At 42.6% G+C, this 57,201-nt stretch overlaps 1 protein-coding gene across 1 annotated transcript; it reads right to left on the bottom strand.

The window, feature by feature from the left end:
* Positions 1 to 1,341: 1,341 nt before the first annotated feature.
* AMOT (angiomotin) lies at positions 1,342 to 39,802 on the bottom strand. The gene is made up of 12 exons (XM_074147296.1): positions 39,623 to 39,802; positions 37,276 to 38,194; positions 30,303 to 30,756; positions 28,328 to 28,472; positions 26,838 to 26,930; positions 24,018 to 24,163; positions 13,752 to 13,901; positions 11,763 to 11,953; positions 9,392 to 9,514; positions 8,473 to 8,705; positions 7,397 to 7,621; positions 1,342 to 6,350 (listed from the first exon to the last, which is right to left on the bottom strand). The coding sequence occupies exons 2-12, from the start codon at positions 38,145 to 38,147 to the stop codon at positions 6,250 to 6,252; spliced, it is 2,733 nt and encodes a 910-aa protein (XP_074003397.1). The 5' UTR covers positions 38,148 to 38,194; positions 39,623 to 39,802; the 3' UTR covers positions 1,342 to 6,249.
* Positions 39,803 to 57,201: the final 17,399 nt, after the last annotated feature.

Below are 57,201 nucleotides of genomic sequence, written 5' to 3' on the forward strand. Positions count from 1 at the left end.
GCAGGACTGCTGGGGAAACAGCTGACCGCTACCGAAGTTGTACTTGGCCAGGTTTTGGAGCAAAGGGGCTCTTTCATTTAAAGGCTGAGGCAATTGACAGGAAAAAAAACCACCCCCAAACCAAACAACCTTTTAATCTTTTTCTCTCCTTTCAAGCCCCAAATCTCGGCAGGGTGAGGAGCAGAAGGTGGGATTGAAGGAGATGTCTTTACCATGCACATGTCCAACAGATGCATCCAGCAGAGTGGCAACCTGGAAGGGACAGCCTCTGGGAGATAGTTATGTCCAACTGGACTGCTCAACACACTTCCAGGAAAGGTAAGGGGATGTGAAAACCCAAATTACTCCCGCGGAGTCACAGTCAGATCTTTGCAGGCTGCCTTCCGTGGGTGTTTGGCTCCAGCCACGCTGACCGGCCCTCGTGCTAACAGGGGCGTTGCGAAATGTCCAAACCATCCCCTCACACCCATTTGCAGCCGGGCCACGGTTGTTTTGTTAAATAAGCCAGCTATTAGCAAGCTTCTGTAGCTTTTTTTGTGTGTGTGTGTCTGGCTGGTGTTTTTTTTTTTTTTTTTTGTCTCCTTGTTTCTGCTCTGGTATGCCAGAGAGATTTATAGAAAAAACATCAAAAGGCCTGAAGGGATAGGGGGTGTATGTGCTAAACTGACCACTGGCCTCCAGATGTATCAAGCTGGTATTTATTACAGCACTGGCAACCAGGGGAGGCAACAACTAGGTTAAGATCAAATTCAAAAGTCAACAGTGAAAATGCATCAAGGCTGACCCCTTTCAACCAGTGATCTCTGCTCCCTCCGACAGCATGAGGAGGGAGGAGAGATAAATTGGAGGCAATGAAACGCGCCGAAATACATGAACAAAAAGCACACTGGTCTGTTGAAGACTGTGATGTAGAAGGTACTCACATGACTGCAGGTTACTCACGTGCTGTTACCCTTAGCCATCTGAAAACCAGTCCAGCTGCCAAAGGAGAGTGACTGGCACTGGCACCGCAGCTCAAAGTTACGGTAAGCAAGTGCTGTTAATCTGATTATTGAAAAGGTGTGCAAGCGCGTGGAGTTGTGTGCAGCTGCAAGGCCCGTCAGAGGAAAAAATAACAAGCGATGCTTAAGGGAAGAGATGAAATGACAATTATTTTATCTTGCAAAATCTCCAGGTAGGGGTTGAAATCTTAAAGACAGAGGCCAAGCAGCAGCAAGGACTAGATAAGGTGAAGGTTGGTTTTGTTTTACAATCAATAAGGTTTTCATACTAAGAGAATTTACTGCAAAACAAGCAAATCAGTGGAAAAAATTGAAAACACAGGGTCCATTCTTTAAAAATACACAAAATATTTTTATAGCTAACTACAAACAACGATAGACATTTACAAGATCTCTTAGTGCATATTTACACTTACTTTTTTTTCTTTCCTAGAATTAAAGCTGCCATAATCTTCAAAGACTTTAGGGCTGTTTCACCAGCTGAATTACAAAACAGCTCAGTCACAAATTACAAAATAAACTTGATGGTTTAAATAAAGAGGAAAAAATAATCCACTATTCACTTCAATATAGATTTATATAGAAAAGATCATTCTCTTGACACATATTCTAAGTTTGTGAAATGGCAAACTTTTAGTATTTTAATTTATGCTTTAATATTTTGGACCCTAAAGAGGAAGCAGCTAACTGGTCACTTATTTCTCGCCTTTTAGACCACAATCCTCCTGAAAGGGAAACGGGGTTCAAGCCATTTGCCTCCCAGAGCTCCTCCTCTACAAGTGGAAGAGACCCAAATGACAGGACAGGAGTCCTGAGTAACACCTCTTGGGGATGAGTCCTGCTCCACAGCTGAAGCTAAAGGGCAGCTACTTCCCAGCTCTGCCCACAGGCAAGGCTTGGAAGCTACATCGCTCCAGACTGCTCTCCAGTTCTTCCAGCATCTCCACTTCTGACCCTGAGCGCAGCCCAAGCTGAATGAAATGAAGTGTTCAAACACTTCAGAACTCGGAGCCCACACAGGTTCTGCTCGAGTTAGGAGGGCAGAGAGTCGCCTTTTTCTTAAATCTCAAATAGTTGAGCACAGCTCTAATGGTATGGCTGCACAGCACAGTGCAAAACAGAGGGGTTTCAATGCTTCTGAAAGCCTATGAGATGGTGGTGTTGGAAGTCAGACCAACTTAGAATAAGATCTTTTTGAAAAGAAATGTATTTTCTTCATAAATACAGTACAATTACATTTTACAATGTCTTTTAACTTTCTAGACATAAAAATACTAGCTTTTAAAAAAGAGTTCCTATACAAATACATGAAAAGAGACCCCCCCACACCCCACAGCCCCTCACCCCTTCCACGGAGCAAACCCGTTGGCCGTGGTGTGAAGAAGCACAGTGAATCCCGGGCCAACCTGTGCCAGCCCTTGTGGGGAGGGAGAGAAAGCCAAACTACCCCTGGGGTTTTGCTTGTCCTGACTGCCCAAAGGTTATGTTGCTACCACTTCATAAGCAATGGAAAAAGCACATCGTCTGGCCACGGTTGTGGGGATTCACTGTACGGGTGTCACAGCTCATGGGACGCGGTTGTTACGTGTCTCACGCACTGCTGGTCATCGGTGTGGGCTCCTGGAGCAGGAGGTGTCCTTGGAAATGGTTCTGGCCTCAAACTCTGCAAGTCCCCTTGCTCAGGCAGCCTCAAAACTGAAGCAAAGCCAATGCCTGTTTTTAGCCTCTCACTCTACAAACTTGACAACAGAGGCAGAGACCACACATAAAGAATTTCAGCCCCCGGACACTACTTGCTGACCTTGGCCACCCTTTGCAGACTCTTAGGGAGCAACTGACAGATCCCCATGAGTCCTCAGACCACAGAAAACTGCTGCTCCAGACCCCACAAGAGCTGCCAGGTAGGAGCTATTTGAAGTTCAGAATGACATCGGGCCAGATGGGAACAAAAGCCTCCAGATCTCAGGCAGTTCCCTGAGCCATTAAATCCCAAAGGAACTGCCCAAGGGAAGGACTTGTGAGTTTGGCCATTTTGTAAGCAGTGAAAGGAAAGAGGAAAAATAACTAAATTTGATTTTCTTGTTTTGCTCTACAAAGAAGAATATGTGGCTTTCTTTATAAAAGCTACAATTCTGCTTCTAATACCCGAGTTTTTCTTAAACTCTTAGTCTAAAATTTTGGTTTGCAAAGAAGGTCATTGCAATCATTGTGTTAAAAATCACTTTCTACTAGAAATAAGCTCTACAGAAGGAAAAGGAACTAGGTGTGCAGTTTGTCTCCTTAAAGCAGTTTCTGTTTAAAAACAAAATAAAAATCTGTACAGAGAGACTGAAGACTATAGTACACATCTTCCTCAAAGCAAGCAGCTCTTTTACATTCACATCAGGATGGCTCTGAGGAAGCTCAAGGAAAAGAATACATTCCTGATGGCTCCTAGTTTGGCAGCGCGGGAAGATGATCTCAAACTTCCATGTCAAAAGCAAAAGTTTTGGGGGTTTTACTTTTGGAAGAGCTACAAAATAGGGTGAAGAACCTGACCTAAACAATGTAAAACTGCACCATCTTCTTCTTCCAAGTTTACTTCCATGGGCGTAGAACTGCTAAGGCTCCTGCAACCCTGATGCCTTGGACTGTCAGAGACCACCTGGCTTCCATTTTTGGAGGAGACAGTTGCTGTCCATAATCTGCATTTTATTCACAGAAAGCTATTATGTCTTTTTTTTCTTTGTAAAAATAGATTACAGAGGCATTAAGTTTGAAAACAATGAGCTGCAAGGAGGATAAACGAATTATTTTTACCTAGTCCAGCTAAACAGCCAGTATCGATTGCGGAAAATCAGTTTTCTAAAACAGATTTTATCTGCAAAGGATCCAAATTTCCCTAGACATTTTAGAATTAACGTGAATCAAGCAAGTTGGAACTGTTTATCTAGAGCCCAACAGCTGCAAACCTTCTTTCATACTGCTCAAACCACAAAATAGAACATAAAAAATTATGTTGAAATAGCAGAAAGATGGGACACCTTGAGCTAATGAGAAAAGCTTCTCCTGCATTTTCAACAACTGTGGAGGAGGAAGAGAAATCACTTCATATCATCCAGAGTGGGCATTACTTCATATAATGGGCTGGAATTAAGCCAAGAGAAATAAATGTAAGACATTCTCGGGGATGAGAACGACGAGGCTGTGAACAGTTTGTCTAGAAAAGGGTGGAGAACTAATTCAGACAGATTATTAGAATACACTTAGGGAAGCTCTACTGCACTGTCCAGAAAGCCACTGTCCCATACGGCAGAGACAGTCACAGCCTTAAAGTGCAGCTCTAAGCATCTTAAGTAGCGGTGATAGAAGGGAGTTTGTGCTGCCTGTTAGAGCAGTCACTGGTAAAGCCAGGCTATTCAGACTTAGTTCATATTTTATCAAAGGCATTTTGCCATCTCTAACTTCTGTGGGTCTAGGAATACAGCCTGAAGAACACTAACAAGCAGCAAACCTGCTAGAAATGATGGGAAGCGTTTTCCTTGTTTTTCAAGTGATGATCACTAGAAGACAAACAGAATCCAACTCATGGCTGACTGTAAGGCACTGCTAAGTCACCCGTGCAGCAGATGGAAGGCACCTCCTTTCACCTCCCAACCCTCAACTGTTACATCTGTTGGTCTGGTAAGGCCATTTTGATTGGACACCATATCCGTAGTGTCAACTAACTAGGAACTGAGGACATTCACTAACTGGGGTCAATGACTAATTGCTGATTTTCCTTATTTCTGGGGTGAAATGAGCTGAAATGAAAAACTGGCTACTCTAATGCTGCACAGAAAGCTGGGACTAGCCAGGTTACCAACACAGAACCATTGGCTAATTAAATATTTTAACATTCAATTAGAAAAAAAAAAAGTAGTTTTTAACAGAAATTAATATTGAAGTGTTTTAATAAAATGCAAAAACGGTAACTAAAAGATACTCATTTACTTCTACTGGTCTTAATATTTCCCTATAGCACCTGCAACCAAAGTATTGCTGCATCTGTGCTAGTTCCCAAAAATCTGAAAGTGAACCTGACTTAAATGTGTAACTTTCTTCCGTAATGCCTCTGGGACTTTCTTTAAGCTGTTCTCCCTAGTTCAATGAAGAAAAAGAATGTTTTGGAAGGAGATAATTTGCCATCTGAAACTTTACACAGAGCTCCTCTTTAAAGCTCTACTTCTGAGGCTTTGCTATATGAAAAAGAATCTAGTATTTCCAAGGAGGAGGGACATACAAAGTAAATGAGCATTTGAACTATAGGAAAATCTGCTACAGAGCAAAATCTCCACAGATGCAGTAGATTAAGTTGCTAACACTGAAAAGCAACAGGGCTTGCCACTTGCACTATGGTAAATTTGGAGTAGTTCCACTAAATTCAATGGAATTACAATGGCAGAAATCTGATCTAACAGATCAGAACTGAGCCTGTAAACTCTCCTTTTTTTAATTTACGTAAAACATGAATGCAATATATTATTTACTATCCACTGTATAAATTATTGAAAAAGTACTTAAGTATAAAAGTGTGGCAAATCTTTCAATGAAACTAAAAATGTGAAATGTGACATTAATCACAGAAGTATTTTTTTTAATAAAGAAATAAGACAATTTGGGAAGTAAAAAAAACCCCCAAAAACGTTATCACACTGAACATGGAAATCTTTCCAGCCTATGTATGTGAAATACCTATTCTGAGTTCTTACATTGAGTGTAAAGAGAAAGTGTAAAGGGAAATCTCCCTTGATCACAGCTCAAATTTATAAAAGCTTCTCAGAACACTTCTATTCTAAAACCCTTAAAGGATGCTCACAACTAAGTCCCTGGTGCTGATCATTATAAGGCCATTATGCCCATCTTACTGCATTCAAGCTAGACATTTAACCAACAGCTGTGAGAGTAGGTACTTGTGTTTAAGAGACTTTAAAAATACTGAAATGAAACACCAGATGTAGTGCACCTAAGTTCTTGTTTTTTCTCCAGATGTTACCAGATCCAGTATTTAAAAAATAAAGGGGGAAACTTTCAAAGAACAAGTGTTACGGGTTTTTATAATTTAGAACAAATTATAAATTAACCTGTCCATACTTTTGAGACATAATATACAAGAGCAAACAGCTGAGTGTTCTTTTATTACTCAGGTACTACATTTTTTTTCCCCAATAAAAATGTCTTTTAAAAGTTTCTTGCTACTACATCCCAGCTCAGATCCTGGTACAGCCTTTCAGATGAGGTATTCTACCATCTCTCCATCTGGGAGGTCCTGCCCCATGGTCTGAACAGGGGCTTTTCTTTCAAGAGTGCTGGAGTGGAAGAGTGGCCCATCTATGTGATGAGGAAAAACAAGAGACAGACAATCAAAGGTGTAATTTCAATGAGGTTAGAAAAATGACATTAACATTTTAAAAGTCAGCTTCTGTCATTGGCCAAAAGACAGCTAACAACTCCTTATTTCATTTTAAAAAATTAAATTCTTCAGGTATGTAGCCAGACAAAGATATTTTATCAAATTCCCTTTGGGTATCTCCCACTGATACACAAGGGCGTATAAAACTGGAGTGACTGCATTTAAACCAATGTAGTCAGTGTAGACTTTCAGCACAAAACCTGTTCCCCTGTCTCCCTCGATACCCATTAAATAGCATAGCATGGGCAAGATGCACAGCAGACCAGCCAAATTCACTCTTCCATAAAGAACAACATAATTGTAATGTGTCTGTAAGTAGAAGAGGCAAGGTTGTGTAATCTGCATTGATTTGGCAGAGTGGTCTGGAAAATGAGCAGCTCTTGCCAGCTCAGAGCTCTGTGGGAAGCAAATGCAGCTTCTGTGACAGTCACTGTCAACTGGATCTACTTGTGCCAACACTGAAGTCGGTCCTGCGACTGGGACAGAACAATAACGAGACAGCTTTATCATGATAGTTACCTTGCCTTCTTCTCCCTTCCCCTTATCTGAGTACACTTTGCTTTTAATACCTACTAAAACGCAATGGCCAGTTTCTACAGCCCATTTTCATGTGCTGTTTACACCCCACACGCTACTCACAATTCAGGGTAGACACTGTCTCAGAGACTATCCTGGATTTTGCACATACCTACTCCAATACTTAAATCTCGTTATACCTCTCTATACCTCTCTATCCACTGCGTCCATGCTCATGCCACTGCTCTTAGGGCTTTTTTTCCCTTCAGAGCGTTTGAGATCCCTCAGAACATTGGCAAAGCTTCCCTCTGAAACCCATCTGTCCTCACAAAAACTAAACCCAGTTTTCCTGAATGGAAAAAGGGACGGCAGGGCCTGTCCCACAGAGCAGAACTGATGGCAAGGCAGTGGCAGGGAACCCTCTGGGAGAGCAGCTGAGCTTTGTTACCTGTTTTGTCCATGCTGTAGGCCAGGCCGGTACCGGGGAGTCGTCCTGGTGTGGGAGCTGCAGTGGAAGATGCAGCTTTGCTCTGCTCGTTTCCCCGGTCAGTCTGGGTGCTGCAGTCTCTGCTGCCTGTTTTCGAGTGGGCTGACAGCAATGGTGTGGAAGGAAGGACAGGAGAGGGGGTGGAGGGAATGGATTCAGAGCGATATTCTGTTCCCAGCAGAACACCTTTGGGTAAAAAGGGAAGGAAATTTCACAATTCCAGAAAACTAATTGGTATCAGTTCTGCACTCTTTTGTGGTACTTGCTCCAGGACCTGGAAGTGCTCTGTGCTTCAGCAGACAGCACTATTTTACCTTTCTATCACACCTTTCACCACTGGGTGTTGAAGTACCTGAAGAACAGCAGTATCCTCATGTTGCTGCAAGATACATAAGTGGGCACTAACGCCTTATTTCCCTGACTCTAAGCAGCAGCCCATCTATGGCAGGGTAAGTCTGCACACTCTGAAATCAGCTGCAACAGATTCTCATTTACATTTCAGGGTCTTTTAGTCTCACAGGGAGGGTCTTTAGGCTTAACTACCCCAGAAAAAAAAATAATCACCAAATCTTTGCTCTGTTACAACTCGTTTTCTCTGAACAAGGGTGTTGAGCCATTCTAGACAAAAGTCATGTTAGTGCAGGCACAACACTACAGGACAGCAAACCTGATTAGTATCTCTGCTCCTATTCAAGGAGACTTTACATCTTGAGAGAGCTGTAACAACTCAGCTGAACGCAAGTGCTTGGGAACTCTGCAAACTAGATCTCAAATATCTCTAAAGTCAGGTACCAAATTGGGAACTAGGGCTTACATGTTTTAATGACAGAACCTGGACATCAGAAGTCACTATTTCCCAAAAGTGATTAAAACAAGCACTTGTTCCAAATGTGTCTCATCTTGCCCGCAGTCAGCTTTAACCTCATGCTAGGCCAGATGATCTGTCTGTCCGACACACCACCTTCCTGCTGCTGCTCCTGCCTCCCCTCTGAGCAGCAACTTGTGTATCTGAGCTGCCGCTGTTATTTAAAAGTTACCTAGGCTGCCTTTCCAGCTCTTGTCCTCCCTCTTCTCCTCCAGGATGGGAGTGCTGCTCAGTGTTGACGAGTGGGACAGCAAGCCTGAGCCAGCGTTCGATATCGACATCAGCGATTTGGCGGGTCTCATTGAGGAGATCTGGTCTGTCTTACCAGGCTCCTTCCGGGAGCGCTGCTGCAGGACTTTGATCATGGCATCCTTCTCAATGATCTGAGCGTGCAGAGTCTTGATCCTTTTTGAGAAGTACAAAGAAGAACAATGTACCTGTACTCCTGTCTCCTTGGACTGAGGCCTCAGTACCCCCATGGCTGTGACTAGGACTCCCTTAGGCATTTGGGGAGGCAGAGAGGATGCCAGTGAGCTTATTGCCCTGAACACTGGCTGCTCAGAGCCCACCAGAGCAGATCATGCATGAGACTTCACGTACACATGCATGAGAGTGCAGCACTCCATGAGATACGCACCAACCTGTGGCTACTGGAAGCTGCTCTAAACAGCCATGAAAGGGGCTTTGAGACAAAGCTGAGTTATGGACAGGACATGAGACCAACAGAAAGAAGAAGATTAACACATTTTGGAGAGTTTGCACTGGACCTAACCCCAGGCAAAAGAGTTCTGTAAGACTGTTAAGAGGTGGCTGGAGCCTGGGGTCTGATGAAGATGCCCTGAAGAGAGACAAGGAACAAGCTAGACACAAAAAAAAAAAAAATCTAAGATGACTTTTTTGCATTAGCCCTCAGTATCAAGACAGGTTTTGGATTGCTATGTAGATACTGCTGTGGCCAAATGAGCGTCTGGCATCCTACATCGTTGCTATCGGTGAAGACACAAGAATTTCTTGTTCTGAGGCGTCTACCCAGACAATTGATTTAAAGTCCCTGTCTTAAAGAAGCCAGATAGGACCAGATTGCATTTTACCTTCCCTCCATGTCGAGACATCTCCTGTTGGCAAGCAGGATCTCTTCCTCCTCCTTCTGAATGCGAGCTTCCAGCGAGGTGTCATAGCTAGGGTTAGGCGAGTGGCTGATCACTGTTGTGTCCCTGAAAACAAGCAGTAGAGCAGATGAAGGACCAGCTAAATTTGCTGCTTTCCTCCTAGTAGCACAAAATTATTGCTCAAAAGTATCGAACAAGAATATCCACTTTTTTTGAATTTAGAGTGGATCAGTGTCTTCCAAAAATGCAACTCCCAGTCCTAATGAAAGAAGGATTATAAAAATATGCGAGTCATTACAACAGTAGTCAATCTACTGTCCATCCTGGGCCAGTCTATAATCTAACTGATTCACTGCACTGATGTAAACTGATCGACGAGGGAAATCCAAGGACATGGGGAGGGGGAAGAATGGTATAGAGCACTAGGCACACTTCTTCAATTGAAACAGTGCAAACTTCGCATCAGATTTTTCCCTTTCCAACAGTATCATAGAAGGAATCTGAGTATCAAAGGGAAATAGGCATGGATGTTTCTTAAACAATCCTAAGCAGCTTGGTGCAAAAAACTTGGGAGCAGGCTGAAAACAGTTTTATACTGATTCCATATAGTGCCTGATGTTAACACTGTGATAGCTGTTCATTCCACTAACTAAAATGTAATAATTATTTAATTCTACTTGGTTCTGTTCAGTCAGAACAAAGTCACTGTGCTATGCTCTGTATCACTGTATGACTCATTAAAAGCATGTTACTGTCATAGCTATGCATTAACATAATTAGAAAAAAAACAAACACACACAAAAATTTAGAGTTACCAAGAGCTCTAATTCATTGTAGTAAGAAATCTGTTCTCTCAGACCCAGCGGGTCTAAGAACTGTCTGGTAAATGTACCTTTAAGTCTGCAAAAGTTCAGATCAGGAACAGCAAAGCACGAATGTGAAGGGCATAAGAAGGTTATTTATCAAAGGAACCTGTGCTGTGCTAACAAGATTCCTGTGCTGTAAAGTATCCTTCCTGCAACCTCAACTTCCTAAGGGATGCTATTTTCCACTATCGAAGAAAAGGGAAAAAAAATGTGCACAGTGTAGATGAGGTGGTCACTAAAATTAGTTGAATCCCTCACAGCCTTTATTTTCAAAGGAGATAGTATAGGTGTCAACTTCATACAAACTTGCAGAAGTATTGACACTAATGGAATACTCTCTTTTGGGGTAGAAGCACCTAGAAGGAAATGGAAAAATAGAGGTTGGCTCTGTCCTGACTGGAAGGCATTCTTGTTCATTTAACAAAACCTGAACAGGCCTAACACATCCCCTCTCATTCCACGTTAAACAATAGTCCAGACCCCTGCTTATCAGCGCATGCTGAAAATATAACATGGTCTCTAAGAACAAGCAGTAGCATGAGCCTTTAGAGAATCTCTGGGGAGGTGGAAAACAGTGCACAAGAAGCATCAATACCCTAAAATAACAACCTGCTTCTGCAGCAAGATAAGATAAGTCTTTAAACACTAACACAGTAGATCTGCAACTCTACCCCTGTAATTCTAGTGTGATCTTACAAGCTAGGAAGCCAGCTGCGATAACATCCCTATTTGAATCTGGTTCATGAAACAATCTAAAATAAAATCTGCCATCAAGGACCAGAAGCTAGTGAGCAATGAAATTACATGTAAGCAATACCTAACGCTAACTCCAATAACAGCTTCTGTTTACTGACCAGCTGAAGCACTTGGGCCTATTTACAGCCATAATAAGTGTTTCTGTACAGTTGTCTTGGAATGTGAGCTTGTTACCAAATTTCAGACACTCTTCCCTTCCCACCCCCACAAGCAGTGCTCTCTATACACAGCAGAATGTTTTGAGCAGAATTTCCTAGTAGATGTTTCTGGTTAGTAACAATATTGAGGACAATACCACAAAGTAATTTGCAAAAACATTCTGGAGAACAAACAAGCCATTCAGGGTGAATGATGTGAATCATCAAGCTTAGCCCATCTCACATGACTTCAGCAAGTACTGATTCCTGTTTAAAAAAAATAAAAAAACAGAACACTCCTCATACATCCAGTTTTGAATCAACAGCTTCTAGGAATGGCGCAGAACAATTCCAGTCTGGAAAACGGCCCCTGCATGTGGGGGAAATGTTTCCCTGGAAAAAAGTTTCTAATTGTTGGCAATTGCACAGCTTCCAGGAAAAGCAGCCAAGCTCCACTTGCATGCAGAAGTCTGAGAAGCTGTTCAGACCACAAGGAGAGGTATCATGGGAGGGTGGTATGACAACATTCCTTGGTGGGAAATATGACATTCAACTGGAAAAAGAAAATAATCCCTATGAAAAAGTCTCATTTACCTCTGAGCAGCCACAGTTGCAGCTGCATCCAAAGCAAACTGTCTCATCACACTCTCCTCCAGGTATTTCTGTTCCCATTTGGTCATGTCAGCTTCCAGAGCAAGAATCCTTTCTTCCTTCTCGCGCAGGAGCTCCATAAGCGCTGTGGCATTGTACTCCGAGACGTTGGCAGTCTGAGATGTACCCTGACGCTGATTTCCAAAAAGGAAAAAAAAGAAAAAAAAAAGTCTCAGGATGCATCTGTAAGACTCAGAGTTGATTTCTTTGCTTTTTATCTGAAGGACAGAGGCTGGTCCAGAGCAGCACCGGCTGGACACATGACCCCCCGGAGTGAAATGCAGTGGCCTATGCCATGCTTGGCAGACTAGGTGATGGTAATAGTCTCCTTTAGAGCTTAATCTGAAACATCTGCAGGGGCACCTCAGCTTCAGCCTGTCAAAACCAGGAAACAAGCTCATATAATGCAAGAAAGGCTCCTTCTATTTTCCAAGTGTTGAAGCCCAAAAGTCATAAAACACCAAGCACTGCTCCCAAGACAGCTTAACTCACAGCACCCATGCTAGAGTGCTTCCTGGTGCCATTCCAGAGCTGGTCTATGCAAACAAGCAAGTATCTGAGATGGAAAATACTCCTCCTAAGGCCTTTTTCCATGGGCCAAGCCCCACATGTGCGTCTGAGAGCTGGATCAGGCTATTGAGGTCTGATGCCTACAGCCCATCCATAATGCCTAAAGAAACACAGATTTACTTCCAACACTGTTCCAGCAAAACACTAAAAAGTATACAAGAGTTATCACACCTTTTAAAAAAATATATCCAAAATATTTTTTTAAAATTTGGTTATTAAATCAATATGATCAGTGTATACCTGTGGATTAAGTAGCTGGGGATCAAAAATACTTGAGTTCTAAAGCAAGATTTTGAAGATAGGCAATGTTCCCTTTCAAAAAAGAAAGAGTAGGGAGCTGCTGAGCTAATAGTTCAACTGATAAAATACAATTTTATATGGAAGTCTTATCTGTGATTGGCAGGATATTTGACTTAAAAATAATTTAAAAAAAAGCTTAAAAGAAAATAAATTGGGCAGATAAGTTATTTTACGTTCAGCTCAGAATTCTTAACCACAAGAAAGCTATTTTTTTGTGTTGACTCAGGCTCAATGTCAAAAATTGTGGGGTTCAGAGCACCTCATCTTCCAAAGGTAACACAGAAAGGTTTATCAAATTACTGTAACTCCTACTAAAACCAATACAAAAATACAAGTAAGATAATAAATATCCATTCCTATGCAGAGGTGGAAGTTGGGGGATAACATAACCTGAAACTAAATGCAATTTAGAACACAGGCCTGCATCCTATTTTCAGTAAAATTTACAAACCTGACAGTTCACCTATGTTTGACATAGGTTGAAATAAAATTAAAACTTCACATTCAATTCATAACTACTGCACAATCTACTTCTCATTCATTCTTTTCACTGAAAAAGACTCCGTTACAATTGTAAGAACATACTCTACATGAAGCTCCCATCCATTTCCATCAACTGCATTTATAGAATTCATTTTGCTGGTTTGGTTTTGTTTTTTCTTAAATGCAGAAGTTTTTTGAAGGGTCTCTTTTCAGGCCAGTTGTTAATGAATTTTATATAAAACTTTAAACTGTGAATAACATTTTTGAAAATAATATAAAAGTAAATATAATCAGGTTACTTAAAGATAGAATACCGTCTAGATATATAACTATGTTTGAATCTTTTCACATGATGGATCCCCTGTTGATGTCTCATCTAAATTTTCTGGTTGGAATGGAAGAATTAAATCAAGAAAAAAACAATACAATGGCCAGCAAATCCACGATTCTAGCCACCAAAAGAAAAATTCACTAATTTTACAAGATGGAAAAAAACACTGCTCTTCTTTTGTGTGTGGTGTAGAGTATAGTGTATAATCCTATAAGAAACCTAGTATAGCAGAGGAAAACAGTAGGTACCTGCTGCATCCGGAGAGATTCCAGTTCTCTCTCCAGCCGGGTCCGCAGCCTGTGTTCCAGCTGTTCCCGTTTCTCACACGCTGCCTGCAGCTGCACCAAGGCCTGCTGCATCTTCTCCACCTTCTCAACATAGACCTGCTTCTTTTTGAGCTGAAACAAAGGAAGAAAATGCAACATAAGTTAAATAATGAGAACAAGTGAGTGAACTTCTGGCTTCGTACACATTGCAGAGCACAGAAACACCAGCGGGGAAGAACATGTCCAGATGACTGCTGTCAGTGCGCCTCAGACTCCTACTCTGGACTCGACACTCATGGTGTTACAGATCTTTCCCATCTCCACTTCCGTGCAAGGTATATTTGTTCTTTTAGTCTTCAGCGACCCCATGGGAATGATGGGGAAACTGAGGTAATTATCTGTTGCAAATGACTGAGAGGAGCAATAGGCTAGAAAGGATATCTAGGTTCATAATACAGAGTTTTAAAGTGACTTCACGCATGTTACCAAGGTAACTGTAGCAAAGACAGGGATTACAGCTGGTCCACAAGTTGGAAACACTTTTCAGTGCAATAATGAAAATTGCTGGCGGTGTTTTTATGTGATTAAGCAGAAAATGAATCAAAAACTGCAGGATCCCATTCCATTCCCATAACAATAAAATAATAAATAGGATCAAAGCATACACTCGACATGACCTGTGCTCTCTCCACAGTGCAGCCAGGTTTATTCTGGCTGGCTGGACGTTCATCTCACTCATCTTGGCCCAGTGTGACCTGAGAAGTCCATCTCTGTTCCTTGCCCCCACCCTCCCGTCCTCCTCCGTTGTTCATCCTGCAAACCCAGCTGCCCTGTCTCACAATAAGCAATGAAAACTAACATGCTGAGACCCCCAGTAACTGTCTTAGCAAGGTTAATCCACAGTTCAGGCAGAATAAAACCGAACTAAAATATGAATTAAAAAAAAAAAAGGAATAAAACACACTCAGGGCCCAGCTCTATTCTAATATATAAAATACTGCACACCTATGGATATCATTTCCTGTTAAGGAAAAGAGTAGCGATGACAACTAGCTGGCCTTCTGTGGCAAATCTGTGGCATTGGTTTTTTAGCTATGACTGTCATAGACCGTGAAATACATAAATAGCAGGAAGGAGGCAACTTTTCCCAACAGTCGGAGCCAAAGTCTAGAGAAGCACCACAGTGCAAAACATAGACTCCCTTGTGCGAGTTCAAAGAGCTACTCTACAGCTTCATGGTGGAAAAGTTCACTGAGGGATATCAAAGACAAAAGACACCACTTTTGGCTCAGGAAGTCCTTCTTGGAAGCGGAAAGTATTCTGGGAAAGTATCGCTGTTTGTTGGCCCCATTCTGATAGTGTTCCCTAGGAATCTGCTGCAAATTTCAGCGGAGACAGGATACGGGGATTGCTGAGCTTTGATCTGAACAACATGAGCTGTTCTTACATTACACCTTCCTTAAGAAAAGGTCTTATCATGTGTTTCTTCAAAATTTTTCCTTTTCACACTCCTGTTCCTTGAGGCAATCCAGAGACTGCAATGTGAACAGCAGAGAGAAAAATCTCCAAACACTATTAATCCCAGACATGGTATCCTTTTCTTCTCTTCATAAAGTCAGCAGGCATCTAATCTCACAGCGTGAATGTTGATGCCCTACAGGATTTTCCCCAAACAAGTATTTTATAATAAAAGTTACAATAAATAGTGAGCAATCCATCCAAAGGCCCTCCCACCAGTGCATGTACAGTAGAAAGGTATTTTTATTCTTTGATTGCTCAAGATTTCAGGCTTGTTTGGAATGGGAGGGACAAGAACATTTTAATACAACTTAATATTCCACTGCTGCTCTGCAGAAAATCAATAAAAATGTTATACCTAATAGAAGTTTTTATTCTAGATTATAGTGCTTAGTAACACTGATTTAAGCTTTCTCAGACTCCAATAAAGTGTAGCTTCATGCACTCGTTTTACACTTAGATTAACCATCTCACAGTAGTTATGTAACTAGCCAAAAATTATAAACTATGAGTCAACAGCAGAACCTAGAAATGGAGAGAATCTGGTATCTTGGGTTTGCATAAGAGCTTACTGACCCAGGCAAGAGTAAGGAACAACCTAATAAACTTGCTAGCAGAGAAACATGATGCATCGAGCTGAATAATTATCTCTTGGAAATCAGCTCTCTTCCCCCAGTCTTCTGTATGAAAAATTAAGGAAGGAAGGACGGACACTAGGTCTAATTACCTACCACAAAGCATTTACATTTCTGAAAAGTTTTTTAACACACAGGTGAAATTACCCTTGCAAAAGTAGCCACTGACATTTTACTAGTTTTATAATTAATAAACCTGAGTATGCGTATGTGCGGATTAGCGTTTTGGCCTGCATTCAAAGAATACCAAGAGCCCAGCCAAAAAAGAATTAGGACACAGAAATTCCACTGAAACATTCACTTTGAAACTGCTCCCATCAGCCGAACCTGCAGGTGAAACGTTGCAACACAAGGTGTTGCCCAACTCACCAGCACTGCCTGCACATGCCTAACTCATGCACCAGACCCAAAGTACAGGCAAGGCTTGTTCAGTGGCTTTTCATAAAGACATCTTTTTTTACCCCTTCACAAAATACACGTCATCTTCCAGCATCAGGAAAAAATAGGAATGTTAGAAAATTTGGGGTGCATGTATTTTTTTTTAATTGCTTAAAAACAGAATTAATGCAGGAATCCCTCAAATCATTTTCATTTTTCTGGAACACAGATGTTCAGTAAGTTTTGATGGTACGTACGTGATCCAGACAACTCAGCTTTTCTAACATGTCTTTTGACACAACTGTCCTTTATATGTGAGATTGCTTCATCTCACGTACTTGCTGCACTTGTTCAACTCCCTGCATATTCTGGCAGTGTCATTCATTTCCAGCTCTGCCATCTCTGCTACCGCAAGTATTTGTGAGGAACAATTTACCTTTCTGTGAACCAGGATTCTCTAGAGTGGTAGCAATGAAATCTACTTTGTTGGGCTTTTTTTTTTTTAAATCTTTCTGACTTGATTTGTCCTCTCAATGTAAAGAAGATCAGAAGTAATTCTTCCAAGCACAGAGGGATTTCATTACCATAAATTGAGAGTATGATCATGTTTTTCTAAGACAGGAATTGGAAACAGGTTCCTGAGCATTGCCAGGGTGCTGCAGACATGAGTGAGATGGGAGGAACAAAAAAGGCAGCATGCTGAGGCTTGTTCTTGGTCATTTGCCATGGATTCCCCACCCTCTCTCTTCCAGCAAAGAACCAAAACTGGCTGCTCAGTGCCAAGGGCCACAGTAACATCTACCACAGGGGAGATGGCATCAAAGGACGCTGGAATTCTCTCCTCTGCAACAGGCCTTGCAGTGAACACGTGCTCTAGATAAGAGTTCATTCCTGAAGCTTTACACTGATGCAGTCACGCCCTTTGGTATATAATTTTAAATAAATTTGACAAGATAGTAATTTTCCGTTTGATGGTACTGCGTTTAACTAAGCAGCAAGCTAATGCTCACATAATGTATTTTAACTGTTTTGCCTTGAAGGGTGATCTGAAAATGCAGAGCATTTTACTCATAATAACATCTTTATTATAACACCTCCTTAAGACGGTAAGATCTCAAATAACCTCAGTGCACGTCTGGAAGCACTGCAGAGCACCTCAGCATGACTGTATCCCTTTCCCAGCATTTCCCACAGCACACGGCACGACTTTAATCATGTGCATATCTTCTCCAGGTCAATCCCTGACTGCTTTGGAAAATGTCCTAACCAAGTATCAGAGGTCAGGCTTTAACTCTATCAAGAAGATTTTCTAATTAAACCATTGTAAGCAAGAGCAGTCACTCTCCCGTTTACATCCACTATTATGTTTATGTAAATTCTGCAACAGGACTGAGGACAATAAAAATAAAGAAGGCAAGGACTGGCTTAGGACTCTGTAGAAATCTAATACACAAAAAGGTGAATTGATGCAAGGAATACCTCTGAAAGATTCCCTGGCTTCCCAATCAAGTATTTCTGTCTTCATGTTACTTTCTCTATCCTTTGTCAAGATTGCTTTCTGCAGTTGAGAGCCAGCTGGGAGAAGCAGCATACGCTTGGGGTTCAGAGGCTTCATTGCTCACAAGAGTCTGGCTGACCTGAAGAACAATCTGCTTCCAAGTTAGTCAGAAAGATTTACTGCCTGAAAATGTCTGCACACCGATATCCCTGAACTGTGGGGCTTCCAGCAATGGAAAATGATTCAACCACTCTAAACATATGGGGATGAAACAATTAAACAAATTCACTAAACCTAGAAAACTGAAACTAGTCCTCAGAATCTTTTCACGGGAGAAAAGACTTCCTAAGACACTGTACAACCTGGCAGCAGGCAACCTGCAAGTTTCTCTGCTGCAAAGAGCATTTGCATGGTCCAAAATCAATGGCCAGGGACAAAGCGCTCCTGTCGGAAATAGGGACATTTGATTACTACTACAACTGCCCAGCAGAAAAGGGATTAACAGTCTAAAAGCCAAGCAAATCCTGTTCCTTCATTTGATTTAGGCTTCAACAATCCACGCAATCTCTTTCAGGGACCCCAGGTCCTTGCAGAAGTAAAGCTCTGAAGTTTCGTGCACACAGCACAGACGGAACACACAGGAATGAGGAATTTTCACCGTCTGGTCGCTAGAAGCAAGGGAGGTGAAGGCTGTGACATCCAGACTGGAGCAGCCCCTGCAGGACAAGCACAGTCCTGGACATATCAGGCAAGCAAGAAGGAAGGATCTTCTCTTGTAAAGAGATTCATCGCTTCCAGATGTGTTAGTCAGCAAAGAGTTTTTCTGGGGAAGAAGAGAAGACTTCCTGCATAGCTAGCAATGATTCAGAAACTCTCCCAGGCATTTTGACAAACCCAGCCATTACCCTCCTTGTCTTGGACAGCTCCTATTTCAGCAAATTGGTAACACTCGTCAGCATCTGCTTGTCTCCCACCCACTACTTCTGATGTCTTCAAAGTCCTTTGTTTAATATATTCAGGGTGTTTTCATTACATTCTGGGTTTATCCTAAAGCTGAATCCATTCAAATGCAGCTGAAAATGTGTTTCCCCACAAGAATTTGCCTGCTATGGCAGAAATGTAGTAAAAAAAAAAAAAAAAAAAAAAAAAAAGAAGACAGCAAGCATGTTTAAACCACCTTTCCCTCTTGCAGTTGGAATATATTCCTCTAGGATGCCTTTGAGCCCTCAGTTTGTTTGAATTCAGGCCCAGTAAGGCACCACCGGCCTCAGCAAGAACTCATGCTGAAGCAATTTGGTAACATTATCCTCTTGCTAGGGAATAGAGTTTGTTGCATGGGAATGTCATAATGTTTTCTCTCCGTTTGTTTGTGTTAAAATAAGTTATAACTCTCAAAGCCACCCCTGGAAAACTACTAACAGGCAGAATATGGAGGTAGCGACACGGCAGCAAAAAGCCAGTTCTGCGTTGTTACAAGAATGCAGGTCATTAAAGAGACACACACATACTAGTTACAGGGAAGAGAGGGATTTTTCTGTCCTCTCTACCCTACCCGTCCATGAACAATAAGCCATCCAGAAAGCGTCTCCTTTAAAAGCAACTCTGTCCTGAAAGGAGTAGTTATGTAGCTCTGAGAGTCTAAGAATTTAAGTAAGACAAAGCTGTGAAGACTAAGAATATCTTTTTATGGACCTTGAGAAGGGACTGGAAAAAAACAGACAAGCTTTCAAGCACACAAGCTCTCCTTTGGGTCTCTTCTCTACAAGCCAGAGCTCTGTTCTGAAAGTATCTCGGATGCAGCATATGAAGTTCAATAGATATCATTTGGAAATGAGCACTTCTACATTTCTCCACAGACAGAACTCTCAGTGTTATCAGAAATAGTACACTATTTCCCTTCACAATAGCTGAGTGGGAAATGAATATAATATCTTAGCTCTAATATCTGGTTTGTGCTGAATTCTGATGGCTGAAAGATCTCATAGCTTCTAAATACAAGCCACTTTTAGAAAAGATACTTCATTCAACCTTCTTCCCTTCCCCCAGCCCCTAATTTGTACCCATTAGAGAGGATTTCTAGCTTCTCTTTCCATTGCAAGGTGTGTGCATGAGGATGGCAAAGAGTAGATATTTATATCTTCTTAGTGGTAGTCACTATATTTCAAAGCTGTCTCCTTAAGGCACTCATTAAAACAGTGGCTTGTAAAGTCGTGGAGTAAAGGAGTACAAGCTACACTACTATAAAAAAACCACAAACTTTTTTAAAGTTGAAGCGTGGTCGTCCGTGGTATGAATTAACCAGGGCATGCAGAAATGACCAACCTCAATTAAAAAAAAAAAAAAAGGAATTTCCAGAACTTTTAAGTGTAAAAGTAGTAGCAATTGTATGGTCTACATCCAGCAGTTGTGGTTAGATAAAGTATTTGGCATCAAACTCCCTCCTGCAATATTAAAGCCTGGGTAAGGACTCACAATAAGCCAGCCTTTACCCAGAATCTCAGGCTGGTCAGGATGGTCCTTTCTCTAAACCCAGAAACTCTGCCTTTGGCCCAGAGCAAAGCAAAGTTTAACCGTCTGCTCGGTTTGCTGAAGGCTCTCAAGGTGCGTGCTCACAAATGTTGGTTAAATCATGGTTAAAGCTCACAGATACGGGCCATCTGTGACCATCTACCGGCTACAAACCTGCTGCACGTTGCAGCCATTCAAACATTTACATCAAAATTGAGACCGTTATGACAATCCATGCTTCAAAATGAGAATTTTTCATTGCTTTAGCTGCAAATATTATTATCACTAACCATTGCTGACTGTGACATATGGCTTTAACCCAACATGCATTTTACCTCAAATATATTCAATTTATCTCAAATTTATTGCATGTTATGAAAATAACCTGAAGTTTTGATTTTAAAAACCACAGAATAACACTTCACTAGAAACCATTTTAATAAGCTACCGACATGCATCTAAGAGAAGAATGAAAATGGAAAATAGGGGTTAACAACTAGGTATCTTCATGTACGATAGGAAAGTAGTAAAGTTTAAATATTACATATAAAACATATACATACTACTGTTTATAGACATATTTATGTTTGGTTTAAGCTTTTTAGCAGAAATAAACTCCACACTATCAAAAACTTTAACAACAGCTTGTTCTGAATGTGAAGAGTCATTTCACCCCTGCTGACAGACCAGGGCAAGTATTCTGTGACTGTCTACTTTTGCTTCCAATTGCTTCACACTATACTTCAGTATCTCCAAGATCATTCCTTTCTCCTTCACATTTAGCATCCCTTTATCTCTTGCTTCCCTCTACGTTGGATGCTAAAATCCAACATACATAAAAGCTCTCAAAGCTCCATAGCAGTAGACAAGTATCTACATTTTACAGATGGGTGGTTTTGTCCAAACTGGCAATTCAGGCAGTGGATTTTAAAAAGAATCTGGAAGTTCCATTTCCAATGCAATATTTAAATTCAGCTATAGTGATATATGGCTTATAGCTCTCATTAGAAAGGAAATATTCCTTTTAGAAAGGATCTGGTGCATATAAGGCAGGGTAACTCTGCTTAATAGGAAGTCAAAACAGAAGGAAGAAAAAAAAAAAAAGCTGAAAATTTACATTACAGGATGCAACAAATGAAATATGCACACCCCCCTCAGGCCCGGAGCCAGAGTGGCTGCCAAGCCTTAGCATAAGAAACTCCACCCTCTTCTGCAGGACTATCTTAGAAATTCCTGACAATTACAGGGACTAGTAACTCAGATTAAGATGGCAGGAATATAAGAAATAATTGACAAATTGTTCATATATCTCGTCCACTGAACGTCACTAACTCAGACTGACGTTTACAGTCCCTTCTAAATGGTGCCCTCAGCGCTGAACAGCTTGCTTGGCTGTCTTTCAGAAAGTTACCAAACAGCTTGGGGATTTGAGAAGTTCCCACAATTTAATACTAATGAGGCAACAAATGCTTCATAATCCTAAGTATTTCATTAAAAAGCGATTTGGGAAACCTGCAAAAGTGACTCTTTATGCCTTCTGTTTCCCCTTATTCCCCCTCACCTCTAGGAAAAAGCAGAGTTAATTCCTGCTCCATCACTGAGACACTTCCATATTTATCTACAACAGGAAGGGTGGCATTTCCTGCGCACCCTGGGATTCGAGCAAAGGTTGGATGGAAATGACCACAAGCCCTCATGCAGGGCATTTCACTTTATATCAGCGTATAAGTGTTTTTTAAGCTATCATGCAATACAGCCCACAGTTACTTACCTATTTTACTATTCTACCTAGGCAGAAATAATTTGCAACAGCACTGAACCCAATTATTCTAGCAAAACAAGAGAGGTCTTTTGAAAAGAAAACATACAATTATTATTACCCATAAAGACTTCAACTTTACTGTGAGGGAGCCAATATTAGTGCCTACACAGAGGTTCAATCTAGCCAGGTGTGCGCTGGCCCCGGCTGATCGCAGCACCTCTATACACATTGACTCCAAGCATGTGAATAGTTCCAGGGAAGCCACAAGGATGTCCTGTGTACCTGTACCCCAGCCTGGAAATGCTAAGTGCTCTACAAATGAAAGCTCCCTGTTTCATTTCCCCCTAAGTTCACAGGCTAAGTCTGGGACTGGAGACAACAGAAGGAAACACACACGTAGGGCAGGCCAAGTAGACAGTCTCTGTGTTGGAATGAACCGTGGCCTACCCTCTGCCAACCATGTTGTGAGCATCCCAGCAAAGGACACTTCAAAGTGGCCTTGCCAGCGTTTGCAGTGAACGTGAGGACAGTCTGGGAAAAAGCAAAGAAGTACTTGTTTGGGGTGGGGAAGAAGGGGAGGTTGGAAATTGAGAAGGACGAAGGTAGAAGGCATTCTCTCAGCAACAAGGGGAGAAGAGAAACAGGGTTGGGTAAGCCATGAGGGGCCTGGAAAGCACAGAGGAACTGCCTGAATTTGATGTGGAGAAAGGAAAGCGAGGTGGAGCACTGGGGAGAAAGACTAATAAGGTATGATGGCAGGTGACCCTGCAACAACATCCTGAATGAGCAGGGCAGATCCAGGAAAGAAGAGATTGAGGGAGCGCTTCCATGAAGCTGAAGAGATTAAAAGAAGGATACTACAAGGGGCAAAAATTAAGGACACCAGGGACAGAAACACAGAAAGGTTCAGGGGAAGGGCTACTGAGGCAAATACAGAGCTTAGAGAAGAGCAGGCTAAAATTAGGAAGGCAGCTACATCTGTACCTGGGAGAGGAGGAAGGCAGGCGAGACAAGATAGGAGGATGTTCATTTCGTATTTGATCATTCCTCCTCTCTTGGCACAATGGGATCCTGAACAGAGAGAAGTAGAAGCAGACAAGGGGAGGGTTTGAGGAATGTCTCTAAAGATGCAAGATGCAGGTGGATATAGGTGCAGTGCTCAACTGAGGGTGATGGTGAGTGCTAGAGGGCAGGAATACGGCAGAATTGAAGGAGGAGAGAACAAATCTGCAATGGAGGAAGCGTGGTTGGTCATGAGATTTCCTCCAGAGGCTCTCTATGGAGGAAGAGTAGGAGTAAAGGAAGGGAGTGGGAAATGGAGCCTTTGAGAGGAAAGGAGTAGGCGGGAGGAAAGAGGACAGCACTATGATGCAGAAGGCCAGCGAGGTGAGAGCCATGCGTGAGTGGCAGGGACAAGGCTATAAAAGAAACTGCTGTGAAAACTGCCCAGTTAAGGAGCTCATATGCATTATCCCCTCTTGGGAGGAAAGGGAGAGAAAACAACCAAGGTCATGCCCAGGTTATTACAAATGCTGGGCACATACGGTGATCTGCACTGTGCACCATGATAACCTGTTTTAAGTAGAACACCTGGCAAGGGGACCAGCTGCATTCATTTGGTATTAGTTAGAAGTCCATCCAGATCTGAATTTCTGCCAAGTTCAGGAGGTTGCCAGGGCTGGAATTTCAGTTCCAGCCCACTTTTATCAGTTGAAACAAAAAGAAAACGAAACATGGCTGCTTAGACGAAAGCACTTCCACAGAAATACAGATTTGTGGCTTATCTGTGCACAGTTCAGTGGTTTAGCTAACCAACACAAAGCTAAGCTGATATAAACAGCTTTGAAGCAAGCAGATTTTTCTTATAATTTGCACAGGACAAACTCATTCCCACAGTCACTTTTACTGGAACCCAAACTACCCTAATTTCTCTCCTCCAGCATCCTTACCTCCTCCTCCAGTTTCACCACCTTGGCCTGAGCATTGTTCAAGGCCTGGTCTCGGATCTCGATGTGTCTTCGTTGGTCCTCGTTGGTGGAGCGTGCAGCAGCCAGTTCTATTTCCAGTTTCTCTTTTTCCCGCTGTGTTTCCTTGTCTATCAAAACAAAGTGAGGATTATCAATCAATAGCACTTGTCTCTACCCAGCTTTCAGGAGATTTTCACTCCCGATGTGAAGGAAAGATTGTACTGGAGCTTCTCACAAGAGAGAGAATGCAAATCTAGTGTTGGGGAAGGAGCAGGGGGAAGTACATAGCTTTGAAGGAAGAGAAGGACTTGTTACCCTGAAAAACAAGCATGGTACCTTCAAGTAACAATGCGCCACAATGCTAGTGAGAAGGAATAGAAGGTGCATCACTCAGTACAGTTAGGCAATTTGCTCTGATTATGCAGATGGTTAGTGAAACTTGGCACCTCTTTACCTCTGAGCTTTCAGCAGTGGAAAACAAACTTGGTAATTTTAATATCCCAGTCTGGGGAGAGGAGATGGCAGACTTCTGTGCCTGAAAAACTTGTGCTCCTTTTTTTCCATACTGATCAGGAAGGCAGGCTGTTCTGCCTGGGCCAGCTGTCCTCCTTCTCAAAGTAAAACTCTGTTGTCCCACTTTGCTGACAGTACCATCAGAGGAATCAGAAAACAAGTGACCAATAAGAATTCCTCAGTCTTCCTCTACTGTCCTTAAAAACAACCCCCTGGGCCAGAACTGAGGCATATATATATATACCTGTTCTGTCACTGCTCAAAGCAAATCTGCAGTTCGAGAAAGCCTTTTCCCCAGCACTGAAAGTCCACATCTGATGCTCTAAAGCCACCCCAGGCACAGCAGCCAGTCCTTTTCTGCTGCTCTCCAGAAAGAAATGGACCTAGTGGGAGCAGCTCACTTTCCATTTCAGCTGTGTGTTTCAGAAACAGGGCAACTGCCTTCAAAAAACATAAATAGGATAAAATAATTGGGGACTGGACAAATTATCACACAGGGGTGTAAAGCAAAGACACAACACAGAGCTGATGTCCTCTGTATATGTTGTCATTCCCAGCTCAAGCCAACCAGCTACAATGATAACATTAGCACACTTGCTGGATACATAACCACAGAATACTCCCTGGAGTGATCTACACCCAGCACTGATGACACCAGAGAAACTGCATTCCAGAAACCAATATCCCACGACAAAGGAATGAGGACAAGGAGTGGAAGGCTTGAAAAACAGGAACTAGATCCTGGGTGTCAGTACGCAGCATATGGAGTACTACACAGGCCCATTTGTGCAAGCATGTGCATAACTATATTTACAGGACCACAATTATTTCCTTTCTTCTGACAGCAGAGAGCCAGGAGCAAAGCTTTAGCAACACGGAGTAGCTAAAGATTCCCTTCTGCTAAGGAATCAACACAGCCCACACACAGGTTGCAAAACAAACCTGTCCACCAACAGCACCCAGAACGCCACAGATTTGCTCTGCAGAGTGACATAAGACACAAGGACAAAGGCTAATGTCACCACCTACCTATTCTTTCCCCCATCTCTCCCATCTCAGTATTTCTCCTCCACCCAGGAAATAAGTTACTGACAGTGTCAGCACGTTAAAATGTGTTGCAGAAAATGGGCAGAGATGAGACAGGGTGGCACTATGCCAGCAGGTATCAATCAGTGCCAGCAGCCTGTTTGTTAATCTGTAAGTGCTTGCAGCAAGGCTTTTGGAGGTTTTGTTCCAGACTTTTCCCCAAATTAGTACTGCTTCACTTTACAAGTGCCTACAGCACCCGTTGAAATGCTGGGACTGACGAAATATAGCACTATGGTTCATCCAAAAGGAGAAATTGAACATGAGGCCTCACAGCTTTGGCCTTCCCACCTCTCTGGATGAACCTATAAACCTCTAAGTCCACCCAGCCAGTCTGAATGCAAGACTAAACTCACAGACTTTCTACTACCACCAGTTTTGAATTCACACCCTGACAGCCATCTGCTTGTAATGTAAGCCACAAGGAGTAAGGTAAAGACAACAGAAAAGAGGGAGACCAGCATTTGTCAGAGCAGAAGCAGTGTGTGTTACACCACAGAAAATCTCCATTTTGCAATTTTAATGCATTACCTTTTTATATAACAATTGGAGAAAAGTGAGCGTTGTCAGAAGGGTGGAGTATGCTATGGGATGACAGAAAAGTTGGCTCACTGCCATCGGCCTCAAGACATTTCAGTACAAAGGAAAAGCAGCATTTTACATCCGTCATTTTGGTTTGTTGTGTGATAAATCCACTGCTGTGGACAGAATTAATGACCCTTACCCAGCTCAGCACACTGCAGGCAGTGCTCATCCCCTGTTTTGCTGAACTGGATAGGGCAGTGACAAATTAAAGAAGAGGAAAGAGATAGCAGACCTACCAGGTTCCAGTTCCACTGGCCTTAACTCATGCCAGGACCCTTGTCAGCCTGGAAAGGTTTAATTCCAAAGCGTTCAAGGGATGAAATAAGTGGACAAAATATCCTGTACATTATGGGGTAAACACTAATTTTACAGTTTAATCGCAAACTACTTTTGCTCCAAAATCTCTAATAAATGCCATCAAATGGACTTTAGATAATGACAGAAGAGGAATTCTTGAATTCCTTCTCCTTTCTCCAATGCCAGTTTTGAACTGTCACTGCCCTGATTTCTGTCCTGGTAGAAAACCATCAGAGCTGAACTACGCTAACCTGCTGCATTGTTTTCCTTCCCAGGATGACTGGAGCATTTCTACTGACCCACAATGATTGTGTAACTCACTTTGTGCAAAGAGTTGAGAGATGGTTTTCCGATTGTCTTCAGACCCCTCAAATTCCTTCTCTGCAAGCTGCTTGTTGGCTGTCTCCATACGTTCTGCAAAATTTTTCAATAAAAAGAACACTAAATAATTAAAAACTTTCAAGCATTAAGTCACATCTGCTCGGGACGTTTCTAATGCAAGCTAGGGGAATGGATCTCCTAATTCTACACAGTCAAAAGTAAAAAGCCTATCAGAAGCTGGCAGTCCCTTTTGAAATGTTTCTAATTATGTCCTTGAGAAAATATTCTCAATGAGACAAAATAGGTTAAATAAAGTTCCAAAGAAATGACTTTAAATAATTATAACACATAAGAGGTTTATTTTTTCAATTTTTACAAATATTAAGGCCACTTATTATTTCCACCCAAATAGATTTCATCATGCAATTAAAAGATTCCCTTGTAATTCTCCACTAGATCTCAACAGTTAGAAGATTAAGTCACCGTTGTCCAATTCCCTGACTTCAGGGAAAAGTGTAAAACCCTAAGGACAGCCTGACATTTCAGCCGCTGCAGGCTGTTAGAAATTTATGTCAGTCTATGAAAATAAGAAAGAAATGTTTATGCTGTGTTTTATTATGAATAAGATTATTTAATGCAGCCCTTTGTGTACTGTCCTTGATAGCACTGGACACTGTATGGCCTTACTTCTTGGACACAAAACAACTTCTGGGAACACAGTCTTAGTAAGAAACATGGGGCAGTGAGAGCAGATGACATGTAGGACAATCAGAAGGCTTTCATAAAAAAATTAAACTTACAGTTTAAAAGACTGATTGTGCACCTTGAAACATCTCAAATTGCAGATGTTTTTCACCTTTCAAACTAATGCTTAAACTTTGACCCATGTTAAGGTCAAATACCATTCAACATCACTCTCCACTCCCAGCCATCGTACTGTCCCAGCTGCTTTGCAAGAACCAGACGCTAATGACATCTCACTCTGGAAAAGGAAGGGAGATCCAAAAAACCAGATGCCTACAGTGATAAGGAATGACAAGACCTTCAGGAAGAACAGACAGTCTGCAGTTTGTATGTCAGTGCAAAAGGGTCACTGGACAGGAAATAAAGTGAACATGCCTGGTGTGGGATTAGGCCATCAGCAAAACATCTTTCCATTTGTATAAACTGAACAAATTGTACAAATTGCGTCTAGGATATAAGACAAGACAGAATTCCAGGCTTGCATCTGGTTTATGGTATTTGGCTTATCACATGTTTCTTCTCAATGAGAAACAGACTGGAAATGAGAGACTACAGAACTCTCCTAAACCTGTCTTTTCCGTACTCCCAGCAAGCACTTAAGATCTCAGAGTACTGAATATACTTGAGTATCCTGTCATATTCTAGTTCTGTCAGACACGGTAAATTCTGCAGCAAAACACTGTCCTGCCAAGTAAGTATAACAATAAAAAAACAACCCAACACAGAAGAACTTTTACTTCATTCACCTCTTAGATCCCTGTTGAAATCATGAAGTCTACGAATTTCTCCTTCCAGCTTGTTTCTCATGGCCTTTTCCAGGGCATCTCGCTTAGAGGATGATTTCTCCAGGTTTTTGTATGCCTCTGAAACTTGCTGAATTTCTGTTTCCAGCTGCAGTGGAAGGGAAAATGAGCACTTGCCATTTTATCACTAACAATTCTTTTCATTCAGTCTCAGAAAGGAGATCACTTTCTCTCAAGTTTCCTTTATTGAAAGAAACATACACCTGTGTATTAAGCAAACCGGCAGAGTCTCAGGTTTGTGGTGGATCCTTCTGTACAAAGAATACCAATGTTGAAACGAAGATCTGGACTCTCCTTCCAGACTCTAGCTCTGTTTCCCTAAGATGATCAGAGTATAGATACAGCAAACTGAAGAAGTGCAAATGTAATTTATTTTTTTTTTCTAAGACTGGGGCAGCTTGGCACTGCTGCTAGTTTTAGGCAAAAAGCATTTATATAAATAGCTAATGCAATATTAAGTTGAGTAAGTAAAATAAAACAAGAAAGGCAGACAAAACTATGCTAAAAAAAATTGCTAATGGCAGATCTTGCATTACTGATGAACTTACAGATCCATAATTGTTATGGTCCAAAATTCACAGTAAAACTTCCTGATGTTCTATGTTTACACTTCTCAACTTAGCTGTGCTTCTAAATATTCAATTTATTAAATAGGGGGAGGGAAACATTTGCGGTAAAATATGCTTTATCCTTTCTTCTAGCCTTGAGTGTAAAGCTTCTCTGATCACCCAGAGGAGGAGATTCACTTCTAACTCTCCTTACTAGGCATGGCTTGCATTGCTATGGTAGTATGGATCCACATAATAGCAAATCCCATCAACAGTGTCTACAGCAAGTAATCAACAGGGAGGTAGAGGGAAGTGCATTTTTATCCTTCTTTCATTATCAGGAAGCTGTCAAACATTTCTCTAAAGCATTTCCTGGACAGAAACCTTCCAAAAAAATTACAACAAACTAACATATGTCCCTGGAAAGAGGTAACACACAGAATAAATGAGTGTGGAAACCACACTGGTCACCCAAACTCAAACAAGTGTTTTAAGAGGCCACGCGTTTTCATGGCCCTGGAGACTGCTCAGTGCAAAGAGCACAGCAAGGTCCACAAAGTCCTAAATTGCAAGTAGCATCAGCCTTTCCACAGCTGCAAGGCAAAAGGAAAGCTGACCTGCTGCACAGCTTTAAGTCCCTGGTCATGAAGAAGTTCTTTCTACGAGGCTGCAATCAAAATACCTCTACACGTGCATGTTAATGATAGGTCTCACTGGGATATTTTTTTAAAACATTTTAGCATCACTTGTGCTACTTGTTTCAAATAAAGCCAGAGGTGGCAAATAGCTTGATCCAAAACAAAATACTACGTTTTCATGGAAGTTGTGTGGTATTGAGAGAGTGGCAAAAGAAGTGTTAGTTTCAGGCCTGCAGTCCAAATGTCTTTAATGTAGCCATAGTAGCAGTACTTGCCTTGCACACTGTCCTGCCAACCAGTTTTGTAGCAATATCCCCTATTGCCTCCTTGGGTGACTGTGGTCTCATGTCATTCCAAAAAGGCCCTTCCTGCAGCCTCCAAAGTCTTTCAGACCGATGGGAAAATGAAGCCTGCTGCTATCCTGGACTTAATACTAACTTTAATTTAACCAAGCCAGCCAAGCAGTCAGCCTCCTCAAGATAGCTGATGAGGATGCTCTTTTGAACACGGTCAATAAACTGTCAGAATAAAACCGAAGGCTTTGATTCTATCTTCTGACAAAGTTAAGCTGCTGCCCAAAGGGACAAGATACAGACTAATCAATCTGCATGTAAAAGACTCTGAAGTGGATAATCAGTCCCTTAAGCGAGGAACATAACAGTTGCAGATTAGATGATTCAATTATGGACGATACTAGACAGAAGAGAGTGCCTGACATCCAATAATACCCACCTTCTGCAGCCGGGCTACTTTCTCATAGCACCCATCCAGCTCCTGTCGTAGAGACCGGTTCTCTTCTGACAGGATTTCCACCATCTGCTGGGCCCTGGAAACTATGGCAAAAGGATCTACTTGCATCTGCTGATATGGGGAAGGTATCTGCTGAGCTCGGGACATTACTGAATAGGAATCGCCTTGCTGCTGCTGCGGGCCTAGGAAGGGCTGGCATAGTCGGTACAAATCTCCCTGATGGACTTGGTTTGATAAGAATGGTTGCTGGGTCCGTGGCAGAATGCCAGGATCTCCCTGGCTTGGAGTCAGAGGTTGCTGATGCTGGGATGGGGACAGCCTGGATGGTGGCGGAGACTGAAGCAAAGTCAAAGATCCCAGGGATGTCAAGGAAGAAGTTGGGCTGTGGTGGTGAGGTGGTCTCTGTTGTAACTGCAGCTGCACATCTGGGTTCTGCCTGGAAAACAGAGAGCAGAAGCTCCATCAAAGTCATGCAGAAGGTGATGCACAAACCCAGTGACAAGGCATGGGATGACCTGTGTAGCTCCTAAGCACAGGTCTTCCCACACAAAAGAGTCATGTGAGGTCTTCCTCATTTTTGTAAGTTTATTTCTAAAAAATGCTTAAAAATCAAAACATTATTAGAAAATATATTCTAGGTGTACGAAGGTCTTCCCTCTTGAGTCTATTTTGTACAGAAACACTAAGAGAAACTCCATCAACAACTACTGACCAAAATAATTTTTATAACTTTTCTCCACCCTTTGTGGATAAAACGGCTAAACTGAGGACCTGTTAGGAATGGGCTCATTTGCTCCTTCCTGAAATGTGCTCTCATAGAGAAAACAATTAATTTTCTCTTGCAGTTCAGGATACAGAGTTAAAGGGACTGGCTAAGCTCTGTGCTAGTATGCCAGCACCGCTGATTCGAGCTTTCTGAACTATCAACCAACAAGCTGCAGCCTGGTCAAGTCATCTGAAAACCAGCCTAAGAGTCAGAAGCAGCCTTCTGATTCAGAACGACCCTTAGTCCTATGCAGTAGGGACATTTACTGCTCCTAACAATAACCTCTATAGTACATCAAAGATAGATCTAGCAATCTATAACACGCTTGATTCTATCATAAAACTAACTCCAAGCAACACCAGCTCACATTTCCCAGGCGCTGGAGATCCACAGCTCAACTTCTGCTACACTGGCCAAGTAAGACATCTCTCTTAGAAGACTGTGTGGATTTATCACGCTTGGGTGACCTCAGGAGGCAGGTTTTGCTTCCTCCTCCAAAGACATTCAACCTTTAACTTCTTTGGTTGTTCTTTACTCTAACAGTTGAAGTCATTCAGTGAAATTCAGTGAAATTCCCTCTCCATGCTGCAGCCAGTCTCTTCTTAAGCACAGACCTCAGCCTGGTGGAGACCCTGTCTGGCAGTTCAACTTGTTCTGAAACACTCCTGTTCTTCTGATATAATTTTCCACCTTTTGGAACGCAGTTCAACCCTGCAGCTGGAAAAGCACATACTGTTGTTCTACCTGGCCACAGCTGCTACAGAATACCCCCATGGTTGTCTGCGTTTAGAAGGACCCTATGCGCCTGCTCGATACTGGGTGTACAAGACAGCCCGCAGCATAGCTCTCCCACCACACCAGGAGCGTTAGTAGCATGTCAACTGACAACAGCAAGCATGAAGCTGAACTGGGAACTAAGGGGTTACACAATGGGCTTCTCAGCCGATGTGCAAACACTCAGCATCATCCTTCCTGTTCTCTGCAGAAAGAACTCATCAACTCTTCATACCCGTCCAAAGAGGAAACGTCTGCATTACTCACATCTGGCTGGCAGCGCGTGTAGGAGTTTGTACGTTCTCAGCCCAGCACAGGGTCTGCTATTTCAATATCATGCATCTTATGTCTCATTTTCCCTGCTTTCCAGCAGAGAAGGTGCATAGAACCTCCAAGCTGATGCTCAAATTCCTTAACAGGGAAATAAATCTAGTCTTTGGCACTTAGAAAAAAGCAAATAATAACTGCTGTAGTGACTGTTTCTCTCTTTCTCACACTCAGGTGACAGTGGTCCCTGCCAGCAACATCATTTCAGGAGCTGTATTTCCCCAGAAATGATCATATGCAGCATGAGGATCTCAGGGGTCATACAGAATAAAGATGTCCAATTAATTTCCTCAGGAATGTTCAGCTTAGCGGCAGCAATTTGATTCTTTCCCTCCTGGGACGTCAGCTCTACTTATTGTTACATTTATTGCATTACCTTTATTCGCCAGTTCTCATAATGAAGAATGAGGCAAAACTGTCACATGCCACATTCAAGGTCATCTGGTTTGTCTCAGGTGGTTTCCAGCTCCTTTCTTAGCTCACCCAGTTATGTGCAGAGTTAAAACTTTGCATCTTCAGAAAGCACTGGCCTCCTTGAGCTTATTCTTTACCTAACAGCATGCACCTCTGTTTTGATGTTATAATCAATTACGGAATAACCTTGCTGTGACATTTAATCTGTGATGACCTACAGCAGTTAGATCAGAAGAGGTATGTTGCCAGTCTGCCTCATGAATGGAAAAAAACACCTTTCCAATTTTGAACCTACAAAATACTCTCTTCCAGTCTGAAAACAACCTGAAGCAGTTACTCAGAAAGACTGACTCCACTGATCACAGTGTGTTAATATTACAAGCCTAACAAGGCCTATTTAGACCCCAGTGTTAACAATTTGAGCTATTTGACTAAAAGCATCTCGTTATTCTGCCATCGGAGACGCATGGGCAGAATCTTGCCATTTCTGCACTAATAAAAGGAACACAAAGATGACCAAAGAATAACAGCAGCAGCAGCTAAATGCTGAAGGGACAGCCTTTGTACTGACATGCATGGTAATGACTTTTTTTTAATTAAATCTATTGTAAAGAACAAGTCTAGGAAATTGTGGCTGAGCATTTCTAACAAGATACATTTCCAAGATTTCCAGCATTTTGGCACTCACAGCTGAAGCATCTCATAATCTTGAAATTATACCAATCTTGTGGGTTCAAGCTAAAATATGAGAGCTAGGCGCCTCTAGTTCTGTTGCATTACCAACAGCATTAGAGCTTCCAAAATGTCACACCTGCATTTATATTCCTAGCAAAATGAGGTAATGCAACTGGGGTAATACATCTTATCTTTAAAAAAAAAATAAAAATCCTAGTAACCTCACAGTGACAACTAGACCTTTTCAGATCTTGTATGCAAACTTTTATATACATGTTCAAAGAACCTTCTAGCATCCCCACTGCTTTCTATTTTGTCTTATAAAATATTTCTATATATTTCTTGAGTTCAAAATACCTGGCTCTGAGATTAAAATGAGATTTAAATGAGAATTGCAAAATCTATTTCTCTGGTAAACCAGTTTTGGATTGAGAGATTCAGAAAGCTAAATGAACACAACCAGACTTTTCAAGACTTTTAAGCCAGACTGCAAAATTTTAAAGTACAATTCACTATTGGGGTCACCTAACAGAATTGCTGAAAGAATAGTAGTAGAAACTTCCCTCCATGAGAGAATCAGTCCTTGGGTAACCCTGTAGTAGTAATCAGAATTGTATCTGAACTATTTCATGCAAAAATGCAGAAAGACTCTCAAAATGCATTGTGTAATTTTGTTCTCCATCTCCTTCCATTTGCCTCGGTGTCATAAAGACCTGAAAACCCCAAACATAGGAAAAAACCTCAGAGCAACAATTCTCACAAGTGTTTAAGTTTGAAAGCATAACTTTAAGGGCCACTTCATTCTGAAGACCGTATCATGCAAGAATCTCTGCTTTCCTTACAGTCCCTGGTGCGTATCAGAGAAACACACCACACGGGCCAAATACAAACCTGGATTTATGGTTCTGCAACTACAAGGGTCACATTAGCTTTTAAGTCATGAAGACAGAGATATGGAGTAAGGGCAGCTCTGCAAGCAAACCCAGCCATCAGGAGTCCTGGGGCTGCCAGGATTGCAAACATCAAGTCACGCAGAAGATCTGCGGGTAGAGCAACAAAGTGGGGAGGGCAGAAGAATGAAGAGATCAGGAAAGGTCTCTGGCTCGTTAACATTTTTTTCTGCCTTCCCAGCTTCTCCTGCCTGTTTCATGTTCAAGAAGCAACAGCTCCCCTCTCTTCCACAGCCCTCCTGCACAAACTGGGAAATGCTGACTGCGAGAGGGAGCAGACTCCGCTTGATTAGACAGCTGAAATCAAACCGATGCATTTTTGTTCTGCTTCCTAGTCATACCTGATTATCCCCCACTTTGATACTGCCCAGGGGAACGCACTGCGCAGAAGTGATTTACTAATTATGGGACAAATTCTGCAGACCTCCTTCTCAAAAAGTTTCTGTTAAGTCAAAGGGATTAATCACCACAGCAGGAGCTCAGTCATTTGGGCTCTGAACAGAGGATGGCGCTTGAATCAGACAGACAGCGAGCTTCCTCTGCACCCAAAACTCTACCAACACCAGCCCGTTCTCCCCTGTCTCTCACTGTTCTGCCACAGGAGACCTCGCAACCCCGCAGGACGCTGAGCCCAAGACACTCGTCTTCTCTTAGACCTGAAGGTTTGTTTTCAATGCCAGTGCTAAAGCACAGTCTAGGTATTAGGGAGAGAATAGGATTTTGGAAGCTTCACATGCCGCCAGCCCTCTTCTGAACTTTCTTTAAAAAATTCTAAGTAACAGCCCAGATGCCTCCGGCATGCCCAGTATTTACATTAAACCAACATCATTAGGAACACATATGTGTTCCCAAACTTACACCGCCCAGGAGCAGGTGAGGCAAACTGTTTGCAGACTGGTTTAAACTTACCACACAGCCCATTCCTTTCCCAGACTGGGGAGGGCGAAGCATGAGAATGCTGTGAATTCCCCAATGTTTATCTTGCTCAACGAGTTTTATTTAACCGCATCGTTAGGTCACCCTCAAATTCCCCCGAACAATGAGGGGAAAAACCCGCAGAAAAGGGTGTGGCTTCACGAGCAGAAAGAAGAGGCTTTGTTTCCTTGACGCATAGTTCAAAAAATGCACACATTTACCAATCCAAATTAATCCCGATAAACAGAGCTGCAGTGCAGGAAAACTGAAGTCTCTGAAAATACTGTATCACTCCAGCGAAGCCGCAAAGACACTCATTAGCACTGCCTGGCGCGAGGCAAACGCACTCCCGAAAGCTGTATGCCTTTAAAACCCTCACACCATTACCCAGCTGCACCTTTACTAACACAGAAGGTTTCTTGTCTAAATGACAGTTTCTCTTAAAGCGTGTGGGAGAGGGAGGGGAATAGAGGACTCGCTCCCTTCCTTTGCTATGCTGCTCTGTAATTTATGGATTAGTCTTGCAATTGTTCTACTGCTTCAGCATTTGCTTGCAAAGGAAACCTCTCCTCTGTGCAGCTATTTAGGTTAAAAAGTAACCTCATTAGATTCCCAATGCTTTGAAGACAAATTTCAGTTGCTTCCCCTACTGGAAACCTTGCCAGCTGAACCTTTCTCCTCCCCCCCCCCTTTCCCCCGCCATGTTCTTTCAAAGCAGCCAGGATCCATCCAATACAGACAAAAATCACCCTGTCTAGAGGAGCTGACTGTTGGCGTGTTTTCAAATACCTCTCCCTTAAACAGCAAGCAGGCTACGTCTCAGATTCACTACATATAATATTGAGTATTTCTGATGCAGCATAACCATCAAGGACCTGTTTCCCTTTCCTGTGTGCACAGAGATTTGAGGCCTTTGAATTTTCAAAAACATTTGCAACGAACTTCTACAATCATTACCCCCCCTAAACCCTTTACTTCCCCTTTTCCTGGCCTCTTTATTATTTATTTAGCTAGATCAAAGGGCCTTTTCATCAGGCTTGTATGCTGCTGAAGTCATTTCAGATCACAAACAATGGTGGACAAACTCTGAAAATAGCTCCCCATAGGACTAGGAAGGTTCTGAGCAGATTCAAATTCCCCAAAGCTCAGACTCTGTTCCCAAATACAGACCGGTTTCTTCTTCGTGCTCCCCTCAAAACACAACACAGTACGTGCAAACACAAATGCACAGAGACCTCACCATTTACTTATGTAGCAACATTCTCCTGTTGGCTCCTCTGTATTACCTTTTTAGCTTCAAAATGGGGCCAAAATTATTATACCAAATCCCACCTGGTCTTGGACAGAGATGAGATGGTAAGGAAACAGGTAAAGTAAAGCTGTATTTTCAGCCCACCTAAATGAAACTTCATCTTCACCCACACGGACATCAGTGTTTGGCTCAAGCCAAATCTAGCTCCCTATCTAGAGGAAACCAGAACAGGCTGAGATTCCAAATGATGCAAGGAAAATTAGCAAAAGCTAAACAAGCAACTCTGGCATGAGCCACAAAGCACACTCCATTTTCCACTCCTACACTTTGGTCCACTGAAAATAAAATTCGAAAAACTCTAAAGGAAGCTCAGGTGATTTTTGTTACCTGCACCATAGTTGCTTTCATTCATTTTCTCCTTTCCTGCTTAGCATTTAGATACAGTCTAAAAAAATCTTTTGTCTGGCCAGATATAATTAAAGAGCAGCTTAAGTCTTGCAATAAGTAACTGCAAGTTTCTACAATGAATCACACCTTAACTTTAGCTTTTGCAGCAAACCTTTTGTAAGGCTCCGGAGCCTCAGCATTAAACTTCCCCGTGCCATAAAGTAAAGCTGGCTTACTTCGTTTTTGGTTTGTTTGTGGTTTTTTTTGTTTGTAGGTTTTTTTCAAAAAGATTCAGGCCTCTCTAGGAAAGCTACCGAAACAGGTTACAGTCCTTCCAGACACAGTCGGTAGCTGAACGCAGTATGTTGTCTCACATAATAAAGATGAGATCTTTGCTGAAAGAAAATGTGCCTCAGGAGCGAGGACAATGGATGGAGTTTTATACCGTCTTTCCTTACGTGGCTGTCACGGAGGTTGTTTGAAGATCTTGCTTACCTGACTGACCCATACTCAGGGGGATGCTGATACCTCATCATAGCCCCATCAGACCTTCCCTGCTGGCTCATGCGATGATCACTATAGAAATGTCCTGAGTCCTGAGGTTTGCAGTTCATAGAGGGGGTGGACACGTTTTTGTAAGGATACTCTGGAGGAGGACCCCGCTGCTCCATTCCTTTCATGTTGGTCTGGGAAGGGGGCTGCACTGAGTTCTTGTAGAACTCACTGGAGCCAGAATTTTTATAAGGGTCGCTGGACTGCTGAGGAGAGAGCGGAGAGAGGGGGGAGAGTGGTGCGCTTGTGACAGGCGCGTGGGCCTTGACACCGCTGGTGGCCAAGGACAGCTGCATCAGCCTCTCGCTCAAGGAGCGGACATGCCCTTGCTTGAGGTCCTTAAGTCCTTCATCCTGGTGGACCTTCCCTGGGCTCACCCGCTGAACCGTGGGCCGCCCTTCAGTCCTCATCTTTTGGTTGGTGACCCCCGTTACATAGAACGCTGCCCCGACACTCGCATGCGGCTGGCCCCTGAAATACTGCGACTGGACTTTGGCTTCCTCATAGGTCGGGAGATCCTCGCTGTTCTGAAGTCGCGGGGAGAGCTGCTTCTCCATGATGCTGTTGTCCACCTGTATCTCCTGGCCCTGGGGCTCCTGACGGGCAGCATGAGTCACAAGCTGGTGGTCCTGGGAGCTCAGCCCTTCGTTCTGAGATGCTGGACTCCCAGTGCTGTTGAAAGGGGGGGCATTTCCTGTGGCTTGCTGGTGTAAGGCAAGAAGGTTACGGTTGTCATTTGGGTTTCCGTATCGGAGCTGCTCCTGCAGCAGGCGCTGTAAAACTGTCGTAGCTGCTTGCTCTTCTGAATTCCTCATCTCAAACTGTGGTGCCTTTTGGGTGGAATGTAAAAGCTGCCCTTGACCTAAGGAAAGGAGACACGGTTATTAGCGCCTGAGTGGATCAAGCAAGAGACATTTAAGAGCAATGGCTTGAAATACAGAAAAAAAGCAGGTTAGATTACCAAAGGTTCCCATAACAATGGGGGTCATTAAGGCCCTTGACCTAAGAAGGACTTGCATGCCAGGGGGCAAAGCCTCTCAAGGTGATGAAAGGTGACTTGCAAATTTATAGGACTGCAAGCTGTAGGGATGCATGCCGAATACCTCAGACAGCAAGGCTGCTTGCAGGCGGAAAGGAGACCTGTAATTCACAGGATGATGGTAAAAATGCCTAAGACCTGTTTGCTTTACAGTTAGGGCTACCAACAGTGAAATACATTTCCCATATTTGCAGGCAGATAAGGACTAAAGGGTGAAATCAGCAATTTGTCAGTTTTAGGGAAAAAAAAAAAAGAAAAAAAAAAAGAGAGGCTCATTAAGATAGTCTATGGTTCAAAGGAAGTAAAGAAATCTCTTAACTTAGATCACTTAAAGCAATTAATGAATACCTCGTTAGCCAGCAGGTTTTTAGAGTTATGAAATACCCAGAGTGAGATCAGCACCTAGTCTCCCTGCTGCAGAAAACACTATGTACTGGTGCAAGTGAGGACTCTTCTGACTTCCTGCTATACAGAGGCAACCAAATCTTCACACATCTAAATAACATCAGCTGAACACATGCAAATGCAGGAGGAAAAAGAGTTGTCTGATCTAAGGAACAGAAAAAGACCTCTGAGTGGCAGAAAAAACACTGTGTACCAATGAGAGAAACACAAAGAGCTGATGTCAAGCACATCCTAAGTACAGATTAAGTCAGTGACCAACAGTGATTACACTTCACTCAGTCTCCCAGTGGACTCAGGAATTTGTCATGGAAACTCAAGCCCATTGGCCTTGCAGGAGTTGAAATATCCAAAATTAATGATACCTTTGAGACACTTAACTAAAAGCAGAGCTACTTTTGAGATAGAACAGTTCATAATAGAGAGTAGGCTTTACTTGTAGGCTAAGCTGTGGCTCTGCCCTGACAGCAGAATGCGCATTGGTATTCTAGCAATTTATTTTGACACCTTTTTACTGTATAACATTTTCCCTTAGCAAAAGGTAACTTATTCCCAACAGTTTGTTCCATGGCAGAACCACAGACGGACTGTAGGAATCAGGAGACCTGAAGGGTCTGCTTTGTTTCCACAACCACCCAGTTTCCTCCCTCAGGCCAGCCTACCGCAGGATTCTACCCCTGTAACACAAGGCCTCGAGGTACCAGGCAGGCAGAACCTTCCTGCAAACCTTAATGGAGAGAAAGTTAAAATCCACCTCATTCCAGGCTGCCTCACCAAACTAGGAATTCAGACCATGTTAAATGGCCTGGAACATGATTCTTCTGAAAGCCTATTTGAAGTAGCACATACCTATTTCCTTCACTTTGAGTTCCTTGGTAAGGAGGAGCAGTTCTGCCACATGTGGGACACACACACAGCCTTCCTCCTGCAAGTCCAAAATCTCCACTCAGAGATGGCTTCAGTCTCCTCTTCAGTAGGCCAGATCACTTGATACTCTCCTCGCTTCCAAAATAATTCTGAGGAAAGCATTGAAAACATCATTTTAATCAGCAGATGAGACCCTAGAAATCACAAACCATATTGGCCCGTATTTCAGATTTTTCTTTTGTAGCTTCTTGTTTTCTCCCAGAGCCCAACAATTTTGATCCCTTTAGGATGAATGAACCCCCCTGTCCCTAGCAATCTACTCCAGCTGCTGCTTTAATCATGACAATTTCTGCTCCAAGATTAAATGTTGCCAAGTAATGCTCTGTCCCATCTGTGCCTCCAAGTGAAACACTGATTAAAACCCGCTAATTCCTTAACTCCATTGTTTTATTTTTTGCTAAGAATGAAAGCTGCAGCACAGATGATGATACCCTGTGCTTATGGCTCCTTTTCCAGTAGTGCCGTACATTTCAAACTATATCAGCAGAAATCCTTTGGTGAAAGGTGATATGGTCAAATGCTTTATAAACTTCAACAAATTATGCCTCAGAAATGACTATGAGAATGATCAGTGTACAAACATTAGCTTTATTTCAGAGGCTGGGAAAGTGAGGGAAAGAAAAGGACACTGACAAAGTATATGCCAAAAATATATTGCAGAGCACAGCTCTAATTCCCAAAACATTCTTTAATTACATTACTTTTCCCTTTCAGAATATAAAGCACTAAAGAAACTTTAACCATTGAGGGGAGAATCAAGAGAACACAAAAAAATACGTATTTAGGCATGTTATTCAAGAGGTAGCTAAATCTACTACTGAAGGTGTCCTAAAGAAAAAGGCAAACGACGCAAAAGAAGTGAAACGTGCACTCAGTGTGCTTGTATTTAAAGGGCAGGGAATTAAAACAGAACAAGTGAAATTAAAAAATATTCACTGAGATGTATAGTTTAACTTAATTTCCTGCAATGCTGCAAAAAAAAATAAAGTGAACAGATGTAGTGAAGGAATGCAGACGTGGATACTTCTGTCTCTGTCTTATTATGGCACGCATCCACACCCAACAAAAATTATCTCCAATCTGCAAGTTAAATACTTGAGGTGTCAACAGCAATTTCAAGGCACATGAACAATATCTAACTAGAGAACAAGGCTGTGTTGTGTGGTATGGTACTTCAAGATGGTGGTTGAAAAAAACATCTAATGTCAAATTCTTAACTGGTGACTTAGCTCGAGAGGGATATATTGAAAACAGCTGCCAGCGAATATGCAGTAAAGAACCTTTAAACCAGGCATTAAGATAGCAGATAACTACAGCAACGTCTAGCCTCTTTTCCCAGTGTTGCACAACAGAAGTTGAGGATTCCTTGTCCCCCTCATACCAGTATCATCACTGACTTTTTTTTTTTTTTCAAAGTTGCCCTAAGCAACACTTTTTAGTACAGCATTAAAAGGCTTTTATTATGCAATATGATGCTGCCTTTCCACCCAAAGATTTCTTTTGTCTCAACTGGAAAAATCTAAGGGAGGGGGTAGGGGGTGTTGTTTATTTTTTTAATACAAAGATACAACGCAGCTTGAGATTGTGCCTCTCTGCCTTAAAGATTTTCTCAACAGACAATTTCAATCTGTGTATGTTTAACTCCTTCAAACGTTCAAGGAAGTAATTCTGTATGCAACCATTTCACACACGGAGTTTCACTTCACAGCAATACAAACTTATTCTGCTGATCTGATGAAGGGAGGGCACAGTTCACAGAGAAAGTATTTGCTGGAACTGAACACTACTAATTTTAGTGTAGATGTAAATTAGGAATCCGCCGGGAAATCAAAAACAAAAGGTGGACTGAGATACAATATGAAGATATTCCGGCCAACAAATCCACTTTCTTTAAATACCAACTGTTAGCATTAAGCTTATTTTTTTCCAGTTTTATCCCATTATTTTTAATTAACAAAGAAAATCTTGTGCAACTAATTTGGGTGGCAGCATTCCTGGAATCTGCTTTCTGAGCAAGCTGGAAACTCATGGCAGAACCAGTGAGTTAACTTTTTTATGTAATGAAACACAAAAATGAACAGTACAATCGGTACTGAAGCCCATGTGTTATTTATTTGGACACCAAATTGTATTTGTGTTAGGCTCTTCCAGTAATTTCAGTTTTCAGTGTGCCAAAGATGGAAATTAGTGAGGTGCACTGCAAAAGTTGTTACGATAGAACTGGAAGGAAATTGGAATAGGTTCTATAGACATTTTAAACAGACATATTTGGGGGTTTAAGCCCAAATCTATTACGATGGATATGGCTGAATTCAGACCTTCAACAACTTTGCAAAACTGTACTTGCTTATGGATTGGATGGTGCACTCTTCGTAACCACAAAGCCTAGAAACGCCTTGCTTTTCAAGTGGAAAATTCTGTTTAGACCAATTCTGTTCCAAGGAACCACTGTGAGGGAGGTTTCCCAGGCTGAACCCATTTTACAGTTTGTTCCTGAGCCTTGTAGCTCTGTCATCTTACTACCTTATTCTAATTTCTAGTCTGAAACTATTCGTGGTCACTTTAGAGTTGTGTGTTCTTGAGCAAAACATCAGAGTCTAGAACTGGTCGAACGAACGCAGGATTGCAAATAGCATTGCACATAACCATGCTGAGATCAAGAATGGGCATAAAAAGGGAGGTAGCATAGGTACTATTTAAGAAAGAAAAGACCCATGTTTGCAGGGCATTGTGTAAAACTCAGTAGCTGAGGCTTCTGTCTCAAACATCATGTAATTATGCACAGGAACCTTGCCAGTCCCTCGCGAGGAAGAAAGATTAATGAAGAATTTAAAATGATAATACTGCCAGGCTGTAAGGAACCAAGCAGCACATTTCTGTACAGCATGCAAATATTTTTCAGCATTATAAAAATAAACAAGCTTAGACAAGTGAGCTACTCACCACTGTTTGATGAGTGGCTATAATGCTATAGCTCAATTAACCTGCATGGAGCAATAATAACCTCACAAGCAAAGAGAAGCATCTTTCTTTAGCTTGTGAAACTAAGAGGAATGCAAGAGTCCCTGTGAGGACAGCCTGTACATACTTGCCCAGAATTACTGCTTAGCCAAGAAGCTAATTAGCTTACGCATCAGGTGGGATGGGAACAGGTTCACCACCTCAAAAAGGCTGCAGTACAGTTAAGCACTTTCAGTTTTACTACTAAATTTTGTGTCATACACACAAAACAATCCAGTGACACTGTCAGGCTTCAAATGCAAGCAGATTTTGCTAAGTAATTCTGTGTTTTTCTTAAAAGATGTGCATGTGACACTGCTTATCCAGGCTGGCAACAGGTGATAGGATGCTATCACTCAGATGAAGTGTTAGGTTGTTTTTTTAGGTGCAGAATTATCTTCAGACATACCTGCACACTGTAATAGAAGAGGGGAACACAAAACAGAGACAGCACAGAAAGGACTGGCTGTGAAGTCCCCGGGCAATCGCAGAGACCAGCTCACATGCTGAGTCACCCAGTGTTTAATGGAAATATGCCTTTGCTACACGGCCTCTGCAAAACCCAGCAGGCTGATTGCCAGATCCTGCAAAATTGACTTAACGTGAGTGTCTGTAAGACCACCGGAAACATGGCTGTTCTGCACACACACTCACTTTGAAGTGGCTAGGAGCACCAGACGCACAAGGGCGAGGTCCAGATTTAATGAATAGTGCAGGTTATCACCGAATGCTCTTCATTTCAGCCCTACCCAAGGAGGAGGAAAGGAGAGAATACACACTAAGACAGTCCTTGAGAATAAAAGTTCCCAACGTCTGGCGCCAACACCCAAACCTGCAAGGCGGCACATAATGAATCCCAGTGTGTAATAGCATTTTAGCACCAGCTCCTAACCAAAAGTGGGTTTCAGACTCCAACCATAAACACTTCCCCAGCTTTCATTCAACCACCCCGTCCCTGCTTGCCTCGATCTGCTGAGGTGGCTCAGGTGATCTTGGAGGGTGGCACTGAGCAGGTGCATGGAGCAGCGCCAACATTACTCATCTTCATACCAGAAGGACAGAGTCACTGGGCAAACAAGAAAAACTTCCTTCTTTTAACTGAAAACAAGAACAATGTCACCCGGAGGGGTGCAAATAATACGCATACCCATTCCATTAGATCAGCCGGCAATTATAGCAAGGCCACCAGAACACCTGAAGACTGATCACAGTTCTAACTCCTCTCCGGGCCAAACCCAATTCACCTTCAGCATGGACCAGACTACCTCGCCGGGAGCCACTAGCCATTCTCCTGAAACACTCGCTCACGGTATTGGGATTTGGGCACAGAACAGCACAAGAAAGCCTATCAGGCCTGAAGAAAAAGCAGCAGGTTGCTGGTCTGGCTTGTGATAAGTCAAGGCATCAACACAGAAAGACCCCCTCTAAATAACATGTCTAAGGAAAAAAATGAAAAGACCTTATTTGACCTTTGAAACGCTGCTCCCTCACTTTAAAGTATCCATTTCTTCAGAGGGAAGTACCTATAATCTTCACCAACATAATTTAGGTTTTATATTACAAAGGGAAGAAAAAAACCCAGAAAAATAAACACTTACAAAGCCTGGTATAAACAGGAATGCTTCATGGCTTTTAAGCATTTTGATAAGAATGCTATGGAATTTCAAGTTCCCCCATAAAATTTCAAAAGTCAGAGGGCAAGAGGATTTATTCTGAATATACTGGGCTAATAGTAAAAGCAGTCTGGGACAACACATCCAGCTGTTTTTATCAGGAATACTTCTATATGAACACATCACACCATTCAGTTGCTTAGAATCTATTATGCAGCACTAGCAAGCACTACACACACATCTGCAGAGAGACAACCCTTTAGTGCCATGTACTGCAATTTCTGCATATTTAATGAAAAACTAATTCCAGCAGAGGCGATGGGAGCTCCGCTACTAACTTCGTAAAGGCCAAGATCTCACCTTTTAGATGTCTTCTAAAACCAGATCAAGCTTACACAGGTTTTGTCACATCAGGTCTCCTTTCAGAGGACTGCCTCCCAGCGCATACCGAGCAAGATTCATCTGCTTCGAACTTCACAGATTTCCAGTAATTATCCTTGTAGAATCGGGGAACTGTTGTAAACCTAAGCCGCAATTTTATTCGACATCAAGCTTTGTTTTGTCTGTTAAGAATGCTCCACTTCTTGCTGCTGCTAGCACTCAGGCAGCGCCCTGCTTCTGTCGTCAGCAGTCCCGGTCCCACAACTATCCCAAGTATGCCCCAGCACCATTTTCATTGCATTGTGTGGTTTCTCCATTCCTTCACTGATTTAGTCCAGGCCTCTCCTCGGGGCTCTCAGATAATGAAAAGCATGTGAGAGTAAAATGTAATCTTCAAACACGCAAACCAGTTTCATGTGCATTATCAGAAGGGAGCAAAACGTTGACAGTGCATCATTTGTCCCTACCGATAGGATCAGGCTGTTTTAATTGCTGGTGAGATAAAAAAAGATTAGAATCACCATCTACATTAAAAAGAAAGTAAAAATTTGAACCTAAAAGCTTAAGTCCTGAAAACAATGGAAAACACACGCCCCAAAAAAATATACCCGCTTTATGCTACCTTAGGTAATTTTTCCTCATATGTCGGTTGTGGCATCCTGAATATTTGTATCATAAGTTGACACAAATGAAAAGCGCAGGTGGAGAAAGGTATAGAGAAAAAAAACAATCACTATGGCCTACCTTTAGCATGGAATTTTCTGGCTTTTTCTAGCATTACCGCAATTTAAAATATTTTAAGCCCCCATATGGAGGAGACCACCTTATTTCACAAAGCAGTTTTACAGTATTTAACAGGACTTGTCACAGACATAGGCCCTTCTTTTTTCAAAGGGCTGCTTTTTTTTTTTCCTTTATAAACAGAAATAGTTAAAATACAGTTAACTTACCAGTTGTCAGTCAGTCTAACAGAGCTGGCAATGCTCATTCTGAGATGCTGCTGCTCAAGGAAGGGAACAAACCTAACGCAGTACTGGGACAACCCAGTATCATGAAGCAAACCCATTTTGTGATCTCAATAGGTAGCATGGGTTAAAAAGATGGCTCTCCGTTTTTCTTTTTTTTTTTTTTTAAAGTAAAACCCAACAGAAGATCCAGACCACCAAATTTTTAGAAAGCAAAGATGTTATAAAAGAACACCACCAAAACCACTTTTATCATAACCACCTGGATTTTTCATGTGCACCTTGTAAAAACCTTTAATTACTTGTAAGATGATTAATTAAGCCTCACCACCACACTGGGAGGAAGATATTACTAGGTTCGTTACAGCGCAGCACTGATTGGCTAAATTCTAGCCTACACGTATGTTTTTGTTGCCACAACTATGTCACTCGGGGAATTGATTTCTTTCAATGTAACTATTCCAGCAACCACTCTAAAGCAGATGCAGTTACACTAGGAAATAATTGTTTTTAGGTATATTACTTCGGAAACCTTGTGTAAACCATACCAGAAAAACTTCTTCCTTGCTAATATAAACTTCATCACTACTAGAAAGAATTTCCATAGTAACTGGAGCAGCAAAAATTTTAAGTATAGATCCTGGCCAAAATGGTTTTGATCAAGGATGTAGGCATCCCAGAACTTGTTCAAGCAGAAGGCAGGGGAACTTTCTGAGTATTTTCTACAGCTGGAGAAGATACTTCTGCTAGGTATCCATAGCAGCTGCAGAAACAAAAAGTTAGAGCTACACAATATTCCCCTAATGAAGGAAATCTACATGTTTGTGTTTTCATGGTGCAGCATCAGCAGCTAATAAGACACCACAATCTTATGCCACTTGAGCACTGAGATGTGCTAAAATTAACTTCATTGAATGTGCAGAAAACACAGGTAACGTTGCTCCTTAAGCACAAATTCAAAATAAGTAGCCCTGCCCCAGCCATCACTCAGAGCTGCAGTCAACGCCAGCAGAGCTTGCAGCAGGACACACATCAAGCTCTTGCTGCCCAAGGAACGGGCCTCGCCGGGGCTGGAAAACCCACCATCCTGTGTCTCGCAAGGCAACACGCAGCTGGAGGGCTCCCTCCACGCCCTCTGCCTTCCACAAGCACCAGTTTGGGCCCTGATCTCCATTTCAGCTTTCTGACATGGCCCCACCAAAACATCCCCTCCAAATGCCACCTGAGTGGTTTGGGATGTGGCCAGCAGCCTCCCCCACACATTTTCTCATGCCATCCCTACCTACCCTAATCGGAAATGCACTGGTCGTTCACCAGGTGATAAATCATAGAATCATAAAATCATTCAGGTTGGAAAAGGCCCTTGGGATCATCGAGTCCAACCATCAACCCTACTCTACAAAGTTCTCCCCTACACCATATCCCCCAACGCCGCATCTAAACGACTCTTAAACACATTCAGGGATGGTGACTCAACCACCTCCTTGGGCAGCCTATTCCAGTGTCTGACCACTCTTTCTGTGAAGAATTGTTTCCTAATGTCCAGTCTAAACCTACCTTGTTGCAGCTTGAAGCCATTCCCTCTCATTCTATCGCTAATTAGCCGTGAGAAGAGACCAGCACCAACCTCTCTACAGTGTCCTTTCAAGTAGTTGTAGAGAGTGATGAGGTCTCCCCTCAGTCTCCTCTTCCTCAAACTAAACAGTCCCAGCTCCCTCAGTCGCTCTTCATAAGATTTATTCTCCAGGCCCTTCACCAGCTTTGTTGCCCTCCTCTGTACCCGCTCCAGCACCTCGATATCTCTCTTGTATTGGGATGCCCAAAACTGGACACAATACTCCAGGTGTGGCCTCACCAGTGCTAAGATTTTTTTATTACTTTTTCTTTTTTTAAACAAGATCCGAGTGCTCTACACCCAATCCCAACTCGGCAACAGCAAAAGCTGGGTTTTTTCACGTAACTTTTCTGCCTGCTCTCTACAGTTCCCTGATCTTACCCAGAGGAAGGGTGGAACAGACTATGTAATTGCTCTCAGTCTCTTCAACCTTTATCATTCTGCAGTAAGAAGTCTTTCAAAAACCTAATACGAACATACAGCATTCAGTTGTGATGATTTTAGTAAGCTACAGATTACCAATTTGTCCTGCACCTCCACATCTTACACTGGTTTTACATTTTGTGTCCCCAGAAATATGGAGGAGGCTTCAGCTTTGTTTCTTTTCAAAAAGACAATGGGAAAACTAGGAAGATATGTTTTCCCACCCTGTTTTTCCCAAACCCCACAACAAGATGGGCTAGCCCCAGTATGAAGCAATAAAATTTGTTTCAGCTGGACACAGAACCACCCAAATTAGAAGAGCAGGAAAATTCCACCAAACCCTGAAGTGAACAAAGTCACTGAAATGTGGAATTACTTTCCTTCAGGGCTACAGTAAATAATCCTAAGAAATTAAATAATTCTTTTAAAAAACAAGTTGTGTAGCATTTTAAAGCAAACAAACATTATTGTGATACAACTCTTAGACAAGGTCTTACAAATGCTAATTAATTCATTAAACAAAAACTTAAATTGGCTTAATTCATAGACATTCATATAAGAGAACTGCTCAACAACATCTTGTCTGCAATTAGACACTGTAAATGCTTTGCTAATACAAATATTAGCAAGGCCTTTAAAAACCAACTTTATTAGATCAGTGACTTTTTTATGGTTTAAACAAAATCTTGGTTCTCTATTCTACCCAATAGTGGTGAACTTATATAGTCCAACAATAGTTATCAAGGAAAATGACCAAAGACCTCTCCAAACTCCCAAAGGTTTTCAAATATTTAGTATTTAAAAAAAAAAAGGTTATTTTAAGCCTAGACACAACCAAATTAGACAACAGTCGTTCTGAGAGAGGATAAGAAAGTAAAAAAGCAACAAGTATGAATGGCAGTATTTATCTCTGAACCCCTTCTGCAGGACCAAGAATGCAGACTGCGTGCCAGTAAAATATGAGACGATTCAGCTATTAGAAACAGGAGAGAGCACTCACTTTCCCAGCGCTAAGCCAGGAACAGGGGAGCCGCTCACAACAAAGCATGACACATCGAGCAACCATCATATGAAGGATGACCACAACTCATGATCCCCAGGCGCTACAGGAGACTCCAACACACGTTCTTCCTTCACTTAAACTAAGCACTTCACATAACCACTACTCTACTAAGACAGGATTTTAAGGCTTTGAGAACTCTGTTTCCACGGGCCTTTTAATTTTGTTCTCAGTTTTTTGTTTTTTTCCAGGACTTTTTCTTTTCCATTCCTATTCATTCATCTATTCCTATTCATTCACCTATTCACTTCTCATTCACCAATCTCCCCCTTACATCAAATGTTTGGTTTGCTCTGAATGGCCATTTATACACAGGTAAGTTTCAAATATATTCTTACTTGAAAAATTACATCCAAGTGTTTAAGTAAACACAAATTTCATCAACTCCGAAAAACTCCTTTCACTTACAGGCATAGTAAGCAAGACAAATATTATATTGCATATATTAAATGAATTGCTCCTAGGAGCTCCGTTACACTATTATTCCCCAAAGTTGTTGAGATTTTTTTTTTCTGTCTTGAAGATTACATTTCAAGGCTACGCTGGAGAGCCAAGTCATGTGCAAGACTGGGATATTTGCTGACTTTAGAGTTCCCCATACAGTACAGTATTTTCACATGGATACCATTTCAGCATCAGAACTGTTCAAAGCATAAACCAAATACTTTTGCAAAAGCTGAAGGTATGGCTGTGGCGTGGAGGCTGCAGTATACAATTCTTCCTGCAGCCAGCACTACATTCCAGAGCTGTTTGGGAATAAACCCTTTCAGACAGGAGAGAGTGTAACAACTGAGAAGCTCCTGCAGCCAACTGGACTCATAGAGCAGCTATGTGCCTGTTCTTTCATAAAGACAATGTTTTAAAGCCTACAATACGATGATGCCATATATGGGGCACATACACAGAGAAGATCAGGCACAAAAGGTAGATGAACATTTAATCTAGAAAGTAACTTCTCAACAGAAAGTAAGACACGCAAAGAATTCCTGAAAGCAGAAAATGAGCTTACAGAAATTGGTTGTGGCCCAGATTCAACACAATGGACTAAATCATTTTGACAAATCCTCTAGTGCTTCCTGAAACTTTATAGCCCCAGCAATAGGCAATTTGGAACACTTCTCTGAAGAGCCAAGAGATCCAAGTCCTCTCTTGTATTTCAGCGAACAGGAGAAAGAGAGCCTTCAACCTCATTGCCAATCACCAAGAATGGCTGTTCTCACACTATTATAAACATTTGGTATCCATGGAAGGGGGATACCTAGCAGCAAACATTGGCAACCAAGGACATTCCACTCCCACTATATTGTCCACAATAGCAAGGAGAAAAAAAATAAATCCGTAAGGCTGTTTCAATTAGGAAACCTTTGAGAAGACTTCTTCAAAATTGAGTGTCAGAAAATACCTTGAAATATGGGAATGTGCAACAACAGTTAGATGGGGGAAAACAAGCATCTTACTTTACTCTGGAAGCATTTACACTTCAGCCCAAAGTGGGAACATCCAATAATCCAAGAACCTTTTGCCAAGAACAAGGTAATAGTTTTCTTTTTAATTCAGAACAGAACCTAACACACACCACATTCTGCACTGAACAGAGAATCTCATAATTTACAGGTGTTTGGAGCCAGGTTTCAGTTTAATACAAACACTTAACATGCAAGAACTTTCTTACACTGGGCTTTGTCTTTCCACTGGGGTTACAGTTCTGCAGCTCTTTAAGACCTGTCAGTAAGAATGAAGTAAGAATTGCAAAACAGAGTTCTGCCCCAAAAGAGGTATGAACAGACAAATTCATTCACACCTAAAAGTGTTTATACATTAACATACACTTGGACTGTTGATAATTCTAGAATTAAAGACTTATCTCTGTATATACATTAATACAGCAACAACCTGAACCTACATCAGATTTTGCTCCACGTTAAGGCAATAAAGCCTTTAGTGAGCTGAAATTTTATTTCAGCTGTTCATTTACTGTAGAAACAGTGAGCCCTACCCATGGGCCCAAGATATCATTCTGCTGGGTGCTATGCAGAGTTAAACGGTACAAGTTGTTTCATCAAAAAAACCACCACCACCACCACACCCCCCAAAAAAAGTCACATTACATTCAACCGGAAACAAAAGGACAGGATAGAAGAGGGAGAAGCATTTATGTTCTTTTTGGGAACTTGGAGCTTGCAAATACTCAATTTCACTGTCATGGTTAGGAAAATGTGGCAGTAAAGAAACGCAACCTTCTTTCTAAATAAACAAAAAGATTGGTCCATCTGCTGATGAAAGTCAGGATAAAGAGGACAAGAGAACTATTAAATTATCTACACTTCTGGGATTCTTGCTATTCTTTTGCAAAGTGAACGGCTTATGCTAATCAGGATGCATCTGAAATACATCATTCAAGCCTTTTTCTACAAATATAGTTCTTATTTATCCAGAAAGATCCCCACCAGCTGGCAATGTTTGCATACAATGTTAAACCCAACTTCAAGAGCCCATGCATTATGAGTCATTTTACATTTAAAAACATTAGTTCTTTTAGCTATTCTTGAAGATGGCATATCCCATGAGAAGAATTTTAGTGGACTTCAGCAATAATACATTATGTTACTGTCCTACTTCCTCTAGCACAAAGAAGTTACAAGTTTTCTGTTGTTTGGTGTTTTTTTCTCCTAACAGTACCTTGCCTACAGAACATCTTTGGAGAAGGGACAAAAGGATTTGCACCGATGCCTTCTATATGAGTCAAATATTTATGCTATACCGTCTTCAAGCACTTTCATCTAGAAACCTGTGGAATGTGATCTCCTGACCTTAACACTCAAGCACGTCTAAATCAGCTGCCCTTTGAGCTGTACTGCAGACTACAGAGAATTTTTATACATTTGTACTCCAGGCATACAAAAAACTTCTGGCCCAGACACGGCATTCTGAGCTACAAAGCATACACTAGCCCAAAGTCGCTCAAGCAAGCTTCAGGAAAGAGCAATACTTTGATTCTCCCAGTCTGATGTCATGCGTTACCATAAACAGGTAGAATGATGAACCATGCTATCAGTATATTAACCAGCCATCACAATTTAAGTATGTGTCATGCCAAACAATATCACAATTACGAGGTGCCAGCACCACTGCAATCCTATGTCCCACTGTATGGCCCATTCTGCCCACTCCACACTGCCCAGCTTCCTTTCGGCCTCCAGCCTCCTCCCCAGGACAGGCAGTGCTGCCTGCAAAACTTCTCCAGAATCAGAAAGGCAAGGAGCTTGGGGCAAGACCAGGCGCCCATTTGCCTTCTCCTAGAAATCCTACTCTTTCCTCAAGAAAGCGCTAGAGCAGAAACAAGTCATTCTGTGTTGTTTGTGGCTCCCAGGAATGCTTTAAGGACAGGGGTTATGTTGCAAGTAAGTGTCCTGGAGAAAAAGAGAGGGAGACCAAGTGCCTCATGTGAACCTGTAACTTCAACTATGGGACAAATTTTTCCAGGGTCAGCTCATGACCCTACTCCTAGGAGAAGCAGTCACTGAGGTAACCCCGGTGAAAGTCTGACTCAAAGATTTAACAGGGTCATGGTCTTGATGGTACAGTACATGTTTTTATATCAGCCCTGAAAAAAACGATGTGATGCTGCCCATCACTCACACAGGAGCAGCACAAGGGCATAGGACAAGCTCAAGATGGTTCTTGTGTTCCCACCCTGATTTGGCAGAAAGACTCAGTCCCCAGAAAAAAGTCACGGGTAGCAGAAAAAAGTGAGACAGCAGCCAAAACCTATGCCATGTCCTCTCCCCCAGGATGGATCCTGGCCAGTCACCTCACAAGCTGCCCTGCTGGCTGTTACACTTCAGCAGAGACTGGGACGCCCTCAGTTCTCTGAGGGTCCATCAGCTCAGAGCACCCTGACTTGCTGCCCCCCTCTAAGGGAGGGATGAGACACCTTTTCCACCTTTTTTCCCCACAGAAATCCCTCCAAGAGAGGGTAGGGGAAAGAAAGACCACAACAGACCAGTATTTAGCAGTTCCTGTATCATCTACAGGAAAAACCCACGCAGTGGGGAAGAGCATAATGTCAAGGCTGGTTTCACCACAGAAACAGCCAGATCCTCCTGCTGGGGGATGCTGTGTGTTTCCACAGGGAACAATATAATCCTTCCTGCAAAGAGGAGTCCTACTACCAGCGACACGGAGTTCCACAGGTCCTTCCTTTGCACAAAAGACTGGTAGCAATGAAACTCTGGCCGTGGGAAGTGGGTATGTGGGTACAGAGCTGGAGGAGAAGTAAAATTAGAAATTCCCAGAGGTATTATCACTTGTAAAACAGCACACATTCAGCACTTGGCCCTTAGAGAAAGCAGTATGCTACAAAATATGTTTCCCTGCACAGAGACTGGGCCTCCATCCAGTTATTATGTTCACATGTCCCTGCTGCGTTTTCAGTTTTACTTTAGGAAAAAAAAAAATCTCAAAACAAAGAAAACATATCCCCGTACTCACGCTGTACAGTGCCAAGCATGTTCCTAGCCATGTTCATTAATCTGTTAAGGCATGTTAACTATGGGTTCAACACTTTTACACCTTGTGACACAGCAGTAAAACACTCTAATGTAAAACAAATTCCAGTGTGAAACAAGAAATCTCAACTGACTGTGGAAGCCCTGTTTGTACACGTGCATACGTAATGCACATACATGCTTCTCTGTGAAGCATGACGAGCAAAGACAATCTTGACACGTGGATTACAAACACAATGACTGCGATTATTTTCTCAAAAGAAAAGAGCACCGCAAGAAACGCGGCTGCTTTCAAACACAGCCTGACGCAAACCCACTTCAGCGACTTTACTTTATCCAATTACACGCAAGTACATCACTATTAATTTTACCTATTTTACGGCCAATCGTGAAATGGGTGAACAAGTGTGTTTTGCTTTTTTTTTGGCAAGAATTCTGCAAGGTGAAGAGTAATCTTTACAGGAGAGAGAAGCGATGGGCAAAAGCTGACAGAGAATAGAGCCGGTCTAACTCCCAGGTTTAGGCTGCAAGAATGAATGCCGAGTCCCTTGTGCCATGAGCACGTCTCTTACCTACTGATCTGCTGAAGACAAAAGGGTTTTCTTCTTTTCAGAAACTGGACACTTGTAGCTCGTTGGGTCAGTCACACAAAGCTTCCCTGCTGCCAAAGGTATTTTTTTCCCCTCGGGTTTTTGTTGTTGTTGTTTAGTTTTTTACCCCAGAGAGTAAAGGGCAGAACAGTGGATTCAGCAGGGGCAAAGGGTGGAATTCGAGACTTAACAGGCGAACTGCAGAGCTCTCTCTAAAAGATGTTGTATTTCAAGGCGCTTTCACTTGCAAATCCTTCTTCATCCTCAGTGTCAATAAAACTGGAGGGGGGGGAAGTAAACTTTTTAAACTGCAGAAATAAACCGGACTCCACAGAGTGGGGAATGTGCTATCAACTGGATTTGTGGGTCCACTTTTTCTTTTATTAAAAATAAATATACTTTCAGACAGGCAATCAAGATAGATGGGTAAAAATCCGGTACGGTCAGACAGGACCTGCCCGCAGCTCTTGGAAGGAGGATAGCGGTATCTCAAGAATGGCAGAATAAACAAAAAGAAGGGAAAGTCAGCGTCCCGGTGGCGCAGCCTCCGCTGTCAGCGGCAGCTCCCGCGGCCCCGGCAGGGAAGGGCGGCCCTCAGCATCGCGACCGGGGGAGGCTGCTCCGCTCCGCGCCGCTCCGCGCCTCCTTCTCCGCGGTTACCTGTGCGCAGCGGGGCGAGGCCGGAGGAGCCCCGCGGGGCCGGACGCGGGGCTGGGGCGGCGACGGCGTCCCCCGGGCACAGGCTCCCCGCAGCAGCGGGCTCTCGCCGGGCAGGGCCGGGCAGCTCCGCTCCGTCCTCCGCCTCCTTCCGCCGGGCTCTGCGGCGCGGGCGCCCCGCGGGACGGGGCTCCGCCGGGTCGGGCAGGAAGCGCCGCCCCGCCCCCGCCCGGGGACCGCCCCCCGCCGCCGGCCCCGCCCCGAGGGGCCAGCGGGGCTCCGAACAGCCAGTCACTTGGCCAGCGGCGGAAGCCTTCGCGGGAGTCGGTCCCCAGGTCTCCAAAGCGTTCCGCCAAATGCGTGGAGTTAAACGGGCCTGTAACCAACGTACCCCGGCCGAGGGTCCCATTCACCCGCCTTCTCCTGGCCAAATGCTGAAAGTGACTGAAAGCGTGGCAAGAACTGATGGTGCCTCACGGCGTATAAGCAGGATATTAAAGGAGTTCCCTCTCTATAGTGCTCTGCTTAAAATTAAAATATACATCACAGAGTCTTCCGAGGCTCAGCCTATCACAACAGTAAACATCCACTGGCCTCTACTGCCCTGACACAGCTGGATCTAGTGGGTGGTGTGGAAAGAGGAGATGGAAGAGACTTTGGTATTTTCCCCAAATGCCACCACGATTTTCATAGGACCATAGTTGGAAGGGACCTTAAAGATCACCTCATTCCGACCCCCCCGCCCTGGGCAGGGACATCTCCCACTAGACCAGGTTGCTCAAAGCCCCATCCAGCCTGGCCTTGAACGCCTCCAGGGATGGGACATCCACAACTTCTCCGGGCAACCTGTGCCAGTGTCTCACCACCCTCACCGTAAAGAATTTCTTCCTAATATCTAATCCAAATCCACTCTCTTTCAGCTTTAAACCATTACCCCTCATCCTATCACTACACTCCCTGATATAGCGACCCTCCCCATCTCTCCTGTAGCCCCTGTAGGTACTGGAAGGGGCTCCCAAGATCCCCCTGCAGCCTTCTCTTCTCCAGGCTGAATAACCCCAACTCTCTGAGCCTGTCCTCATAGGAGAGGTGCTCCAGCCCTCTGATCATCTTCGTGGCCTCCTCTGGACTCACTCCAATAGGTCGATGTCCTTCTTACATTGGGGGCTCCATTTTGCTGTGCTTTATTATTTTACCACATGATAAAAGATGGTAGCACATTCAGAGGTGTTTTTTGTTCAAAGGCTTTAGCTCCTGGAATCACGCTGTAGAATTTCAACTTAAAAAATAGTTTGGCTTTAAACACCTAACAACCTTTAAAGAAAAGCATGAACATACCACCCTTCTGCATGTCCCTCCTTCAAAGAAGGCCAGTTGAAGGATCCCAAAATGTTGATAAAAAGAAAGGGTGAAGCCACTCTCCCTGTTCTCGAAGACCTATCAGCACTTGGTAATGGCACTAACGCAGTCATCCCTGCAGTGGCACCAACCTCTGTGTCAGAGGGTTCTGAAATGGGGCAAGCAACTTTACCTTCTCCTACTCTGATGCCGGGGGGGGGGACAAGTCCCGGATTACAAAGCCCCAGATTACATCCCTATTGAAGGACCAGTTTGTTTTTGTGTACAAACAACAGTACTTTGGCTCTCCCACAATCCACCTCCTCCTCTGGCTTTGGCATACAATGCACTCGAATCCTCCCCCCGCGAGGTCACTCCTGTCTGTGAACTCCAAGCGACAGCTTCTACTTGTCTCCTGGCGCCTGTACACTAATTTGTAATTTCAAGAAAGAGCAAAACAAAAAAAATGAGAGAAGCTGTTATGGTGTGTCCGTGCCTGACAATACGCTACGGCCTGACCATGCAGGTGTTCCCAGTTCGGTAAGGTTTGGCCGTAAAATGAGACCAGTTTCCAATAGTACTAAATGTGCAAAAACTGGCTACATGTCAAATCGTTGCACTGTGAAACTTGGCCTACTGGAGTTCATTAGGGCTCCTCGTGTGAGAAGACATAACACAATTCAGCCATTTACCTTTTAATTGCTCTAAGCAAACAAATCCTTTCCAACATTCCCCAACTGTTAACATTGAAAAGAAAGATCTGGAAAAAAATTCAGGAAGTCACATTTCAGAAATCCCAAATGCAGCATATATAAACATCTTTTTTTTCCCCTCCTAACTGACATTCATTCATTGGAACATTTCAGTGGAACAAATGCAGAAACACATGTAAACAGTTCATTAACATCCCATAACCTTACAGTTTGCATATGCAAAAAAAGACAACGCAGAACAAGCTAATGAAGCACATATTTGCTAGATGTTGTGGGGTGGAGTTGTAAGGGAAATACATAGCTACAGTGCGTTAAAGAGTTATAAACTATACTTCGATCACACATCCTGTCTCCCTCCCACACGCTAAAAGAAAATAGCGAGGAGTAAAGAGAGAAGGTAAAGTTTACCAGGAAAGTAAAAATATTGCTTAATACAGACACTGAAAAGCAGCTAGCCTTGCCCGAGGCATACTAACCTCAACTCATCTGCCGCTCTTTATTCTACAGAGCACTTAGCACCGTTCATGTTTAACCCACACAACCGGAGATAACAGCTTTATCGGAACTGGAAAAGAACAAAGATGTACAAAATCCACATTCTCTTTCTTAAAATATTCTCCCCCTGCATCCTCCCTTCA

The sequence above is a fragment of the Numenius arquata genome, chromosome 5, assembly GCF_964106895.1.
Source record: "Numenius arquata chromosome 5, bNumArq3.hap1.1, whole genome shotgun sequence".
In the NCBI taxonomy this organism is placed as follows: Eukaryota; Metazoa; Chordata; class Aves; order Charadriiformes; family Scolopacidae; genus Numenius; species Numenius arquata.

Excerpts from the sequence above, each read along its gene's own strand:
- AMOT (XM_074147296.1), bottom strand. The coding sequence starts at position 38,147 with ATGAGGAATTCAGAAGAGCAAGCAGCTACGACAGTTTTACAGCGCCTG. Across the intron at positions 13,902-24,017 it reads TGGTGAAACTGGAGGAGGAG|CTCAAAAAGAAGCAGGTCTA; the intron begins GTAAGGATGCTG and ends CCTTTGTTTCAG. Across the intron at positions 9,515-11,762 it reads GCAACTGTGGCTGCTCAGAG|GGACACAACAGTGATCAGCC; the intron begins GTAAATGAGACT and ends GCTTGTTTTCAG.